The sequence below is a fragment of the Grus americana genome, chromosome 2 (genome assembly GCF_028858705.1).
Source record: "Grus americana isolate bGruAme1 chromosome 2, bGruAme1.mat, whole genome shotgun sequence".
Lineage (NCBI taxonomy): Eukaryota > Metazoa > Chordata > Aves > Gruiformes > Gruidae > Grus > Grus americana.
In genome coordinates, this window is record NC_072853.1 from 1,828,400 (window position 1) to 1,882,932 (window position 54,533).

At 50.7% G+C, this 54,533-nt stretch overlaps 1 protein-coding gene across 4 annotated transcripts; it reads right to left on the bottom strand.

The window, feature by feature from the left end:
- Positions 1 to 13,138: 13,138 nt before the first annotated feature.
- On the bottom strand, positions 13,139 to 43,853 carry RHPN1 (rhophilin Rho GTPase binding protein 1). 4 transcript variants are annotated; one of them, XM_054814877.1, is made up of 16 exons: positions 43,802 to 43,839; positions 43,051 to 43,170; positions 33,087 to 33,205; positions 29,048 to 29,176; positions 26,362 to 26,437; positions 25,924 to 26,001; positions 24,781 to 24,905; positions 24,311 to 24,477; positions 23,546 to 23,733; positions 23,222 to 23,378; positions 21,018 to 21,137; positions 18,536 to 18,730; positions 18,165 to 18,241; positions 16,821 to 16,967; positions 15,506 to 15,664; positions 13,139 to 15,171 (listed from the first exon to the last, which is right to left on the bottom strand). In XM_054814877.1, exons 2-16 carry the CDS (start codon positions 43,144 to 43,146, stop codon positions 14,977 to 14,979), a joined length of 2,028 nt encoding a protein of 675 aa, XP_054670852.1. In that variant the 5' UTR covers positions 43,147 to 43,170; positions 43,802 to 43,839; the 3' UTR covers positions 13,139 to 14,976. The 4 variants fall into 4 exon arrangements, with proteins under 4 accessions (XP_054670852.1, XP_054670853.1, XP_054670854.1 ...); XM_054814878.1 differs by having other exon boundaries at positions 33,087 to 33,202; positions 43,051 to 43,853; XM_054814879.1 differs by lacking the exon at positions 43,051 to 43,170 and having other exon boundaries at positions 43,802 to 43,818.
- Between the last annotated feature and the right edge of the window lie 10,680 nt (positions 43,854 to 54,533).

A 54,533-nucleotide genomic window follows, 5' to 3' on the forward strand; every position in this document is an offset into this window, starting at 1 on the left:
CTTTTCCTGGAAATTTTTAAGTAACAAACTCCATTTCCCAACTCCTTCTTCTTCAGGTGGAGGTTTATGCAGGCTTTGGGGGGTTTTCATCTTTTTTTTTTTTCCCCACTTTGCTTTCTCTCTTTTTTTTTTCTTTTAAAAAATAATAATCTTTTCATTTAATATTTCTGAAGGAAACCTACCGTTAATCTGTCCAAATGCCACAAGTAAGGGCCGCCCGGTGTGCGGTAACAACCGTCTACCTTACAGCAATAATGCCGCAAATGGATCCCCAAGGGGAGGTGAAAATCCTGATACACTATCTGCCGCGAATCCCTTTCAGCAGAGACGTAGCCGTTTTACAACCAGGTAGGATCGTGGAGAAAGGGGCCGGGGGGGATCAAATTGGAAAGGGATGAGCGTGGGGATGAGCGCATTGCTACCCCATAAATACAAGATTGGGATCTCTCTGGCTGTGGGGTTTTGGGGTTGCAGGAATATGAGCGGTGGCACTTGCGCAGGGATGTTGGGGGACATCATCCAGTCTCTTCTGGCTTAAATCCATGCAGATCTGGTCATGCCACAAAAATCTTTCCGGGTTATCGCTAGTGAGTCCCGCATTAAGCAGGGATGGGCACAAGGTAAAGACCCCACGGGGAGGGGGGATAACATGAGTGGGGCTGCTAATGGGAAGAGGGCAGGATGCCAGGGTTCATTTCCCAGCAGGGCTGCCCCCCAAAAAGACCCCCTTCTGCTACTGGATGCTCTGGGAAATGGGGTTCATCCCTACCCTGCACCCCAATCAGTTGCAGAAAGGGGTTCAGACCGCTGGCACTTGGTGGCAGTGCTGCAGGACACAGACCTGTGTTGGACGTGCTCTGAAGATGCCTCTGGTCTCTGAAATCCTGAATTTGCCCCCTCTAAAGCTGCTCCAAAAGTAAGGCAGCCCCATGGTGGACACACGGGGAGGTTTGAGGGTGTGCAGGTCTCTAGGACCATTCCTGGTCATCACCACCTCGTTGGGCTGAACGTCTCTGGTCTTGCACTTTGTGGCCTCAGTCTTGCACGAGCAATTTACGTTCTCAGGATGCAGAGGGATGAGGAAAGGGTTAAGAGGATTGAGGGCTGCTCAGGCATCCCTGCTATGGGGCTGGCAGCCCCCCACCATGGTCTCGGGGTGGAGAGGAGGGCTGCAGGTTAAGGACACCCCAGGGAAGGCTGCCTCGTACGCAGCCCATTTCTAGAGGCTTTTTCCAAGCCGTGCTTTATTTACCTGTTCAATATCAGAGAGCAATTCCCACTGCAGCCTTAACATTACACGCTACAAAGTGCTAACTCCGCGAAACATCGCTTCCTCTTAAAGGAGTACATGCTGTAACGCCTTGCACCCCACTGGCGCGCGGGGCACCCCTGCACCCACAAAAATGCCCCACAAGGGACCCCCAGGCTGCACAAGAGCATCTGCATGTGGATTTGCACACACGGCATCTTCCCGCACGCACACAAACAGAGTGGATTTCCACGCTCGGAGATGGATGGCAGCCTCACGTGCACGTCTGCAGGAAAGCTCTGTTCATGGCATGTTGCAAACATGCACTATGCACACGCACACGGCTAGAGGGGAATTTGCTCAGATGCTGCCTGTATGGGGGGGCTCCAGCATGCTCGTCCTGTGCCCATCTGGCTCCGAACCTGTCCCTTGGAGGCTACCCAGGGAGGTATGGAAATAGGAGCCCACTGCAGCAACACAGAGCGAGGGAACAGCAGAGGACAACACACGAAGGGGCAAGGAGAAGCATCTCAGAGCTTTGTGTATTGCTGTTATTTTTTTTCGTGGGGTCTGGGTGAGCTCCAGGGAGAAAAGGGGCTGAGAAACCACTGCCAGGATGAGAAGATGTTACAGGGTGGAGAGTCCTGTGCAGCACCTTGCCACCAGCAATGTGCCTGTGACCCACGAGGGAGAGACAAACCTCAAAAGACCTTGCTCAGCCTTGGGTCCCCCGTTGGGTACACCACCCTCAAAGCCCGTGGGCAACCCAGGAGTCCTGGAGTCACCAGTGGGTCCCATCTGTGGTGTGACACCCCTGTCCCGCTGATTTGCACCGCTCTTGACTGCATGTGCTGTGGTACTGGCTAATGTGAAATCCCATCTCCATCCGCACCGTCAGTCTCGGTCATATCCCAAGTTAGGGAGGAGGATGGAGGCTCATGGGCATCACAAGGTCCAATCCCTCGCTGCAGCCCCATCCCCCAAACAGGTGCCTCTCCCTGGGAACTGAGATATTGCCCACGGTTTTCTGGTACAGGGGAGGCCCTGGAGTCCCCCCTGCCTGCCGGTGACAGATGTGCTCATCTGCTGGCGGCTTGTGCTGCCGGTGGCTCCCCTTCTCATGCCGGGGTGATAAATGGATTTACCCTGCATGAAATTGCTGGCAGCAGCTCGGCCAATCCATCAGCTGCTCCTTGCTCACCACTTTTCAGTTCCCCAGGTGAGCTTGGTATCCACAGCCCTTCCCTGAGCCTCGGAAAGCCTGGGGACAGGGAGAGGGACAGGAGGAGGTGGGGTCCAAGGGAGCAGGAACATCCTGGTGGAATTCACCCCATGGGCTCCCCAGGGCTTGACATGTGGTTTCAGTGCTTGCAAACCATCCAGAAAGCATCTTCATACCCATATTTTTAATTCTGGACTTTTAATTGGAAACTCTACTGCATATCACCCCAGTTGTGTGATGCGTCTTGTCCCCTTGGAAAGCCCAAACCGGGGAGGGATATCAGCTCTGTCCTCCATCCCGGAGGCTGGCAGAGGGGTGAGGAGGTGGGCTGTGGGGTGGTGGAGAGGGATGGGGAAGCCAGGGAGAGGTGATGGGTTGGGGATCATGCTGGGGAGCTGCTCCCTGCCTTGAGCTTGTGCTGGTGCTTGGCAGAGCTGGACTCTGTGGAGCCCAAGGATTAATGCTTGTCCTTGCATTTCCAGTGGAAACTTGTCTGCTCCATGGGAGCCGGCTTGCCTGGTACTTTTCCTGCTGAAGCTTGGATGCTGGGATGGTGAAAATCCTCCCTAAGAGGGTACTGCAAGGCGATGGGGAAGGTGGTGGGGCTCCAGCTAGGCTTGGTCTTCAGTTGTCCTCATGGCATGGGGCAGCAGCTGTGGATGGCAGTGCAGTGTGGACGTTGACCTGGATGTGGAGGGGGATGCTGATTCAAAGGAATGCGGAGGGTTGACAGCAGGGCTGAAACCTGCAGCCACAGCCAGGAGAAACATGGAATAAGTCAGGTCCTGCTAAATTGTGGATGCCCAAACGCCCAGCCAGAGCTCGAGGATATTATAAATGCCTCCACCAAGGGGATGCGCTGATTCATTTCCATCGTTTTTAGCTTTTCCCCTCTCCTCTCACCCTAGACGTGTGTTAAGAAGCTGTCTGCAAGGGCTCAAGCAGATTCTTTCTCACTTGCAGCAGCAGAGGGGAAGGAAGATCAAGGACAGGACAAGAGGAAGGTTACAGCTCATGGACCAAGGACTACACAAAGTCCCAGCCCAGCTGTGAGCAAGGGGTCTCCTGTTCCCTATGGGTGAAGTTTAAGAGACCAACTGGGCTGCTCGGATGGCTCACAAGGAGCATACTGGTGCCTCAATGAGGGTGTCCCTGGTGAGGGGACCCCCAGGGTGCTGCATACACGCAGGCATTGCTATTTGCCACCATAGCTCAATCAAATAGCTCTGGAAATAAAGAGCCGCAGTAGTGGCGTGGGCTTGGGCAGGGTAATGGATGGGAAAAGCCAGTTCACCGAGAGGGAAGGGAAAAAAAAAAAAAAAAAAAGGGGGAAAGAAAAAATCAATGGGCAGGATTGCGATGACATCATATCACCATTATTATATCATCAGCTCCGTGCTTCTGATTTATTGCTTGGGTAATCACTCTCCTTCCTGACCCGCTGGCCTCAGCTCAGCATCTCCTGCCCTACTTACCCCAGAGCTCTCAAAAAGCAGCTCTTGGGTTAAAAAGCAGAGACGGGCCATTACGGGCCCCGTGACACCCCTCTGGACCCTTCATCCTCTGCATGTTTCTCCAGGAGGGTTTTGGGAAAACAACGATGCTGTTTCTTCACTATTTGCCTTTTCACCAGGGTGCGCTGGTGCATCATTTGGGGGTGAGCCTTTGCCATTACCAATCTCTTCACTCTAATCATGTTTTCATCATTTTGCCTTTCTTTCTGCAGAGGGAAACAGGGAAAGGAGAGCCTCATCCCCTTCAAATGGCCAAAATCCTTGGCCAGGGGATCTAAAAATCTTCTTTCAAATCTCCTTCTCATGGATCATCTGTTCTATCTGTCTTGGTACCAGGATAGAAATTCAGTTTGTTGACTCTCTCTCTTTCCCAGCCTCCTTTCCCATCCCTTTCTATTGAGTTTTGGTGGAGATAACATCAGCATGGCACAACGCCTGCAGCCTTTCACTGTGAATATGGAAGGAGAAAGGCCATGGTGAAGACACCACCTCCAGCTACAGTTTTCTCTTAAATTACAGAAATAATCATGTTGGTCTCAGTCTGATTTAGAAAGACACCCCCCCCCCAAAAAAAAAATTAAAAAAAAAATCAGGAGAAAGTAAACACACCCCAAATCTGGTAATTAAGAAGTTCAAGTCTCTGTAGAGACATTAGCTTAGTAGCATTACACATGTATGGCAATTTTTAATGGCTGTTCAAGCAATTTAATATGCACTTTAATATATCTGTCTTCTCCACAATACAGGGTCTGGGTAGGGAGGCTGATTTCGGCTCAGCAAGGATTAAATGATTTGGTTATATCGCATAAGCAGCTGAGGAAACGCCACCTCCTATCCCTCAACCTGGCGATTAGAGAAGATAAAGGGCAGCTACAGACCCAGCCGAGCCAGCTGACCCCACGTGCCTCAGTTTCCCCTCTCTGTCGACCAGACTGCTCCAAGGAAGCAACGGTATGAGAGATTTGAGGGGGGGGTCATACAGAGACCCAAGCCAGCTAGACATGGGAAAACTCAAATTTTCATACAGGGCTGAACTGAGTCCAAGCCAAGCAACCCCCCCTCCCCGCCCCAGGGTCCTTGCAAGCCACGTAACCCTCCTCCCTCTTTTTCACAGAGCCCAGAATCGCCCTCCCAGCCCAACCAGCCATTCCCACTGGGGGGACAGGCACTGAGCCCCCCAGCCCTCCCAGTCCCACCGCCTACTATTAATTTTTGAGTTTTGCCAGGCAGTGACTCCCTGGTTTTGCTCACATCCCACTATAGCCTGCTGCAGCCACGCTTTCCCTCTGCTGATGATTTTATTGTCTTGTTAGTAGTAAAAACAAAACCGTGGCAATCGTGTTGGTGTTGTCGGGACTGATCCCCCATGAAGCCCCTCGGCCTTTTTTATTGCTATGCTCCCACCACAGGAGCAGCCCCCCCTGCCTCGCCGTTAAGCCTGGGTTCGTTATCCGAACCCCAAACTCAGCACTTTCAGGCTGCAGCGGTGTTGAGGCCGTACAATCTCATTGCACCTTGTCTCCCTCCCAGGCTGTGCAGCATCCAGATGTGCAGGGCATAGCATTCAGCTGTGCTGGATTTAGCATCCAGCTGTGCCAGTCTCTGGATCTCCATGCAGAGCTCAGCATCCAGCTGTGAAGGATTCACTATCCAGCTGTGCCAGGCTCCTCATGCCTGTGTGAGACTCAGCACCAGGCTGAGCAGCATCCATATGTGCAGAGCTCAGCATCCAGATGTGCAGGATTTACTATCTAGCTGTGCCAGGCTCCTCGTGCCTGTGTAAGACTCAGCACCAGGCTGAGCACAGCTCAGAATCAGACCTCACAACATCCGGATGTCCAGAGCTCAGCATCCAGCTGTGCTGGAGTAATATCCAGCTGTGCAAGGCTCCTCATCCCTGTGTAGGACACATCACCAGCCTAGCACAGCTCAGCATCCAGCTGTGCAGCATCCGGATGTGCAGAGCATCAGGGCACAGCATGCAGCTTGCAGGATTCAGCATCCAGCTGTGCAGGGCTCAGCATCCAGCTGTGTGAGGCTCAGCACTGGGGTGTCCTGGGGCATCCTGGCCATGCAGTGGAAAGAGCTTGGATGTACTTTGGACATCCCCACCAAGGCAGGAGTCCAGGGAGAGGCAGAGACGATTCACAGCCGGTGGCTGACGACAGGGACTCGCTCCAGGGAAAGGGCAGGGAAAGTCTTGGCAGAATGGAAATATTTCATCACCAAGATATCATTGGGCTGAGATCGTTCCTTGGGGAAATATATTTTTTTAACAAAACATTTCCAATGAGTATTTCCTTGTCTGAAAGAGTTACCTGCGTGTTATGAGGGAGGTTTTCAGTTTGTTTGTTGTTTGTTTTTTTTTTTTTTTTTTCAAAAAGTCAAGAATCTTGTGTCCTTGGATATTATGGCATGCGAGGTGCTGCACGTCAATGTGTTCATTGACCCTGGTTGTAGCACCCATGTGTCTCTTCTTGGCACCACGCAAGGGGCTAAGAGGGATGCAGGGGAGGCAGAAGGGACCTTTGAGACCCCTCCAACTCGCTGCCTGAGTGCCGGCAGCCTGAACCGTGTTCCTCAGCTGAGCCGGTGGCTGGAGGTGGCAGATGCCACCACCCTGCCCTGCCTGCACACAGCTCTGGAGGCACCGATTTCCCTGGGGCTTGGCAGAGCAAGGTTATGGACTCTCTGATTTTTAATTAATGCGATTGACTCGGTGCGTGTTGGGAAAGGGGAGGGCCGGGGACGGGAAATTGTCCCTTCGAGGGACAAACCCTGACAACCTTGTCATCCCCAATTAGTGGGTAATTACCTCAATGACGTACATCTTTATTAATCCAATTAATAGAGCGGGTGGCGTGACCTCAGCATATCTGCTGACTCAGGGTGATGCTCGCCAGGAGGGGACGCAGGAAGGAGGTGGAGGAAGGAGTGAATTCCTCCTCTCCCAACCCTTCTTCTTCATCACTAATTAGAGTGGCTGTTTGCAAGCCCACACGCTGGCATGGTTCAAGCAGACAGGGAGGTCTCCCAGCCTGATCCCAACTCTTTCCTCTTTCATTCCTCCTTTCTCTATCTGCTGTCCATCTGCCTTCTTGTTGCTTTGACCCCTTATTCATCCATCTTCCAACAGACACACCTCTGGGGAGAAATAACCCTATATCAGGGTGTCTAGCCCCAAACGGTGGTGATCCAGGACATGGGGATGTCTCCAGGACATGGAGTGTTGGGCTCATCCCCGGTGACTTCTCTACAAAGCTGTCCAAAGCTTCCCTGGATGGAGAAAAGCTCAGTGCTGGGTGACAGGATAGATGGAGGGATAGATGGATGGACAGATGGATCAATGGAAGGATAGGGAGGTGGATGGAGAGATAGATAGATAGATAGATAGATAGATAGACTGATGGACAGGTAGATTGATAGATGGATGGATAGATAGGTAGATAGACTGATAGAGGTGAATGAATAGATGGATGGATAAATGGATATTGATGGGGCTGAGGCAAATAATAGATTGATGACGTCGATGTGAAGGTGTATGTCTATCTATATGGGACCAGGTGTCTAGGAACCTATGGGAATAGCTGGACAGACTGATGGGTGACCAGAGAGCCATGTGCAGGTTGGATGGGTCAGGAGACAGATCAATCACCCAGGTCATACCTCTGACGGAGCGCGGGCAGCTAATGCTGCCCAGTAGGGATGGTGGTGCTGCCTGCACACATTGATGGGCTTTGTGGTCCATAGCCGCTTGTCGTAGCCAGTTGTAAAGGGGACACCCTTGCAAAATCAGAGGGGATGCACCATAAATGGGGGTGCCCCCTCCCTCTGCATCAGACCGTCTTGGGGTGCTGGTGGTCTCCCCTAGGGAGGGAACACTCGGAAGGTCCCACATTCCCAGGGACACTGGCTAGGGTGGGATTTGCTGCTAGTCACTAACCAGGCAGGGCAGGAGCAGGGGAAGGTGGAGAGAGCTCTTTTTTTTTTTTCATAGCTCTCTTGTGGAGCGACCTCTCCTCTGTCTTTCCCCACAGATGGAGCCTCAATTAAATTCGGAAATACATTTTTTAATAGGACTTTCACCTCAGCTCCCTCCCGGGCTATTAAAGCCATTATGGCAGAGTTAAGTAAAGAACTAGCGGCCAGGCAATAAGCTTGAGAGCCTCTGTTGCTGTCATCATATGTTTATGGCCCAGGCAATGTTTGCTTTATTAAAGATTCAGGAGCCATTTCCGAACGGCTCAGTTCTGTCCTCCCCATTAAAGACTGGGCCCTGGTGAAGGAGGCCCTTCGTGAGTGCAGGGAAAAAGAGGATGACTGCTCCCAAGACAGGAAAAAAATAGGCTGAGTTGGTTGAGAAAGTCTAGGGGCATGGCAGGAGTCGCTCCATGGCAGGAGAGAAAGAGGGAAGAGGCAGAGTAGGGACATGCATCCCACAGCGCTGCTTTGCATTTATTGCCCCCTTTCCCCACTTTTCTCCATGGCATGACCCCCATTGCCCCATAGCATGTTCCTCTTGCCTTGTAGCATGTCTACCTTGCTCTATAGCATGACCCTCTTGCTCCACAGTGCAACATCCTTGACCCACAGCATGACTCTCTTGCCTAGCACAACCCCATTGTGCTATAGCATGATGTCCTTAACCAATACCGTAGCCCCCTTGCTCCATAGCATGACATTCTTGACTCCTAGCATGATCCTCTTGCTCCACAGCATGACCTCCTTGACCTATAGCACATCCGCCTTGCTCCATAACATGACCTTCCTTCATCACAGCATCATCTCCTTGCCCCGTAGCATGGCTGTCTTGACCTCATTGCTTGATGTAGAGCCAGACTGGTCTCCCAGTGCATCCTGCAGCCTGAAAAAGTCCTACATCCCTGGTGTGGCCTCAGTCTCCTAAGCCAGTGGAGCTTGTGTTGCAATGGAAACTTGCCCATCTCTTGTTGCTGCTATTGCAAAGAGATGGTCAGAGGCAGCTCCTCATATAGCGATGCAAATCCTGAAGTGGAGCAGCTTTGTACTCTGCCTAGGGTAAAAATTTTGCAGATTAAAATAAGGAAGGGGAGGCTGTGCAAAAGCTATTATCTTAGAAAAGGTGACCAATAACACCTCACGACAAGTTCTGCGGATGAATCCAGTAGAGGATCAGCATCCCCCTGTGCCCTCCTTTGGACTGCAGAGCACAGGCCCTTCAGAAACACTCATGTCCCACAGAAAACAGGGCACAAGGGATTGAAGGAGGTCCCCTCTCCACCCCTGCCCCACCGCCAGACCAGGTCCCCCCCTGGGCTAGGTCTAACCTGCTCCCATGCAGGAGACGCTTGCTCCCGTGCATGGGAAGGTGGCTGAGCATCCCCCAGGGACTACACAGGGATGGGGGTGTCCCCAGCCACCATTTTTGTCCCTGGTAGAAAGTAGCTGGGGATGACAAGTCCTGGAGACAGGCAGGTGCCTGGCAGGTCCCTGCTCGTGGCAGCTTGCCTTCCCTCCTCTCCCAGCAGATGCGAGATTTGCTGTCGGGCAGCATGGAGGCAATTGCTAGAGCAAGAGATGACTTTGGGTGTGAGAACTTAGATTGGTTTGCACAGTAATGTGCATGGAGCTGCACGTGTAGGAGTATACGACAATTCAAGGCTTGAGCACCATCCCGTCCTGTGCTGGGGTGTCTTGGGGTGACGAAGGGCTGGCCAGGCTGTGAGGAGCAGGATTCAGCATGTACCAACTCTGCCCTCTAGTGCAAACGCTGCCAGGTTACATCTCCACCAGCTCCTGAACCTGCTGGTCTCTCCCCTGCAGCCCCCAGTGCCTTGACCTGTAACCCAACCTTGACCCATCCATCTCTGCTGCCCTGGTGGCTTCACACCTCTCCAGCACAGCCCCACTCTTGTGGCCTCATGTCTGATGAGCCTCCTAGTGCTGCTTGCTCCATGCAAGACCATGCAGGAGGGCTTTAGCACCTCCAAGCTGCTAGAGAGCCATGGCCAAGAGGGGACCTTGCAAATCTCAGAGAGCACCTTGATAAAGCTTTTAGGGTCAGCCCAGTGGAGCAAGACCCCCACTGCAGCCTCAGAGGGGCCCAAGGGCCAGCTTGCAGGAGTAGGATGGGTGCTCCTAGCAAAATTTCACCCCTTCCTTTATGGGGTGGATGGAGCTGGCTACGAGCTCAGGGTGCTCTACCCCAGAGGATGCTGCACCGTAATGCTTGACCTTATTTCTTGCACAATTTCCCTGTAAGGACGTCGCAGGATATATGGTTTAAAACTACTTTTTATGCCATGCCTTGCAACGTACCGGTCTCAAAGGCACCCCAGGGACACCTCCACTCACCCTGGGGTGTCAGTGTGGGTCGAGGGGTGCCAGCCTCGCTGGGCAGATGTGGGGTGCCAGTGCTGCGAGGAGCGGTGGGTGCATTGGACAGGGTGCTGCTGCCCTCCAGTGGGCTCAGGCTGGAAAGGAGGGTGGCTGAGGACACCCCGCTCTGCACCAAGCACATCGGTGCTCAGGAGGGGCGAGGTGGGACAGGGGGCTGAGGATGACACCTTCCATGGGATGCAGTGAGCACTGGACAGGGGACCAAGCGGGCACAGCATCACTCCCCTTCCTGGAAACAGGAGAAAATCTGCTCTGCCCCATCCTCCTCCTGAGATGACCCCACTGATCTGCTCCTGGCCCAGGACTCTTTGAAAGCAGCACCAGGTGCTGCTGAAGGGCCTGATCCCACCAACAAATTGCAGATTCAGTGTAGCAAGCAGTGAGAGCCCCTTGCACAGGGGCAGTGTCCCAGCACCAAACCACACCGGGGCTGAGGGCCATCAACCCAGCAACTGCTTTTCTTCTGCTGTCCGCAGGGACAGGCAGGAGCATTAATTTGTAGCCAGAGACAGCTCCAGAGGAGCCATTACGGGTTACAGTGCCAACGAGCCGTGAAGCGAGGAGGCAGGAGCACTGCCGCAGCTCCCCACACCGCAGGTATCTTCTATTAAGAGAGCTGTTGTGTACTTAATGGAGGGGAAAATCAAAACACCTTCCCACCACACTAGAAAGGCTGATATATGGGCTGGGTGATTTTTATTATTGAGTGTGAAGCTCCGAGAGGAGGAAAAATTCAACCTCAAAGGCAGGAAACTCGGCTGAGCCCCCGTGGGTTTGTTGGGCTCTCCCTGATGGGGTTTCCAGGATGGTAAGCACCACTGTTTTCTGTCTCAAGGGCCCTAGAAATCAAGAAGGGATTAAAAAACCCTCTTTGCATCTGCTCTCTGGTCATAAGATGCTCCTAAGAGTGACATTAGCTGGTCCCAGCCTAGGACACCTGGACTGAGGAGCCCTGTGCATGGCCTCAGCTCCTGAGCCCACCTGGAGCTCCTCTCAATGGGGAGAGAGGTTGGAGAGACCTCATCTTAGTTACTGTAAAGCTATTTTGGTAATGCTTCTTGTGCTTTCTACCCATGTTGGCCCCCACCACCAGGATCCTACAGGAGCTGTTGGAGCGAGTCCAGAGGAGGCCACAAAGATGATGCAAGGGCTGGAGCACCTCTACTATGGAGACAAGCTGAGAGAGTTGGGTTTGTTCAGCCTGGAGAAGAGAAGGCTGCGGGTAGACCTTAGAGCCCCTTCCAGTCCCTGAAGGGGCTACAGGAAAGCTGGAGAGGGGCTGGTGACAAGGGCAGGGAGTGACAGGCCAAGGGGAATGGCCTGAAGCTGCAGGAGGGGAGATTTAGATTAGATATAAGGAAAAAATTCTTCCCTGTGAGGGTGGTGAGGCCCTGGCCCAGGTTGCCCAGAGAAGCTGTGAATGCCCCATCCCTGGAAGTGTTCAAGGCCAGGCTGGATGGGGCTTTGGGCAACCTGGTCTAGCAGAGGGTGTCCCTGGACATAGCAGGGGGTTGGAACTAGATGGGTCTTTAAGGTCCCTTCCAACTCAGACCATTCTATGATTCTATGACCCCTCCGCCTCCAGATCCAGATGGAGAAGACAAGCATGGAGAGCTTCAGCTCTACAGCCTCTCAGCAAAGAGGGAGGGAACACCAGGCTCTTGCTGATGGAGCACACATCTCATCTGAAAACATGTCATCAGAGGGGGAAGTGATCCCAGCTATGGAGTCACGAGTTTCCCACATCCACTGAACGTAGGTGGGAAAAGGATCTACTGCAGCAGAACAACTTACTGTGGGTGGCTTAAAAAACTTGTCAGGGTGCTGGGTACAGGAGGTCTGATGAAAGGAGAAACATCTTAAATTACAAAAATATATTAAAAAAATAATAAAGTCAGATGCCATTTTAACCCTGGCTTGGTAGACAGGAGAAAAAGAGGCTCCCCTACCACCTTTTTATCTATTAACCCAATGTTGAAAGCACTGACCCTGGTTCATTCCCATCTAAGGGGGTTTAAACCCATCTCTGCCTCTCTGTCCTTTAACCTCCCGTGGGGTGCATGGGGTGCACACTCCCTGAGTGAGGGATTCGTCCAACTGCCAGGACCCATGGTCCAGCCCCACAGCCATGGGCTTGGTCACCCTCCCAAGATGGTGGGGAGCTAGGGTCCAGTGAAACACAGATCTCCAAGGGAAAAATAGAGGGAGGGGGTCCCATGTCAAGGTTTTGCTGTTTACCAGCTACCAGTGAGGTCCTCCAGCATGAGTGATACCTTTGTTCCCACTGATGCGCTCTTCCAAAAACAAGGGGTTTGGAAAATGTTGCTGGAAACCCCCTTGGAAACCCAAAACCAGCAGATCAAAACACATAACGTGAAGCAAAGATGATAATTTTTGAATTATTTCCTATTTTTTTTTTTCCCCAGGAGAAAAGTCCCCAAGGCATCCAACCTGAGCCCTGCTCTCCACCTCCTGCATTACTGCCATGAAATAACTCATGTGACAAAGCCACCAGCTCCCATTACACCATGCTGGAGATGGGGATGATTGCTCACCAAGGGCTGTTGGACCAATCTGGATGCTTAGGAGCTTGGTTTGTCTTGGATCAGGTTGTACTAGAGCCAAATGATGTCTTCTAACCTCAACAGCTCTAGTTTTATTTGAAAATGACCCAAAACTGACCCATTCAGAAGCTCAACGAGGGCTTGTTCCCCTCCACAGCTGGTGCACCCAGTCCCACCTGTAATTCGCAAGAGAGATGCACGCTACAAAGTGTTTTCCAATCAGTGCTTTTTAATCCATAAAAGGTAAGAGTCCATGTACAAATTAAAAAAAACCAACCAAAACCACCGGTGTTAGGGAAATTATCCCACTCGCACAAAACGCAACCCCTCCGCCAATGGAGGAGTTGGGTGATGAGGGTGGAAACGCGACACGCAGGCTCGCCGCTTGTGTACGCTTCTTCTAAATAAATACATCTCCAGCTCGGAGACGTCTCTGTCAGCAACACGTTTAGGATCGGGGGAAGATGTTGCCGGAATGCTTTAATGGCAAGGTGGCCTTTTCTGTGAACCTACCCCCTTTCTTACCACTCCCGCGCCAAGCAGCTGGCAAGATTACGTAGAGAATCTGACTGCACCAGATGGCCTCATGGTGGCAGCCGGCTCTGTAATCCAGTCTGACGATGTCTCGGTCTACAGAGAGGCCTCTTGGTCACTAACGCAGTTAGAAGCCTTCCTTTAGCTCTGCTTAAATAAAAACGGGGGTGAAAGCTTGGCACATGGGCGCTGACCCACCTAGAAGAAGTCACGGTACAACCCTGGGGGGATGCTCTCATGACAATATCCCGCTGCCAGCGCGCGTTCACTTCATTAAACTACCGCTACAAATTTCTCACAACTTAAAAAGTACAAAAATACAATTGCATCTCTGAAGGGTATTTTATACCTACCAAGATCATCCAAGCACTGAAGACCAGACAGCTCTTTAGCCTTCAGAAAAATAATGCACAAGGCGGAAATGGGATTGAGAAAATTTTGCCAATATATCTAAGTGCGTATTCGGAGTCTCCCAGCATTTCCAGTACAATTACCAAGATGCATGTATCCATCAGCCCAGCTCGGGTACGAATGCTGACAGCACAGTGTTAGGGTATTAGCAACGTGTGCAAGATCCAATACTAGCACAAATTTAGTAGTTTAATAATCTGGAGGAGCTATCTTCCTGGAATTTTAATCTCATACCAAGAAAAAAAACAAGGTTCTTAGCTATTAATCTACTCACATATTTAGGGCAATCCACCTCTACTGATTAAAAAAAAAAAAGCGAGACAACAAATGCACATTAAGTCTTTCCCTTTTCTTCCAAAGAAGCAGGCTGTGCAGCTGGGCTGCTTTTGCTGGGCTGACCTGGGTGCTCATTAAAAAAAACAACAACAACCAAAACCAACCAAAAAGCACGAAGAAATGGTTAAACCCATCCTAACTTCAATCATTTCACTGGGACATCCCTAACCTGTACCGCGGAAGAGATGCACAGCCCAGTGCTGCACCCCATGATGGGGTCACCACGAGTCATTGATGCCCACGCTATCCCCTCTCACGAAAAAGGGGAGTTGAAGGTGACCTCCAGCTGGAGCTGCTGAACAATTTGGCTCTGCCGGCAGCTCTTGGCGTGTGGCGGCAGCAGTGCCATCTTCTACCTTGCAGAGAAAGCCTAGGAGACACTAAAGAAGGTTACAGCTTTTGCTTTAATGGCTGGGGCTTGGTTGGCTGCTCCTCACACCGAGCAGAAGACACAAACCAGTCCCTGCTTTATACCGAAGCACAGCTCCCCCCGACCCCTTAAGAGCAAAACCAAAAATATTAAAAATTTAAAATACATCAGTGTTTCCCCATATCGTTTAGCTGAGGATCATTTAACGTGGGAGATGGAGGAGTCCGGTACTGTGCTTGCCTCTTCGGAGAGGATCCGACCAGCGGCACATCCCCGGGGCAGGGGGGATCCTTACAGCACCGACACCAGCACAGCCCGGACTGGACACCGTGGCTTGCGAGGGTTCATGGGCAGCCAGCCCCGGAGCTCACGGGACACGACCTAGCCCGGCTGCCGCTTCAGTACATGGCCTCATTGTCTCCCACCGTGGTGAAGGGGATGCCGTAGGTGCTCTTCTTGCTCCGCTTGCTCTTCTTGCTCCAGACCAGCAGCGTGCTGGCGCTCTTGTTGTTCATCAGGCTCTTTCGGCTGTTCTCCTTGTTGCTTTTCAGCAGCCCGCTGCCCGAGGACATCGCTGCTGCCTTCTTGTCCGCCTGTTTGGGAAGGGGAGCAGAGAGGGGTGTGAAGCCAGGGTGGCATCTGGGCTGCAAATGCAGTGCCTGGCTTCAGTCCTGCACCTCCAGGCAGGGAGCAGGACACCGGGGAACCTCTGCCCCGCATGGAGCTGCCTGCTTCGGTGCCTGGCTTGAGGCTGAGTGAAACAACAAAGCTTTTCATCCCTGGAAATCCTGCTTCACATTTACCAAGCCAGCTGTAAACAAAACTGCCACACTGGAGACAGTGCAGACCCTCATTTAAGCAGACCACAGCCAGCCTCTCCCCTCCCTCAGCTGCAGTTCCCCACCTACAGCTTAGGATGAGACTTACGGCTTTTGGTCCCTCCGAGCCCTGCAGGGTTATCACACCGATCTCCACTCCCTCCTCCCCAGTGCTCTTCAGCAGCTGCACCACCTCAGCATGCTTAGACCACTTGCAGTCCTTGCCGTTCACTGAGATGATGTAGTCTCCCTCCTTCAGCCCGGCTTCCTGCGGGGGAAGAGAGAAAATGCACATGTTTGAGCTCATGGATGCTGCTGCACAAGGTTTTCTCACTGTCCACCCAAGCCCCTAGGTCCCAATCCTGCAGAGATACAGGCCACAGGGAGGGTTGGGGTCCACCCTCCACCTACAGCACAAGACAGACGATGATTTCATCATCCTGAAGATTTTACACCTGCTTTGCAGCGTGCACACAAAAGTGGGATGCTCTACAGACCAAGGATCTCTTTTGCAGCTGCTAGCAATGGCCACACTTGACATCCAGCACGCTATAAACTCCCAGCTTCATGAATTTTTGCAGCCTTGCAAAAAGTGCATCCAGCTCTGACTCTTCAATAAAGGTTAAATGCTGCAGGTCTCCAGAAGAAAAAAATAAAAATAAAAATTATTGCCTGCAAGTCTCAATCCTTGAGAAAATGGAGCAGGCTCAGCAAGGTCCTGCGCACATCCTTCATTCATCAAGGCATCAACAACGCTCTTGATGTGCTTGAAGGAAAGCACGTGCCAGCCTGGGGCTGTGGGGACAGCATCAGATATGGACCACATGTTGTCCTTAAGAAGATTTTAGTCTCCCAAAAAGGGATGTGATCCTGCTGCTAAGGAGCACATTGTTACAGAGATGCTGGGCTCTGGATGGCACGGTTAATGCTGAGCAGTGCTGAGGGAGGGGGGAGACTTTTCGGGCATCCTACCATGATGCTCCAGCAAGCTTCTGCTGGAAAACAGCTGCCCCTGATACATCAGAAAGCCCATACAGTGAGTTTGCACTGAGATAACTCGTGTTTCAGACTTGCCATCTTGTTCCATCCACTGTCACATCCCAAAATGGGAGAGAAGGGAGCTGGGCGCTTGCCAAAGAGAAGCTGCCAGCAGTTAAAAACTAAGCTAACCTCCATATTTTTCCCTTAGCTGTCTCCTGAAAAAAAAAAAACCCAAAACCAAAAACAATTCTTTCATGACACCCATCTGTAAGCCCTGGGCTGAGATCCGGCAGGGATGAATCTCGACCTGAGCACACCAATGGAGTTATCAAGTCATACAATTGAGCGTTAAGACATAAAAACAACCCAATACCGCTCGAGGCAACCCTTGACCCCCCACTTCCAGCATCCTCAGGGGGCCAGCGAGGGCCTGGGGTACTCACAGCAGCGCAACCCCCCGGGATGACACCGGCGATGAGGACGGGGGAGTCTCCTCTCAGCGTGAACCCAAAACCATTCTCTCCTCTCATGAGGTGGACTCTCCGCACCGGATACCACTTGTTTTTGGCCGAGAAAACTGAGAGGGGCCCCTGGGGTAAGGTAGAAACACGGAAAGCACCTTTTGGTGCAAGAACAACTCCCTAGGGATGTGCAACCTTGAAAACACCCACTGATGGGGAGGAGGCAGATCAAGAAAGCCTGTCTTTTGCATTTCTTTAGGGATGCGATTTTGAGCCTGCCTAGTGTTTTACCCTGCCTCCATGCCCAAAAATACAGATTTATGCACTATAAAGCTAGAGGTGCTTAAAAGCTCATGTCAGACTCTGGGTTTGTGAGCCGTAGCAGTCTCGTACAGGTTGGGAAGGACCCTGGGGAGGTCTCTGGTCCAACCCTCTGCCCAGAGCTTAGGTCTGGACATCCTCACAAGCACTGCCCCACTCCCACAAGGCATGGTCAGCAAGCCAGCATCAGTTTAGACACTACAATCCTGGAGCAAACGAAACAGAAAGCTCCAGTGGACAGAGCTGGCTCCTTAATTCCCCCCTTCAGAAAATAAAACCCATCAGCCAAGGAAGGACAATGGGGGTTGAGATTTTTCATCACAGTCTGGCTCTAGCAGATGCAGCCCCGCTGGGGTGGTCCAGCAGCAGGGTGTGAGGCGGTGGGACAGGTCACCTCTTCAGGGTCAGATCCCTCCCAAATCTTTCCTATTTTCCTGTCTTTTTCCTACTTTCCTGTGCCACAGGAGCAGGATATACCTGCCCCAGAGCTGTTCAAAACCAGAGATGCCCAACCTCTCCCTGGGGTGCTACGCAGCCCTTGGGGTGCCTGGGAGACAGGGACAGCCCAGTTGGGTCCCACAGCAGCCCTGAAGCTCAGCTCTGCTCCCCAGGACCCTGTAAGCCTAAGAAATGTAGGGGTAAAGGTCCGGTGGGATTTTCCTAGTGCTTCCCAGCTGGCACCGTCCTGCTCTGCTGTCCTTTGATCCTTCTTGGGTGAAGCCCACCCAAAATGCCTGTGCCCACTCTCTCATGCGCCAGAGGAGCTTCGCGACCCATTTAGGTCTTGCAGAGACAGATCTGCGCCCTCCCACCCCTCCTCCTGCACAGGTCCCTGCCTGCGAGGAGGCAGCTTGTTCTCCTTGGAGAGCTGCCCGCGAGCGCAGTGTCTGCACTGGGAGAGGGAGAAGAGGCTGCGGGGAGGAAGCCAGGCAAACAGAGCACGCAGGGGAAGAGGAGGAGATGTCTGCTCCCTTGGGGCACCCTCCATCCCATAGCTGTACATACCAGCCTGTGGAAGAGGTCGGTCACCTTCACCTGGGAGAAATTGGGGGATTTTATCTCTGGTTTCTGGTGCGTTTTGGCTAGTGGTAGTGAGAGAAAAGCACATATGCCAGGGTCAGGTAATTGCAGCAACTGCTGTGTCTACACCGTGCTCCTCAAGGAGGAACGGTGTGACCCATAAGAGCTGGGACCTGCTCAGGCAGCTGCTGGACATACAGCCCAGAGCCCCCACTCCCACCTGTGATGCTCCACCGCTGTGTAGGGAGCTCTGGTCCACAGCAACATGCCACAAACTCACTGCGGAGTTTGCCCACCCCATGCAACCTGCCACAAATGCCCTCCCCAGCAGCACCCCTGAAAAAAACCCCACTTACGGTGTATGTCTGGGGCATCTCCTGTTTCAAAGAAGTCCTCCTCGTGGTCGATTTCCGAGTATTTGCTCAGTGAGCGTTTGTGGGCAAAAGAGAGGACCTCCTGAAGGATATCCATCTTCCGCAGGATCTTGCACAACCCGTGGATCCTCATGGCTTCCTCATGCTTCATGATGGCTTTCTTCAGATGAGCTTTACCTGCAAGGGAGCAGAGAGATCGCAGCCCAACCGGAGCAGCCCCGCCGCCGCCGTTCCCTCTCTGCTCGCTCGGCTGCCCACAGATGACAGCAGCCTCCGCGACTGTGTCACCCGACGTGACTCAGGGACAGCCCAGTCACGTTCGCAGCCTGCCAGGCATTCAACGTGCGCTAAATGGAGTAGGTCCCAGCCGTCAGCTCGAGCCCCTGATGTAGGGCTGGGAAGGGACCTTGAAGGGTGACCTACTTCACTCCCCTGGCGCCAGCGGCAGAGCTGGCAGATGTTCCCGAAAAACTGTCGGTGAAGGAGCAGCCACCATGTTGCGCCGCCCCCGAAGTCCCTCCTAATGCTTAACCTCAATCTCCTTCACAAATTAACTTCTCTCCGTCGCCTTGCATCCCCCGGGGTGGGGGGGGATGACACAGAGGACAATCGAGCCCCGTCCTCCTGGCGACAGCCCTTTAGCTTCAGGAAGATGCAACACATCTTCCTCTTTTCTAGGCTAAGCAAAGCCTTCTCCTTGCCCTGCAGGTCCTGCTTTCCACCCTCTTCAGCATCTGTTCTTGCTTTGCTCCTCTCAACTTGCCTTCAATGTGTTTCCACCCTCGTGGAAACAGAGCAGCCGAAAAATGGCCAGAAGAGATGAAATCACGACGACCCATGAATATCGATGCAAACATCCTTTTTGAAGAGACTGCAACCAAGATATCCGTATCCAATGCTAAACTACCAAAAAAGCTCTCTCTCGCTCTCTCTCTCTCTCTATATATATACACACACACGTATCATAGGAACACGTGTGCCTGTAGCATTTCCAGTTTTAGGACACACGGTGGCAACATAACCCAGGGAGATGGTTTGAGCTTGCTCCAGACTTATGAGGACCACAGCCAGTGGCCTGAAGACCTCTGCTTTTCCCCATGAGAAGTCACAATTGAGGAAATACATTGAGGCTGGATGGAAACCAGAGAGGAAGAGACTCTCCAAAATAACTGTATCAAATGCAATCTATCATATTTTTTCAAAGCACCCAGTCAGCCCCATCCATAGGCAAGAAAACAACTTTGTTTCATTGAATATGATTCTATGAATCTCCCAATAACTCCCATTATTTCCAAGAGATCCCTGGGAAAAGAGGTCAAGCATGGAAGTTGTGCAAGCTTTTGGCTCTGCTCTATTAAGGATGGCGGAACATACCACGTCTGATAAAACATAAAGTTATAAGACTAGGAGACAAGGGAAGGGGGGAAAAAAATAGCCTTTCAAGGAGATGGTTTTAATGTTGCATGTTTCTTCCCTTGCTGTAAACCAAAACCAGAACTGAGGCTGGCATCTGCACACTTATTCTTCACCAGCAGACATTGAGGGGACCCCGTTCACACCAAAAAGAGCAGGCAGAGCTGGGAGCGGGGTTGATGCAAATCAGGAAAACGGATGGCAGCAGCTGAGGGTGTTGGGGTAGTGTTACCATAACACTCTGGCTTTGGGGTTCATTTAAAGAGTCTCCTCATGCATGTCCCTCCACCTCCCATCCCCAGCAGTGAAATCTGGCCCAGCAGCCAGGAAGACTTTGCTGGGGCTGGCAACGTGACGAACTCATTCCTGGTGGGACTTGTCTCCTCTCACATGTCTGCAATGAAGGGAAAGAGCACCAGGAGGCAGCTCGTGGGGGAGGCAAACAGGAGACGACACCCCAAAATCAGGGTGCTGAGCTTGCTCTTGTTGCGGCCTTGTTGGGGAGGGGCTGCCAAAACATGACTTCAGTGAATAAGCAACACTCTGTTTTTCCCCTGAAGTTGAAAATCTGCATGGGAGGAAGCTCGTCTCCCAAGCTTTCTGATGCAGCTAAAAAAGCCACCCCCTGGCATCTGCTGTGTCGTCTTGTCATCAAGCCAAGTCAGCAGCAAGCCTAAGCCAAGGAACTTCCAGGATCTCAATGTCCCTACAGCTTTCTCCATGCTGCGTTGGGTGACGTTACCTGGCTCAGGACACCTGGGTGCTCGAGGTTTTACTGTCAAACTCAGCTGGATAGGTCGGTGTAAGCACCATGAGTTGGTCCTCAACACCCTAACAGGGAACTGTGACACTTTCCTGCCTTCCCAGGAGAGACTCTTTCCAAAGAAAGCCCCTCAAAAAGTGTCTTTGCATGGAGAGATCCCCCCAACAGCTCATCACACACCTTCATGGAGACCATGCCTACACAGGTAGGGTTACAATGGGGCTCACTGCCTGTGGATCGAGGTTTCATCACAAGAACTGGGGGCTTTGCCCCCACTGATGTGCCTACCCAGCTTTCTCCTCTCCTCGGGGTCCTGCAGAAGGGTGCGGAGCGATGGTCCCTCTGGCATGGTGATGTGGAACTGGATAAAAGCCTTCTCCTGCTCTGGTAGTTCAGCATCAGATGCCACTGTGTGAAAAAAAAAAACGGGTGGGGATGGGCTTAGAAATAAGTCAGGCCACTGTTTGGCCACCCGGATCCCCATGGTGGTGGGGACAAGGGGACCAGGAAGGCACATCCACCTTCACGTAGCCCAAGTAATTTCAGCAGCAGCTTCCTCTCTCCCAACCACAGCCTGCAACGACCACCAAGACATCACTGATGGGGAAGAGGGATGAGTTGTCACATTCAAGGCTTTGAAGCTAAGTGCAGGGTTTGTCTTGTGCAGAGCACAAATATCTGACTCTTTTGCCTCCTCCTCTCCCTTTGTCCAGTCTTGAAGCAGGATTGGAAATCAAGAGCCCTGGGTTTTCCCCACCTGGAGGTCAGTGACATAGACCCAAGTCAGACAACAACTAATGCACAAATTCTGGGCAAATTGAAGTGTAATTTGGGGGCTGAGCCCTCCTTGCTGTGCCTGGGACCCTTGCATGGGCAGAGAGCTTGCGGTGCAACCAAAGGGGTTCTTCGATGGAGAAACTGAGATGGATAGAGCTTGCACAGGCTCTCCCAGCACTGCGCTGGGCTCTGTACGCATGATTTTTACACCCTTATGTCCATCCAAAGCTGTTCCTCATCCCCTTTGGCTCACAGGGAGCTCAGGGTTGGATAGCAGCTTCCTTGCTGGGGCACAGGGTGTGATAGGAAGGAACCAAGAGGGCTCCAGGGAGCCTTGTGGACTTGCTGGTCTGAATGTTAGATCTCAAAGCCCGGTGAGCAACCCAAGCACAGGCACCCAGCAGGCTGGGAACCGGCAGCTCCAGGGTTGGCTCTCCCTGTGCCAACCCTCTCCATGCCAGCATCCGTGGGGGATTAAACTGCAGCATAAGGAGTTTATTGCCAGCTGGTTATGGGAGCAAAAGATTTGTTATTCTGAACAAGGGGGTCAGCAAGAGGCAGCAAGCAGGCATGTGAGATCTCAACAGCATGCTCTAGATAGAGGAAAAAAAAATCCCCAAACACCCAAACTAGGGAACTCCTGCAGATTTGTGTTTCCCTCAGCACTTAAGGTTATTAGGCCAGGCAAACAGTCTCAAAACTTTAGAGGAAAGGTTTGCCCTGTCCCTTGTAACCCCAGGCAAACCCAGTCTCATCACCATCCTCTATCGCTTCTGTCTTTAAGCCGCTCCAGCCCCACGGTACCCCAAATCTCTCCCATCTCTGCCCCAGCAGCTCTCCTTGCTCAATCCTGCTTCCGCAACGCCCACGCGGCACAAGCCCGGCAGCAAGATTCTGGGCAGGCTCCGGAGCGGGGGCGGATACTGGGACAGTCTGGCAGTCATCACCAGCACAGCAATGCTTTCAGCAACCATCCCCCAAGAATTCCCTCAGCCACCCCACCAAGTGACGGGCCAGCACCACAGGTCACAGCGTGCGTCGGCTGCCCGCCCCCAAATCCTCTGCCTGACCCAAAATTGCTTGCATGGGTGTCAGCGATGGTGCAGATGGAGATCATGGGTTGCATCCCACGTCTGCGCTCCAGCTGGCTCCTCAGAGCCACATAAGCCCAGCTGAGGCACAGCCAGGTGTACCCTGCTGCCAGCACCTCACCACCCTGGGATGCCCAGGGCAGCTGGCCACGAGGCTGGCAATTAAATTCAAGTAGCCCAAACCAGTTTGTCCAGTGATATCCTGGTTTTATTTTATTTTTTGAAGCACCCAGTTGGCCTGTCTCATGGACTGGGGTGCCTCTGGAGGATGCCTGGCTGAGGACACCAGGACACATGTGGTCAGCAGGCAGCTGACCCCCCCATTTACCCACCTAGCCCCAAAGGGGACAGCATGTGGCATCCCTACAGCACCTTTTTTGCTCACCTTCTTGGAAGAACTTTGCAAACCAGAAATATGGGGGAAATCTACCCTGTGCATGAAATGCTGAGTCACTAAGCGAGATCAACAGCTCAGAATATCTCAAAAACTTTAAGGTTTTGTTTCCATCTACCCTGCGCTTACGTCCCTTCACCTCTTTTTTTGCATTCCCTCCCAAACACCAGGCTACAATGTGGAGCCAGCACTTGCTGAGCAGGCAGCTGCCTCCGAGGTATAACACTCACCAGGGCAGTCGCAGAGAGCAATGGCAGCGAAGTAGTGGGAGAGAGCTTTGAAATGCTCCGACTTGACATGGACCATGGTGATCCAAGAGAAGGGAACATAATCCTTCACGTGGGCCTGGGTCATTGTCTGGTGCACCAGCGAGTAGACATCTTCCACCTGTGGGGTGTCAAGAGACAAGCTGCTAAGCCATGGGCTGGGATGTTGGACATCCATCAAGAGACAGTGACAGGAGGTTGTCCTCTCCAAGGGGTTCTGTCGATCACAGAAAGAGTCTATCCAGTGGTGACAGCCCCACCAAGTCCTCTCCTCCCCAAGGTACTCACCCTTGCCGCCTCCTGGGCGAGCTGCAGCCGGGCAAGGAAGTCATGCTGGGCACGCAACAAGGTCATCTTCTCAAAGACACACTCCTGGACCTGGGCAATCATCAGCCGCACCAGCATGTTCAAGGAAGCTGCGCTCATATCCAGGCTGGGAGCATTGGAGAAGTTTTCTTTCAAGTAGTTAAAGGCACCTGCATGATGTAAAAGCTCCAAGTAGCCACTGGGCTTGTAAGCAGGAGGGTCAGACTTTTGGACCACAAAGGTTTCCCCACCAGCAGCACAGCAGAAGAACCACCAACCCAGCTTGCACATCAAACATCTCACCTTAACAGGTGGGTAAAAAGGTCAGAGGTCCCTCCCTTGCTATCTAAATCATCCTTGTGCCCACAGCTTTTTTCTCCAAAGCCCTGGGTGATCACAGTCCCAGGGTCCCTTTTTTCCCCGAACTGTTTGCAGATGGATCAGTACCTCTCCTCTCTCCCTAGCTGGGACATCTCCCAGTTCTCCTCCCCTAGCTGGGATGTCTCAGCTAGGGAGAGGAGAGATGGTGATGCACCCCCTTTGGGTCATCCCAGCTCCTCTTCATAACCCACAGAAGCAGTGTGGTGCCAATGCACACCTGGTTCCTGTTCCCTCAGAGATGCTCTGTCCTCATCCCTCTTTCAATGACTGCTCCCTCCCCTTCTTGCACTCATGAGGATTACTCCCACCCTGTGGAAGTGCTGCCTGCACGCCCCGGGGAGGCAGGAAAGGGGTGAACCTACGTACCAGCCGCCTTCTGAAAGGCATCGATGGCCTGGTTGAGTCCCGGCAGGGATGCGCGGTCCTGCCGCGCTCCGATCTGGGTGTGCAGGGCTCCGATGTTGAAGAGCACACTGCCCTTCTCGAAGGCCAGTGCTCGCTGGTGGGATGGGACCCCCGTCAGGGAGTCGTACCTGGGAAAGGGAAGAGTCAACAGCTGCCCATCCCCAGGTCTTCACCTACGGATGCAGGGAGCCTGGAGGGTTTTCAGCACTCCATGGGCTTGCAGACACTGTTTCCATCCTGGCTTATCCCCGTGGGGCACACGCTTTCCCCTGCCTCCCCTAATTAACCCACCCAGGGCAACAGCAAACCCAGCTCCCCATGTCCACCAGCCCCAGCTTTGCTGCCGAAACAGCCATCCTGCCGTGGAAGCTTGGCCCCGGCTCCCTCCCCACTGGCAATGCCCCGGGTGGGATGGGGAAAGCTGCACCAACCAGTGGAAGAAGACACCCAGGCTTTTGGTGGGAGGAAAGAAACGGCTGTCAAGGAAGTAGAGCTGGTTGTAATACTCCATCAAGAGCTCGAGACCAGCTTCATTGCGGCTTGGGGTGCGCATCGCCTGCAGGGACAGGAGAGGAGACGTGGGTGGGAAGAGAGAGGGGAAAATGGGAAGGAAACATTGGATTTATGGAGCTCCCCCCAGCCCAGTGTGGGGAGAAACTCCACCTGAGTTATTAAATCAATAGGATCAGATCAATATGATCAATAGGATTAGATCAATAGCAGATGAGAGGCTGTGCAGCAGCTCTCTGGCACAGTTTCAGCTACGAGAAAGGTCAGGGAGACACCAATTCAGTGCTGGGGCACCCAAATGTGGAGCCAGCAGCCTGGGAGCTGTGCTGATGGCAACACTGGCCTAAACCAACCGGGGATTTTTTTTTTTTTGAGAGAGAAACTCATGCAAAGTCTACAGAAATAAATGCTAGAGAAGAAATAGGATTTTTTTCTTTCTCCTCTTAATAAAAAAGCCCTTGAGCTTTTGACCTGACACAGGGAGGAGGGTCAGAACTCTCCTAAAGCCTAGTTTTAACCACGGGGTTTTTCCCAGCTTCTGGCTTTGCAGGGCTCCTCTCCCACAGCCTGAAGAGCAGGGTCAGGCCCTTCTCAAGGGCTTGAGCAAGCCTCTTTCTTTCTGCTCTCCTAGATCAAAGCTTCACAACAAGGCAAAACTTGAAGTTACTTATGACGGCTGTTTCATAGGAGAGGAAAAAATTCACCTTTACCAGATTGCTTTATATTTCCTCTTCTCCAAGCACTAGCTGGAGAGAGAACAGTCATTTAGCCATGCTGAGGGTGAACTAATATTCATAAACCAGTAACAGATTGCATTATAACTTTTATTGCTGTTCAGTTCTAGGTTAGCAGGGCATTAATATGGGGAAACAAAACAATTACTGAATGGTCTGCAGTATTTTGTAACCTATGAGCCAAAGCTGGGGTAATCCTGCACCTCGGGACACAAAGACAAGGGTGAGGTTTGGAGGAAGGACAGGGGGACCCCAGAAGAAAATGCAGCACCTCCAATGAGTGTTTCTGGACAAACCAAAGCAAGACTTTGCAAATCGAGGGACACTGACCTGCCGCAGCTCCATGAACTCTTTGATTTCCTTTTCAAACAAGATTCCGTCCTCTCCATAGTGTTCACTGATGAGATCCTGGATGGGGAAACAATAGAAAAGACACCCCCAATTCACCCTTGGAAACAGATATTCAAGATTTAAGGGTGACTTTGGGCGATTCTGTATATGCAAGCTCTCTCTGCAAGGAAACCTGTGCCAGGGAAAACCAAGTTCTCCCCTGCCTGGCTTTTGCTCTCCAACATCTCCACAGCCTCATCTCCCACTTTCTCATGTTTTAAGTCCAGCTCGTCCCCATAAACTTATTTTTTTGCAACTGTTCCAAAACAGAAAATGTTTTGCAGCTGCTGCAGCATCTCCTCTGCAGCACCCAACTGTACCCAAAGTGCATGGTCGCTCCCCTTCTTTGCACTGAGTGTGCAAAACCCTGATGCTCACCTTCAGCGGTACCAGCAAATCCAGCTCCTTCGTCTCCTTCAGGCCCAAAGGGATCATAGGGACGCTGATGGACTCGCTGGAAGAAGACAGCAAACTATTTATTTGGTGGTTGGTTTAAAAGCCTTGGAGAGACCCCGCATGTCAAGGACTAAAATGAATCAGCTCTTTACCCTGGGCTTGTGCGGCTCCTACTAAAGGTAAAACTAGAAAAGGACTCGACTCTGCACAGCAGAAGGATGCTCTTCCCAATGTGATATTGGGAAGGGCAGCATGAGAGGAGGGGTGTGCAGAAAATAAGCTGAAACCATCACCCTTATTCCTCCCACTTCTGCTTCCCTCTCTATAACAAGTACAATAACAACAAAACAGGCTCCGGTAACAAAGCTGCTTTCATTACCAGCCCTTGGGAACCGGGCGTGACGTGAGCACAGGTCACGGATTCACCCACTCCTACGTGCTAATCTGGGCTTCAGTGCTGATAAGGACTTGCCTGGGCTGCAGCGCTGTGCCTGATAGAAATTTTCTATCTTTATTAAAAGCAGCCTAATAATAGCTCTTATTGCAGAGCCCGTTCGATATTGTAAAACGCTGAAGATGACGATGACTCTGGGAACACCCAGCTGGGGAGTGGTTTTGTGTTTCAACATTAATACGGGGCAGTTGGGCAGCACCGAGGAAGAAGCAGTGCAGGATGACAGCCAGGAAGGACCATCTTTTGTGGGATTTAATGGCTTTTTTTTATTTTTCTGCTGCCAAGAATTAAAGAAATGTTCTGTACCAGCAGCAGAGCCTGGAGCACACAGAAAGTTACAGCTGCTCTGCAAAGAACCCCAAAGCTGGACCCATCGTTCGACTGCTGTATCCAGAGATGGGGAATGAGAATCCATGGTGGTACCCGCAGCTCACATCAGCCCCACAAAAGCTTTCCCCATACCCATCTATCCTTTGAGGAGGTATCCGGAGGTATCCGGCACCAAGCCATGTTACTGCATCCCCAGAGCCTTGGCCTCCGAGGGGACCAGTTTAAAGAGATAAGTAGGGTTTGGTAGAGTGAGAAATGGGAAGCGGGTCGGGCAGGATCAAGCCCTCACCAGCCCAGGTTTGCACAACAGCCCCCTCTTGTTACCTCCAGAAAGCGCTGATAACTTCTTAGCACATCGCTCATTAGTCCACAGAGGAAAAGAGGCAAAGGAAGTTGCAGAAACCTGGGGAGCAGGGCAGGGAGGCTGCACCCACATTTCCATCTGTTCATACTGAATAAACAGCTTCGAGAGCTATAATTAGTGCAGAAAAGCCATTATCGCTCCTTCCCTAAGATTTCCACTTGAATTCAATGCCCAGAGCAAACAAAGGCACTTTTGTTTGGCCTGGGCAGGGTTTTGGGGTTGCTGCTGTTGCTGTTTTCTTTTTCAACCAGGGCAAATGAGCAGCAGGCTGGAAAAGCCGAGCATCCCTGATAGGGAAGAGCTTGGGGAGGATGCCTGCAACATGGGCAAGACCATCCCTACCCTCTAGCAGAGAAGCGGCACCACCAATATCCAGGATTACATTCAGAGACTGCAAGCAGACACCCAAGCGTGGTGGAGATATGGGCTCCCTTGGCTTTCTCCCCATAGGAGATCCCGCGACCCTAACACAGATCATCCTGGTTCTACATTTAATATCATTGCAGCAACCTGCAGGATGGAATCGCTGATGCTCTCCTGCTCTTTGCACCTCTCTGTCCCCAGCAGCACAGCAATCCTCCCCCCTGCCCGTCCCGAAGAGGACCAGATGCCGGGAGAAGCACGTGGATGGATGTATGCCATCCACCCATCCATCTCAGGAAGGAAAGGAGCAGCAGTAGCTCCCATGTTGCTGCAGCATCTCTGGTCTTTTCTGCCTCAGGCATTTCTACTTTTCTCACCCAGCAAAATGGCACTGCCCGAGCCGCCCCGGCATGTTGGTTTGCTGCTGGCGAGCGTGCTAGGATTACTGCTCCGGTGAGTCAAGCCTGAGGTGGCTAGGTAAGCGTTTCAAAGCGACAGAACATTTACAATTAACAAAAGGTCTAACCTCAGAAAGAGAGGAAAAAACTTAATACCCTTGATGGGAAAAGAAACCAGTGAATAATCCACTCAGGGAACAGCCAGAACAGGAGGTTGGACATCTAAGCAGCTGCGCTTTTAATTTCTTCTGCTAAATACCTTATTTCACCTGCTTGAAAAAACTCATGCTCTGGTGGGATGCTCAGGAAAGGGGGATGATGCATGGGGAGACGGTTGTTTCTGACTTCGTCCTCCTGCTTTGGGACATCAGTGTCCAGAGAATGCACCATCCATCCCCAAATGCTTCCTAAGTATCTGCCAGGAAAAGCTGTTGAGCTTGCTCTGCTTGCAGCTCTATGAGTTTGGTCTCCTTGCAGCTCTATAGATGAAACATGGATGTTCCCAGGGTGAAAAACCGTTTCCAGCAAATCTGGCCCATGCCCAAGTCTTCCCCTATTCTCCAACCTCCACCTCGTGGTCCCTGCCAGAGGGCCAATCCTTGCGCGGAGCAGGGAAAGAGTAATGGGTACAAGGCGAGATGGTGTCTTGCTCCCAGAAAAAGCAAAAATGAAATAATAATAATGATAAAATCCCAACTGAGCAAGTTGCTCTTCCCACGCTGCAGGCAGCTGCCTGCCTGGCTCGCCCACCCGGTGTACCTGTCATTCTGGTAGACATCCATGCTGCTGTTCAGCTCCTCCAGCTCCTCCTTCAGCAGCTGCAGGTTGGAGTTCACGTAGCTCAGCTCCAGGGCGACTGTCTCTTTGACCTTGTGGTTACTGGTGGCCCTGCAAGACAACAGCATGCAGATCAAACCTCTTGCATTTCATCAATGCCTTTATTTATCAACATTTAGCGGCATTGATAAAGAGAGATTAAATTATCCAGCCATGCAATAGCACACGCATCCATTCAAACCTTCCCGCAGAACTGTGTCTCTTGCTCTGCATATGAGTATTGAATGGTTCCAGTTGGAAGGGACCTTTAAAGCTCATCCAGTCCAACCCCCCTGCAACGAGCAGGGACATCTTCAACCAGACTGGGTTGCTCAGAGCCCCGTCCAACCCGACCTTGAATGTTTCCAGGGACAGGGCAACCAGCTCTCTGGGCAACCTGTGTCAGTGTTTCACCACCCTCATCGTAAAAAATCTTTCTTATATCTAGTCTGAATCTCTCTCTTTTAGTTTAAAAACATGAGCCCCTTGTCCTATCGCTACAGGCCCTGCTGAAAAGTCTGTCCCCATCTTTCTTATAAGCTCCCTTTAAGTTTTGAAAGGCCACGATAAGGTCTCCCCAGAGCCTCCTCTTTTCTAGGCTGAACAGCCCCAACTCTCTCAGCCTTTCAGGACCAGAGAAGCCAGATCATCCAGACCACTGTGCCATGGAGGCAGAGGTCAGGCAAAACTCATTACAGTGTTGCACCCTGCTCAGATGAGCCTGCTATTTCTTCCCCAGACCAACCACCCCCTTGCCCATCCATGCTCCTAACTCCAGTGCAGCTTCAGATTTGGCTATAACGACTCAAAGTGATTGGCCACATCAAATAAAATTGCTTTATAGTTGGGTTTCAGAAGAAAAACTTCTTTTTGGGTGCAAATAACCCTTCTGGCAAGAGAAGAGGCTTGCTGTGCTCGCCCATTAGTAATGCTGGACCCTGCCCTCCCTTCCCTGCTCATGCACGTCAGGAGATGTAAACACCAAGGATTGATTTCAGCTGCCTGCTCCCAGCAAGACAAGCTCCCAGGCTGCTTATACCCTTCTTATCTGCTCTGAAGGAAAGCAGGGAGAGATAACCCAGAGCTGACAGCATGCAGTCGTTGGCTGAAAGGGGCTCTGGCTGCTCTTGCTAAATGACACCGGGCTCCAGGAAAAACAACACGTGCACAAGCTCTGCTCGGCCAGAGCACCGCTTTTCCCCAGCTTTTGCAGAGCACGTTGCCTTTGACTTCTGTTTTTTTTTTTGTGGACGGCATCCTTCAGGGGCCTTTGCTCTGACCTGGCTCAGGGCAGGAAGAGTTATGCTGTTTCTCTCTTAAGATGCTGGTCCTTTAGTGTCTCCTCCCCTGATTCCCCTTTGCTGGGATTTCCCAAGACCAACGCATTTTTTATTTTAAACAAACAAAGCAAAACCACAGCAGGTCCAAAAAGATCGGCACAGCCGCTTCCATTTAAACATCTTTCAGCATTTCTGCAATTCTCCATAAAGATTAGCACAGTAATCACCCTCTTTTGATATAAACCAGTATTTATTCACTATTTCAGTCCTCCACGCATCACAACACCTCCAGGACCTAGGTTCATCACTGCTATCACTACAATTTTCTTCCACTATGAATTAAAGAGTTTCCCCTTCTTGCTCCCAGCTGGTTACAATATCTTTTTTTTAATTTCTCATATTACCAATTGCTGGGTTGCAAATCAGCATGTCAGCTACAGCAGGGTAATATTTGCATATACACAATACATTTCTGACCAGTGCTTTCACCCCTGCTCCGCAGCAGAAAGGATGCGTCACCCTGCAAAGCCCGATTTTGCTCTGCAGGATTTTGCACGCACGTGTAAGTTTTTCCAGGACTTGTCACCGGGTTAAGGTTTTAAAACCCAATGTCACTTCAGGGCACTTCAGTTTAAACTCTGCAAGTACCACATGCAGCAATTAAGAGCAGGGTACCTCTCAGAGAGGTAATTAAGGGGAGCACTCGATCATTTCTGTGAGCTAACCTGCACTGGAGGCATTTTGTACTACTTGTCCAGGGCAAGCACTGATTTCTGTGTAAGCATGCAGAACCTATGTATCTCTATCAATCTGCTCGGTGAAGTTCTCACTTGTTTGCTTAGCTAACACCAAATAAAGATTACTGATTTTTTATTATTTCTTTTTAAGAAACCAGTTTATTGGTGACACCTTTATCTCCCCCATTGCTTTGCTCAGCCCCAGTATTTGAACAAGAAAGGAAAAGGTTTCCGCTGCCTCTACCCATTTATTTATCCAGCAAACAAACTCTCTTAACATCGCTGAGCAAACACCATGTGCATTTTTTCCAACACACCATTCATGGCAACCACTCCAGGAAAGAAGACCGATATGCTGAACGGAACAGTTCAAGAGATTTTTTTTTTTTAAAGCATTGAGAGTTGGGTTCAGGATTTGTTTGGGGTTTTTTTTGTTTTTTTTTGTTTTGGTTTTTTTTTTCCCTCAGAGGCAAAAGCCAGCAAGTTCAGCTGCAAACTCTGCTCCAGGCTGGGCAACCCACTGCTTTTTTCCACTTGCATTTAGCACTGGCATAGAGAGATGCAAAGGAAGTTTCTCCATGCAACTATAATTTTTATGCAATAACCTTTAGACTTACAACATAACACCCTCCCCTCAGCCTTTAATTTCAGGCACAAGCTTGACTCCCCCCCCACCAAGATTTCCCATGTTTCACAAGCTCCAAGCACCGTAGCGCCCAGAAACTCACATTATTACTCAGCTGCAAAGTGGACTTGTGGGAGGGAGGAAAAGCGGCTGCTACCGAAAGACATTCAAACTGCTGATCCAGCAAACAAAAAAGAGCCCCATCAGTGCATTTCCCTGGCCAAGTAATTAAGATGTGTTTTGCATCACATTTTTGCTCACTCCCCTGCACACAGCTCTGATTCCCCGCTGTTTGCACCAAAATTGTGGCCAGGCACATTTCTGCTGAGCCAGCACATTTCCCCTTATTTTTTTTTATAATAAAAGGGAGTCACGTGGGGCAGCACACGTGGGGATTTCATGGTCTTTTAATTAGATGAGGCATGGCAGCCTGGTTGAAGCAGCAGGGTATGGGGGCTGTAACCTCAACCCCCCTGGGGAAGACGCATTGTCCCTGTCCACCGGTTAAAAAACAAAAACATTTCTTGCTATAGTTCAGCAGAGCAACTATTACTCCCTTCTTCCAGGTGCATACACCACTGATGTTAAATCATTCAAGTTCAGAAGTGAAAAGTCAATCTTATTTTATTGGGGAAAAAAATAAATAATCAAACTGGCAAAATATGACCCAAAAAAGCTATTTTAGGGCAGCCTTATGATATTTTCTTCCATTAACAGACCCACCCAACTGGGAGCACATGTGCTCCAACATGAGATTCACACAACAGCTACAAAAAAAGGTCATCCTCAGGTTAAAAAAAGATAAAATTGCTGCAAAAATCATGCTATTGCATCATGATGACATCATGAACACCCTACGGGGAAAGCGGTAATGCACTGGCTCTACTTGCACTGGACCAGTTGCAATCTGAAAGACATGCAAAGGTGCCATCCCATAAATGCATCTCCCCAACAGGGTGAAGAGCCACCGGACTGTACCCATCTGCAAAGACATACCTGAATGTTCAGATTCTGCTCTGGTAGAAGCCCTGGGATGGGGATTTTTGGAACTAAAACTGGATTTAACCCTTTCTGGGGGTATCAGGCAGAAGATACTGCACTCCAAGCTCAATTTCAGTTCAACATTTATTCCCGTTATTCCATCTGCTCACACCTTGCTTTGTACCAGGCTTCCAGGTCATGAAAGTGATGATTTTTTCATTAAAATACATAGCATCAGCATTCCACCAAATAGAGGGCAGGCGTTTCTAGGATGAATGCTGCAAAGTCAAGGGAAGACTGAGCAAACTCCCAGCATAGACATCAAGACCATATTTCCACCTTCCTGGACCAGAACTCACCTGAAGAGGTTTTCTGCTCCCGCTCGCATCCTCATCTCCTTGTTGATCTGTTGGTTAATCCGTGCCCGGCGATGCTGCAGTTTGCTGCGCTGGGTCTGGGCGAAGGGGTCGCAGCCCTGCTGAGAAAGAGGGGCAGGGTCTCATCGAAAAACCCCCATCATTTTGGGATTAAAACAGCACTTTCAGACCCTGGCATTGCACATAAAATAGAAGTTTTATTATCTCATACCACACATTGCTTACAGCAATTTATTCTCTAAGGTATTCAGAAAAGGCTTCCCAAATACAACAGCAAAGGGATACAGGAACTAAGCATCTTCTTAGGGTCTCACCATCCACAGACAAGGCCCAGGGGGCTGCAGATGAGCTCAATATAACCCTCAAGCTCAGGAACAGATGTGACCCTATGTCTGTAAGCGCTCCCATCTCCTGCTGGCTATAGGGGATTGAGCGCAGGCAGCGAGTCAAGAGTTCATGGGGGTGGAGAAATGAGTCGCACAAAGCAGTAAATTAATTCCATCCCTGCCTCCTTCCTTGGTTTTGGGTCAGACTTTCTGCAGACAGGGAAATACGTTTAGTCTCCGACTTCAGGAAATAACAGACAGCAATATCTCTGTCTCACAGGGGCAAGAGGTTATTATGGGATGCCCCAGGCAAAGAGGTCGCCACGAGAAGGGTGTCTGAATCCAGGGCCACAAGAGCTCTGCCCAAGCAGAGATGATTTCCATTGTGTGAGGAGAGGTTCAGATGGATGAAGTGAGCCTCTGAAAGACCCCTGGGTAAAAAACCAAAACAAAACCAAAACCGTTTGGGAGGGCACAAGGCTGGGCAGTTTAAGAGGATGGAGACCTCCAATCCTACTTTTCTTATACCAGCACAAAGCACAGGCTTTGATCCCTCCAAGACCATATTAAGATCCACTGTAGCACTGAAATTACCCAAAGCCATCATTTCACCCTCTTAGAAAACCTCCATTCGCTATGCACATCAGTCTTACTCTGCTCCACATGGCTTTATCTCCATCGCTGCTAGTAGACCTCTTGCCTCCACATCAAGAAGGGGTTTTGCCACCCAAGAGACTCTACAGATCTCCAACACTACCCGCTCCCATCCTGCCCAAAACACTTTCTCAGCTAATTTCTTCCATGTAGAGATCTCAGAGGGCTTTACCAGATCTCACCTCATCATCCATTATGGGTTGCAACAGCCTCAAATCCAAGAAGCCAGGGCAACACTTGGTTACCTCTCCCAGTACTGCTCTGGGGAAAAAACTTACTTCTAACAAATTATTTGATTTTTATGGGGAAGTAGGAAAGGAAAAAAGGAAATCCTTGCTCAAAAAAGAAAAAGATACCAGCTTTGATTAGTAAGTAGGGAATGGAAATTTTGTATTTTCATGGACTTCAGCTTTCTGACAATTAACTTCTTGTATTTAAGTTCCACTAAGTGGTGCCCCATTTGAAAATGGTCTGGGATTAGCATCACCATTTTCATTTAAGTGAAAGATTTGAGCTCCTAATTGGTACGTTGGAGACTGAGGAATGAGTCCCCTCCATCTGGTCCATAAATCTGCAGGCTTAGTGCTTTACAGTAATCTATGAATTTGTTGAAATTACTGAAGGAATAAGCTGGAAGCAGGAGGTCACGATTATTCTGGAAAAGCAATTAAGTGGGACATTAAGGAAAACACCCCAACAGCTGAACAAATCTTGGGTCAGATGCAAATACGAGAAAGGTTGATCCAGAAATCCCAATTCTAGATTTGCCCTGGGGAACCCACCCATCCTGCACACACCATTGGCTCCCCAGGGAAAAAATCCAGAAACTGGAAGAAAAAGGAAAAGGATGAGTAATCCCATGCCATGGAGACCAACAAGGGACCAAGCTAGATTTTATCCAGCAAGAAGCAGCTGGGTCATAGCTGAACATGGCCCTTGGAAAAAAAAAAACCCAACCATGCAGGCACTTCTCAAATCTGAGCACCCAGAGGTTCTCAACACAAAGGAGACAGACCAAACTCATGTCCAGAAAGTAGCTGCTCATGCAGATGTAGTCCAAGATATTGCACAAGTATTTCTTTTATTAATTAAAGCCTGATTACAAACATTGTGCCTTCAATGATGTTTCTTCATACAGTGCAAGACATTAACCTATATATGGAAATTAAAGCTTAAGGGGGGGAAGAAGCCACAAAGACAAGGTGGTGCTTATTAAAATTTCAACAGCCCCTCAGCTTTACAGATCAGAGCTGTTTATGCTTGTCAGCTCCAGAGACACGCAAGCCAAATGTGTATGCAAATACCATAGAATGGAAGGGACCTTAAAGCCCATCTAGTTCCAACCCCCTGCCATGGGCAGGGACACCCTCCACTAGACCAGGCTGCCCAAAGCCCCATCCAACCTGACCTTGAACACTTCTGGAGAGGGGACATCCACAGCTTCTCTGGACAATCTGTGCCAGGGCCTCACCACCCTCACGGGGAAGAATTTCTTCCTTATATCTAATCTCGATCTCCCCTCCTTCAGCTTAAGACCATTCCCCCTTGTCCTGTCACTCCATGTCCTTGTCAACAGTCCCTCTCCAGCTTTCCTGGAGCCCCTTTAGGGACTGGGAGGTGCTCTAAGGTCTTCCCAGAGCCTTCTCTTCTCCAGGCTGAACAACCCTAACTCTCTCAGCTTGATTTCATAGCAGAGGTGCTCCAGCCCTCAGATCATCATCATGGCCTCCTCTGGACTCACTCCAACAGGTTCATGTGCTTCTTGTCCTGGGGACCTGAGACAGTTGGATGCAGTACTCAGGGGGGTGGGGGGTGGGGTGGCAGGGAGTAGAGGGGCAGAACCCCCTCCCTCAACCTGCTGGTCACACTACTTTGGATGCAGCCCAGGTTTTGGTTGGCTTTCTGGGCTGCAAGCATGAATTGCCTGGTTATGTCCAGGTTTTAACCCACCAGCACCCCCAAGTCCTTCTCCTCAGGGTTGCTCTCAATCCATTCTTCTGGCCAGCCTGTAGTTGCGCTTGGGATTGCCCTGACCCACATGCAGGACCTTGCACTTGGCCTTGTTGAACTTCACACGGTTCACACAGGCCCATCTGTCAAGGTCCCTCTGGATGGCATCCCTTCCCTCCAGTGTGTCAACTGCACAGCACAGCTTGATGTCATTGGCAAACTTGCTGAGGGTGCACTTGATCCCACTGTCCATGTTGCTGACAAAGGTGACAAACAGTGCTGGTTCCAGTACTAACCCCTGAGGAACATAATATACCCAAACAAAATAAACCCAAACACATACAAGTGAGCAGGATCCAGGTCCCCTCTCTCTGCCTCTGGAGCCATAAAAATCTACCCAAAACTCAACAGCCATAGCAGCAACCGTTGGAGGTGGAAAGCACCTCTTCTCTGCCTCCAGCTCTTCTTGCAGGAGCTTTCATCACCTTTGAGACCTCTCCACTTCTTGCAAAGGTTTGACTGAAAGCTGTCAGAGGATTCTAAGACTTTTTTCCAGGGAGAAGAGTAAATACTACCTAAATACATGGGCAGGAGGCCAGAGGAACTGCAAGTGAAAAATGATGGAAAAGGCACAAGTGGAAGGACTATCCAAAACTACAGAGAAGGTCCATGGAGGCATGACAAGAAGAAACTAAGTAAGAAAAGAAGTGAGATGCAGAGCAGCATGAGAAGACACTAGGATGGCTCTACAAGATATTCAAAGACAGCATTAAAATCTCTTCACTGCAAAAGCAATTACAGGGTTTAGCTAATTGACTTGGCAGCTCCCCACTTCTCCCATGCCCAGCTTGAAACAACACCAAGAGGCAAAATTCAAGTCACCACAGTGTCAAAGCTGATGAACAAGAACCCTCTCAAGCATGCAAACAGAGCAGCACTGATAATCGTTAATCACTTCATCTTTCCACAAGGGCACAAAGGAGCTGCCCTCCAGGAACGCTTACAAGACATGATACAGCTGGGGACGAAACACAGTTCAACAACATCCAGGACATCACAGCATTTGGATTTGCCTAGACTTCTCTCCAAGAGGCACTGAAGCCATTTGTAGAGCTGCAAGGTTTTTTTTCCCCCCTTGGCTGAACACTGGGTGTCTTCTCAACCAAATTTAATGACACAGATATCAATTCCCATCCACTCTAAGCCAACAGCAAAAAGGTACTGGAAAGTCAGGTATTGGAGCACCTGACGTAATACCAAAGCCTTGTGAGGATGTCGAGTCAGGATCTTGAGACTTGCTGCCCTTAGGGACTCCATGTGATCTCCCCGCACCTTGCTTTCCTCCTCACCCTTTATGAGGTTGGTTAACTACAGTAACCCATGGGATTGCAGCACGTCTCACCTCAAGAGGATCTGCTGTCGGTCCCAAAGCATCTTCCCTGGCTGGCACAGATCAATATAAACATTATGCCAAGGCCACCATGGGGAACAACTAAGCCTAGTCTGCAGCTGCTCCTGGAGCATTTCAGAAGTGACATTATTTCACAAATTTTGGAGCAAGAAGGAAATTCAGCTCCAGAATAAGATGCTTAGCCCAGGTTAACTTAGGTATGAAAGGAAACACCATCACAAGCAAAAAACCCCATATTTAAATCAAAAGGTAGATAGGGGAGATAGAGAGTCAGGAGGAAAGCATGCCCATCATCCAACAGCTTGCATTCAGAGGAACCCAATGCTTTGCCTGTGCCCGTACTCTTCAAGTTGCAACCAAAAGCTAAAAAATACAGCACAGTTTCTAAAGTAAGCAGTGATGGATTTAAGCATGCCTTACATAAGGGAGGCATAGAGAAAAACCACCAAAACCCACTGTTCAGTTATAAAAGGGATTTTCCTTCCTTAATTCTTCTTCGTACAAGCTCTTGAGATCAACTCTTTAAGGTTAGAAGAAAGATGTGTTAATACAACCAGCCCCTTGGGCTTTGGGGTGCACCTAGGGACATCAACAGAAGAGTAGAAGTGGGTGCTTAAGAAGCAGCCAGGGTGAACGTGAGATTTCTTAGCCTTCCTAGTTTAAAACTTTTACAAAGTAAACATGCAAGTCTTACTGGAAGAGGCCATAAGTTGTGTGGCAGCCAGGGAACGGCACAGCTTCTATATACACAGAGTACAGCGTATGTTAAGAAAGCCATGAAAATGAATGAGATGTGGGTCATTAAGTTATACGAGTTGTGTCCAGCTCTGAAGTTTATTGCCTCTGACAAAGCAGGATTAGAGCCAGTATTATTGTAGCAAGGCCATTTTATGCTCAGCAAACATCTGCCAAATAACATTGCATTCATCCCTCGGCATGGAAAGATGACAGCGTTACAGAAAGTGCTCAGCCAATGCCTCTACGTAAGGAGGCCGGAAGACCCCTTCCAGAGGAGGCCAAGACAAACAGATCCCTTTAAGGGATGTCAAAGCTTCTGCTAACTCAAACCCTATCTATGCAGGGAACATGTACAATGATGTAATGATATTGCTAACTCCCCAACACCTCTTCCAGTTCAAGAGCACCCATTTGGGGTGTTAAATAGGGCAATTACGTGGTTAGGTTTCCTTCTATAAGCAAGGCCTTAGGGGATGTTTGTTTAGAGATGATCACCAAGTGTACTTTGCACTTCACATCTCCTGTAAAGACAATGAGATGAAGCATGGAAGTATCACGGGAAACTAGGCACACCTAGAGCATTATTTGTGACCCTGGTGCCAGGACAAGGCCACCACCTCTCAGCTTTCCCAGCACTAGTGATAAACCTAATCACCTGTATGAAGAGGTGTATGCCAGCAAGTCCAAAGGGCAAAGACATGCAGAAAGGGACTAATTTCAGCTCTTTCGCTTCTGCTAGAAGAACAGGAGCTGGGTTGCTGGAAGCAATTGAGTAAAAGCAAAACCTAAGTGTATGAAGCAATCAAAGGACAACTGCAAGCTGTGACACACGTGAGAAGGGAAAACATGATCCTAGGGCATGCTGTTAAGGTTTAAGTGAGAGAGAAATGGAGATGCAGATCAGGTTGCTTAAGGGGTTGCTGCATCCCTGTCTGAAGGAAACAGCAGAGATCAGGAGCATGGCAGTAAAATCCAGGCATGGATCTCTTCAGAGAAAGGAGGAAGGGGTCTGTAGCTGGGAGTCAAGTTATATCCCCAAGAGGTATCACAGCAAAAGCTCCCAGCTACCTGCAGTGCTTGGCTGGATTACAGGAGATGCTCCACAGCCCACCTGCAAATTATGGACCAAGACATGCCATCTCCAAGACCGGCTTTAGCCACAAAACAGTCACCACCAGGATTATTGCAATTAGAGCAGCTGGAGAGTGCCCACAGAATAGCAGGAGAAACTAAAGAAACTTAATTTGCACATAGACCAGAGACATCCATAATACAGTAGCGGTGAGATGAGTGCTGACCTCAGCAACCAGCCCCACCACCGAGCAGACAACTTTCATATCCCCAAGGACAGGGAAGTTCAAAGAGAAAGCTGCAAGGGGAGCAGGGCACCAGCCAGCCCTGTATCACTGGGGGGATGATATCACAAACATATCAAGACCCTTGGTGCCAAGCAATGCAATATATAAGGGATGAGCTGCTGCTTCAGAGAAGTCAGGCACTTTAAACCACAATTCTTTTCTTCCAATGAGGGAATAACCTGGTTATCAAATGACCAGAGCTCAGGGACATAGCTGAGGACTAATGGCATGATTAGGCCCATAAGAGCTCCCACTGCTCAGACCAACTCAGGAGATGGTGGATGCCATGTATATGTTAAGCATAGCCCAGCTGCATTTCACAAAGGTACCCGTGATGCTCATCTGCTACATCCCCTGAAACCTTCAGTGTTTCCATCATCCCAAACAGCTGCATATGTTCCTTAAAGCCTTAAGGATTATTTTGTTTTACTTTATGATTTATCCTTCCCAGGAAATAGACAGTTTATTGCTTTTTTTTAAAACAAGGGAGCAAAAAGGCATCAAGAGTGTTACTGTTCAACCCTTTCCCAGGGAAGGAAGAATACACAGTTCAACTCTTCTGTTGGAAAACCCATTGGGATTTCACTCATTTGACCTCTCCAGTGCTGCCTTGTTCCCTCCTCTCACCAACCAGTTGCTGAGGTTGGTTGCTTGGGGCATAAAAACACCCCTCCAGTGAAATGGCAGGAACTCTGCTGGAGCCTGGATCCCCATGTCTTACCTCCACTTCATCCCCTCCTACCCCAGCAGTTCCAATAAGAGCCACCCCAGGTGCTCCCTCTACACACAGAGAGAGCTGGCAGTCAGAATAAAGTAAATAAAATCTTTGGAGCCAAAGGCAAAGCCAAGCAAGACTACAAAACAATCCTGAGATCTCAGTTTGACACCTGATAGCCATGAAGGCCACACTCCATATAGAGCCACAGCAACCTTGGGACATCAGTCATCTCATCTGCAGACTTATCTCATCCTGAGGGGAATTAATTTAGGTAGGACCAGGATTTGTAGGCAATGCCAAATCCATGCCAGTGCTGGATATGGTTTGTTGCTAACCCTAAAGGTCCCCAGTCTTCAGAGCTGTCTGCTAAGTGGGTCCTGGGTGGTGAGCTCCTAGAGCATGCAACACCATCAAGTTAGTGACCAACCAACCTTTCCAGCACTACCAGACCAGCCGAAGATCAGTGCTTGGAAGGGTCAAGCACCAACCGCCAAGCATAATTCAGGGAGAGGTGGATAACTCAAGAGTTGGTCAAGTCCAAGCTGCATTTGCTCACCACTAATTCACCCAGTTAGCATCAAGGTACACTCCAGAATATCAGCATGTGCTCTGCAGTAAAAGCCAGCGCAAAATACCTGTGCAGAGAAAAGAAACAGCTAAGGACGACAACCCACACACAAAAGCAAGTTTTAAAATTCTCCTTTTTAAAAGATTATTGATAATTTCCTTCTCCTCCCAGCCAAAGGCATTTTAGAAAGTAATATGGGCTGTTACTATGAGAGAACCATTAAGTCCCAACAAATATTTTTGCTCCCTGAACATCTATTTATACATAAAAGTCCCTATCACAAAACTAATCTCATGAAGCACTCCAGCTGAAAGCTGTTTTTCTGTGGGAGACATTACCAGCTAAAACCTTTAAAACCTTTTATTGAGAATATGGTTACATCACACAGCCTTTTAACAAATGAGTGGAGGATTAAGGTTTTAAATTTCCCAACGAAGTGCCCTCACTGTTGGCTAATGCACTCAGCAAGAGGAAAAAAAATAAGATGGGGGGGGAATAAAAATATAGGGGGTTGGGGTTTTAAAAACAGCAAAGCCTGCATCCAGAGCTTGAATTTCAGGAGCATGAAACTGCTCCAGGGAGCTGGGGAAGACACAGGGCACCATGAGAGCCGGGGCAGGGCGCCAGCAGGAAACAGATGTATTAAATCTTCAGCCACAGTACATGAACCCTGGCAAAAAAACCCAAACCCACGAAAAACCCCAACAAAAACCCACCATCACAGCAGCATTCAGGATCCCCTGCAAGGGAACAAATACACAGTGGCCCCATCCACAGCCCCTCATGCTGTCAGGGTGGAAAAAAAAACAAACCACAACAACTAGAGGAGGCTATATTGATAGGGTTTTTTAACTAAAAGCTGATATCATTAATAGGAAATCTAATCAGGTGTTTTGGTTTTTTTAATTCAAAAAGTAATCATGTTATGACAGATGCTGCATATCCCCTGCCAGTTCTACCCCCCCTAAAGCTTTGCAATATTTTCCTATGTTATTCTCCTCTATGCTACTGTCTGACAAATCCAAACAGGGTAAACTGATTGCTTATACAAAGGAAATGGTGTGCCTGTATGCAGAATAAATTGGGAAAAAATCTCCTTCTAATCTTCCCTTACAAGTGGCACCTGCTATTTAGCCAAAGCCCTGGGTAAACTCCAACCTGGTTTAAGGTTGCAACCTCTTTAGCTGCAGTCAGAGAGGCCAGGCTCAAGTGACTCAAGATCAGATTGATCCTTGTTCAGTCAAGGTTGTGATCTCAACACTCGCTCAGGAAAAAAACACCTTTAGAGCCTGTCCGAGTTTTGCTTTGTTGGCTGAGTTTTTGGTTTTAGTTGTTTTGTTTTTTTTCCCTAAAGGGTTGCAGAAACATAGCTCTCTGCTGAAGAACAAGTTTTGAAAATTATATACTTGCAAGAAGAGATCAGATTACAGGGCAAATTCACTGCAGGTTTATAAAGCTGGCTCCCACGGGAGACACACTTAAACAGCCTCGAAAACTAATGTTTACCCATCTTTTCTCACAAGGAGTGGTGCTCTTTAAAGCCTCTTCAACCCTAGGAGCACACACTGATGCCCAAGGAAAGGCAGGGAAAGTTGAGCAGCAGGGTCAGTGGCAGCCAGAGGACAATCCCCCTTGTTTTCACCCCGCTGTTACTAATTAAATGAGTGACGCCAGCAGAGCTATCGGCCCCATCTCGCACGCATGGCCAGGCTGCTGTTGCACTGACTTTCCTTGCAGGCAGCTCCCAAGGGAAGAAGCGTGCCAGTGAGTAACACCCTGCCCGGTACCTCCGAAAATGATAGGGAGGCAGGCAGTGCTTGGCTGGACCATCTTCCTATGGGCAGGAAGGAGAAAAAGCCAAAATACAGGAGAATTTGGTTAAAAGTAGTCACTCCAGCTCACAGATGGAGCCAGAGGAGGAAAATGTGATTAGAGAAGTGGAGTTTAAGAGATGATGAGCAATCACTTGTGTAGGGCTGCTGATTGAGCTACTGGACACAGTTCTATCACTCATCAAGCTCCCCCCAGCCAGCCCCCACCATGCCCTGACCCCCCCAGCACAGTCTGATGGCCAGGACAGACCTGCACCCCCACCCATGCCCTGCAGCACCCATGGGAACCACCATCCCCATGGATCAGACAAGGATACCCAGCCCCATGGAGCATCAGTTGGGTGCTTTGCCATCCTGCCCCCACCCACGGCACCCCACCGCCATGCCTCACCTTCCGGGTGCTGCCGCTCTTCCGAGCTTGCAGGAGGACGAGGCCACCGTCCCCCTCCCCACCACCAGCCGGGCTATCCTCCTCAGGGAGCATCATCTCCAGGGGTGCAGCATCCACAGGCTGAAGGGGGAGGTGAGCCCGCAGCTGGGGGCTTCTGCCTGACCCCACAGGGTGGCTCTGGGGCTTGGTGTCCCCTCCTCGGGCTGCTCCGGTTTTCCTGACCTAGCCCCACACCCTGCTACCCCCCGGGGGGGGTTCAGAGCCAAGCCCTGTCCCAGGTGGGGGCTTAAACCCCCACTACCCCCTGCCCTCTGACACCACAGACCCTCATGCACCTAACCTCCAGCTCGATGCAAGCCCACAGCCTGCTTCTCCCCTTGCAGAGCTACCCCAGCTGGGGCGGGGGGCAAACCCCAACCCCCCCCCCCCCCCGCAGAGTTATACCAGCCGGGGCAGAACCAGCTCAGATGGGGGGGGAACCCCCCTACACACAGACTGCCTCACAGAGATACCCCAACCAGGGGGTGGGCAAACCCTACAGACCCCCTTTACAGCGCTACCTCAGCTGGGGGGTTGTCGTGCCCCCCCCCGCCTTACAAAGCTACCTCAGCCGGGGGGCGGCCCCCCCCCCCCCAAACTCCCTCACAGGGACACCCCAGACAGGGAGCACACCCACAGCCCTACAAACCTTTCCTCCCCCCCCAACCAGGGTACACCCCCGGTTAAACCAAGCCCCGGTACCCCCGCTCACCCCTCAGTACCCCCAGCACAGCCCCCACCACTGAGGCGCTACCGGCCCGGAGCGATCGCAGCGACGGCCCCGCCGCCGTAAGAGGGGCATAAGCAGGGTGGTGGGGGCGGGGCGGAGGGAGGTTGCGACCAATGGAAGAGGAGAACGGTGCGGATCGGCGGCGGTATTGCCCAATGGGAGAGCGGGAGGGGAAGAGGCGGGGAGAAGGAACGGAGCGTCTCGGGGAAGGGAGGGGCGGAGGGGCTTGTCGCCCGTGGCAACGGTGGGAATGAGAACGCCGAGGACGTCACGGGCGGGGCGGGGCCTCGCGGGGCGCCGCGCCCCTCCCCCTCCACAGCTGCCCCACCCCCCTGACCACATCTGGGCGCGCGACCGCTCCTCCCCCAGCCACAGCTGGACGCCCCCACCTCCACCCAGACGCCCCCCCCCACCCACACGCACATCTGGGCGCCCCCCTTGCCCCATCCGGCCCCTGTAATCCCCGCACCCCCCTCCCGTGCTGCCCCCCCCCATCACCCCCCCCCACACACCCCGCAACATCTGGGCTGCTGTGGCGGGGCAGTGCAATAAGGCACCCCGCGCTCAGCCAGCTCCAGCTGCCTTCTGCCCCAGTGCTGTGCCCCAGGCGCTCCCCTCTGCTTGGCCCCTTTCCCCCCCCCCCAAAAAAAAAACCAGACAAAAAACCAACAAAACCCCATCAAAACCCCAAAAGAAGAAACAAACACCACATCTGGATGGTGACACTGCAGCCTGCACAGCTGCCGGAACAATTCTTCAACACCTGGGACTGCCGAGCCCTTGCCCCGCTGTACCCGTTAGACGCTGCTCCTGTACAGCCCTGTGCAAAACCAAATATAATCCAAAATGCAACATAAATATAGAGAAATAAAATAAAATCCACTTTCCAGCTAGATATGGGCAAATCCTACCCTGCTTTTCCCCCTCTGAGCCATCTCGTTCAGCCATATGGAAGGGTTTTACTCTCAAACATGCTCATAAAATAAGAGCCGGAGCATTAAAGACAGCAAAATTTAATGGAAAAATGTCCAGGGGTTGGAAAACTCTGATTCCCAAGATGCAAACAGGACGCTAAAGCGTGCGGTGCCCAGCAAGGTGATGCTGAGCTGGGTTATCACCAGCATGTGTCACCACAAAAAGGTCCCTTAGTCTTTACCGGAGCCTGGCTTCATTTCCGTAATGAAGTTAATGAGACCACACTTGTGCATGATGAATCCTCTTCATGTCAATAGGACATAGGGAACATCATGCAGATTCAGCTGTTTAACGAGGAGAAAAAAAAAAATAATTAGCCCAGCATACATTAAACCTTTTACATTGTGTGAATTTATTTTATAACCGCCGGAATATATTAAACCATTTCCATCTTTCCCAACCAATTTTTCCTTGCCGGGGTTTCGAGGATTGCGCGTGATCCCGGGGAAGGCAGTGTTTTAGGAAAGACTTTTCTCTCCCTCTTGGATTTCCCAATGCGAAAGGAGCTGCTGGACTAGAAAGGTGGAATTGCTGTTTAATCTGGTAGCAACGCTTTTCCGGATGAATATCGCAGCGGTTTGCAAAGAAAAGCGCTTTTAATCGTCTGGCTGCAACCGTCTGCACGCCGGGCAGTGCGCAGGAAGAGGTATTTATTCCTCTGCTGACCAGGGACCTGCCTTCGCCCCGATTGCCATCAACGGCTCGTGGGATATTGTCACCGATACGGCCCTCAACAGCTCGTCATGATGTCACTGAACCGTGCAAGGACCCCATTTTCAACCTGGTTTTCCCCAAGGATGAGCCAGACCCCCTTTGTTGTACGCCTTTCCCCAGGATGGAACCATCCTGCTCCCCGTCTCCCCCGTTGCGAAGAGCATCTGCAAAGGGGAAAACATATAAAAATATATAAAACTTATCTCATTATTAAGAGGTTTCACCCAGGTTGTGCTCGGGTAGGATGTATAAGCAAACTGGAGCTGGTCTAGGCTAGGACAGGTTTCTTCCAGCTCACCCACCCTGCAATCCCCGTCGTTTCCCATCATGGACATCCCCACCAGCGTGGAGAGCTTGGGAGAAACCTGCACCAAGCATCAGGGTTGACTAAATCTATACGGGAACCAGGGTGAAAATGGAAGAAAATCAAATATATGCCAGTCCCTGGCTTGGCAGTAGGCGGCCGAGAGCGAACAAGCCCCGGCATGAAGTTGTCCTCTCCTGCTCCCTGCCCCGGGGCTGGCTCCCATCCCTTGACAACTTTTACTCATCCAGCAAGAAAGGTGGCTTGGATGTTTTTTCCCCGGGTGGCGCAACGGGGATCAAAGAGGTTTTCCCAGAGCCAGCCCTGCCCCTGGGGGTTTCCGCTCCCAGCCGCAAACCGGGTGGCTTCTTCCCAGGGGAACGCGTGGCCCCGCTACTTGCCCTGGCCAGCGATCTCAGCATGAGGCAATGACTTTTTTTTTTTGCCCCAAAACCCATTGTTTTTTGGGGAAAGCTTTATTGTGCAAAGCCCTTGTAGTCCCTTTGCACCGGCCCCTTCCCAGCAGCGCTGCTTGCACCACGTTGAGGATGGTTGAGACCGTTTTGAGGCTCAGCTGCGATGAGGTGCTTGATGACAATGTGGGCAGGTGAAAGCAATAGGCTCACCTGCATGAATAGGGCTGGAGATGAGTGGGGACGGGAGAGTGTTCCAGGATGAGGGTTGTGGGTCTCAGTATTTTGCAGGATCTGGCCTCTGCACCCAGTTGCCGGGGCTCAAAGACCTCCCCAAATCCAACCATGGGGCTCTGATGGGTAAGAAGCAGCTGAGAAAATCTGGATTTTTTTTTATTTTATTTTTTATTTTTTTTTTGGAAGAGCTAAATTAATAATCTAGTTGCAGAGGGGATATCTCTGGAAAGGGAAGCTGGTTGCATGGTGTGTTTTGAAAGCAATGTGTTTGGCCCAATCCTGCACCTGAGTGGTGCAAAGCATTTTCCCTCTAGCAGGTTTCCTTGCCTAGGAGATGCTGGCCTAGTGGTTCTCCTCAAGTTCAATTTTTGTGATAAAACTTCACTTCCCAGGGTGCATCTTGGGCTGGGAACCTCCAATCAGGGCTGAGGGAGTCTTTAAATAAGCTGCCTGCATAGGGGCACTGCCCTTAGGGAGGCAGCTGAGTGAGGTCTTCTCCAGCTTGGGTGGCTTTGAGGGGGCATGTAATGCTGTGTTATGTGAGTGTGGTGCCACCAGCAGCTGCAAGTGCTCATAGCTCGGCAAAGGCTGGTAAAATATGGATGTTTGCAATGTGTTTTTCTACTCCTTGAAAGCTTTCAGGATGTCTCATGGGACTCTGTGGCTTGTCCTTCTCTCCTTGAGAAATCCCCTTTTTTACTCAATGGTAAAGGCCCTTCATGGGGTGGGGGGGTGCCTTGGCACTGTTTGAATATGCTCTTTATTTCTTGTATTGTTTGAGGCCTTGAGTTTTCAGGGGGAGCAGTGATTTGGGGTGTATGTGTCTGGCTGCTCCAGCCATGAGAAGGAGAGGCGGTAGCTGGGTGATGGCAGCCCAGCTGCCTGTTTTGGTGGGGGGAGTCAATATCTCAATTTTGATCTTGTCTCTTTGCTGTGTTTTATTATTTGCCATTGTGGTGGCTTTCTGGGTGCAATTAGGGCCTGGATAGTACTTGCTGCAAACCCTGGGCTGTTCTGAGGGTGCAAATCCACCGCAGACCACAACCCCATCTACCTACCTGGAGCTGTGAATTCCTGTTTGGGGGGGGGCTTTCCTTTTATTTTAGCAGCAATTTTATTTTCACCACCTTCAACAGCAGCTCAGGGGCTGAGCTCAAGGCTTTTCTAGTTGATGTTCTACTTGAGTCCTTGTTAAAGCTGAGCTTAATGCTGTGGGTAAATGCAAACTTCAGGGTTGAGCTGTGGAGTCAACATCTGTTGGGGTTTCCTCTGAGAGCAAAACTGGGGTGCTACTAGCCATGCACCGTCTCCATCTTGTTGCAGTGACCATCCTTGGGAACTCTACTTTAACCCCGTATCACATCTCGAAGAGCTGGTGGATGACGCAGCCATGGGGGTCTCAAGGGCCAGTGGCGTGAAGAACAGCAGCAGCAGGTGGGTAGTATGGGGCATGGCAGGGGATTTGGGGGGCCCTCCAGCATTATGTTATCACATTTTCTCCAGCCGGCTCTGTTGGGCAGCTCAACTTTAAAGTGGTCAGCAGAGAAATCCTCCCAAATGTTGTTTTGGGAGTCACTTTTGGTGCTGCTGGATGTAAGGGTTAGGCATTATGGTGTGATGCCATGGCTTATTTCCACCACCAAAGGGTTTTCTGCTTGGCCTCGGTGGGATGTATTTGTTCTTGTCCCCAGGAAGCGAAAGAGCGAGTCGGAGAAGGGGCAGGAGGTACCAAAGGCACCCAGGGGAAAGGCTGTGAAGAAGGAGCCAGAGGAAACACCACGCATGGTGCAGGTACCAGCCAGCACCCCTCATGCCCAGGCATTGGGATGACCTTTGTGACTGTCCCAAATGTTTTGTGGGCATCGAACCCAGTGCATGAACTTCCTTCTCTCTTACACTGCTCTGTCCTGACGTGCAGCCCCCTGTGGTAAAAGGGAAGAAGAAATCGCCAAAGGTCAAGGAGAAGCCGCTGCAGGAAAACATCATCAGCAGGTAACTCCTTGGCTGGATGGGGGGGCTGATGGTGGCAGCCAGGGAGGAGATGGCAGCTGCAGGGCTTTGTCCCCTTCATGCTGGAGTTCCACATCTGGGTTCACCCTGAGTCACGCGTGGGAGTGCCGTGTCCCACACTGCTCTCGTTGGGCTGCTTTGATTATCTAAAAGGATATCTTTAATCAGGAAAAAACCTATGTTCCTTCTCTGTCTCCATTTTGGCCAAGCAGCTCTCTAAAGCAAGAGGCCACAGAAGGGAAAGGTCTCGGCTCGAGCCTGCAGGATGGGATCCAAGCAGAGGAGAGAGCTACGTCTGGGTTGGTACGTGGTGGTCCCTACCCCTAAAGATTAAGGAGCACTCATGTGGCTTGCTGTGAGGATGGTGTCCTACAACTTGTGGCTGCGTGCAAGCCCCTAAAAGGAATCTTTTGAGTATCTTGAATTAAATTCACACAAATTGCTTGAAGCTCGCATGCCTCACTGGCAGATGCACGTGGTATTGGGGTTGAATCAGTCACATTCTGGTGTTGGACCAAGAGTGTGAGCTGGCACTAACGGGGAGCACCAGGACATGGGTGACTCCATTGCTTCCCAAACACGAGGTTGGGATTGGTGTCTTCCTGACAGCAGCCTTTTCTGGGACATTCGGTCTTCACTGCTGTTCTTGGGATGATGCTGGAGAGCACAGATCCTGACCAATTCCCCTCAGATTTTGCTTTGCCCACATTAGCGTATTGCACTTGTCCTCTTGGCATGTAAAACCAGCAGAGATGCTTTTTTCCTTCCCCATGGTGAGTCTCTATCCCTCTTGCAAACAGTGTCTGAAATGTCAGCAGACTCTCCCGGTTGGATGCAACTGGAGCTGCAACCCTGAAACCCTCCAAGGGTGCCTGCAGTTGGTGTCCTGGCATTCCTGGTGCAAGCACCAGGCATTTGCATGCAGGATTTTTTTTGGAAGATCGTTGCTGTCTGCTCTTGAATTTACCAACCTGATTCCTACAGCGGCTGAAGGATTGTGAATTTGAGAGCAGGCGTATTCCCAGGGAATGAAAGTATATATTGCCATAACCAACCTATAATTAACTCAGGCTTTTTTTTCCCCCTTAATGAGTTAACCCAGCAGCTTTCAAGAAAAATCTCTGTGTGGTTTTGGCCTCCCTTGAAAGCCTTCGAAAGAGAAACTTGGGAAGGTCAGAACTTATAACGAGAGACTTGATGCTTGGCAAGTGTCAGGTGAAGCTGGGATGGGTTTCAGGGTGCCGTGTGGTTATACGTAGGTTTGCACAGCCAGGAGCAGAAGAACGTGGCTTCAGCTTTGAAAACAAGCGTGCAAATGGTGTGATAATATTTCTGGTGGCCACTGTGAGTCAGCTCTTAAGGCTCTGAGTCCCCTCTGAGCTCATTTTCTTCTAGGTCCTGCCCCCATTTTCCCTATGCTTTGCTCTTTCTTTCTCCTTGCCCTTCTCTTCCTTGCCCTCTGTTCACCCTTGTTGTATTTCCCACCCTGTGGCTTTGCCACCCACCTCTCTTCCCCCTTGCCATCTGCTACAAGGGTCCCTTAATCTTCTAAGGACCAAGCTGGCGTGGATGCACATAAGCTTTCATTTGATGCATCTTTGTTTTGGAGCCCTCTCATCCCTTCTGCTGTCTTGGACCACTATCCCTGATAGCAGCAACACATCTAACGAGCATGATGGTTTAAGAGGGGTGATAGTTTTCAAGTATTTGTGCTATAAAATACCTTTCCAATGTTGTTGGAAGTGAGACAGGTATTTCTTAACCCCATAAAACCTCAAACCTCTCCTCATGGTTGTAAAAGCCTGCTGTTTTGGGCTTCTGGTTTCTAGCCAAGATGGTTGAGGAAGGGCAAGGTGATATCAATGGGATGTGGGTACTGTGGTCTGGCTGGTTGACATCGCAGGGGCTGGGTGATTGCTTGGGTGTGATGCTGCTGTTGGGGTAGCCATGCCAGCTAATATCTCCCAGATCGACACTGTTGATATCTTTCAGGAGGAGACTGAATCAACTCTTCACCAAGGGCCATCAGTGGGGCTGAAAGACTCTTCAGAGTAAGTTGGGCTGCTTTCTGAATGCTTTTTGTCCAGACAACTGGCAGTTTGTCCTTTCTCTTCTTGCCATGGGGTTGCACAGCCCTAGTTTTCCCTCCTCTATTGCTGAGACCACCCTGCTGCCGATGTCTTCACTGGGCAGCTTGGCCATGTCCTGCTTCCCTCAGTGACCTTAAAACTTGCAAAAAAAACCCCATGCCAAGTGGAATTTGAGGCCCCATCCTGTGATTTGAGGGTGGAGAAGGAGTCTCCTGGTCCCATCCAACCTCCCCAAGGATGCTCGAGTCAGCAGGGCGCGTTTGCTCAGATGCACATACCTACATAAATACGGAGGTAGGCGGTGGGGTAATGCTAGTGGGGACAACCAGCCTTGCAAAGCCTGGGAAAAGGGTGTTTCTTTGCCTTGCCCCATGCTAGATCTGGACAGAGATAGGAAGCTGAATTCATAAAGCTGGTCCTTAGCAGGCTAATCCTTTCTGCCTCTTAGAGGCAGGGGCTTTCATGTCTGGCGAGAGGCTTCTAATGAGACCTTCTGGGGAAGGAGCTGATCCTGAAATGTGGCAGGACTTTGCCTCCTGAGTCATGAATCTGCTGGTGCTCAGCTGCTAATGAGATTGGAGAGGCTGAGTGTGTTTCGCCGGGCCATTTTGCACTAATGAGTTTAGTGGAAATTGTGTAATGCACACTCAGGCTGTGTGGCAAAAACATCTGTCTCCTGTCTTCTGTTTTGTGGTCGTTTTTGGAGAGGGGAACTTGCTGCCTCCATCTCAAGCAGGCTTGAAGGCTTTCCTGAGCCCAATGTTCCTCTGATGTCCCAGAGCCTGGTAATTTAGCATGAGCCTAAGTGATCCTTTAGAAAAGGGCCCAAAATCTCCTTTTTCTGTTGTAGAAAGATTGTCTGCAAGATGTTTTGGGTAAAAGCAGACAATGTGGCTTTGCTTTCTTTGTGCTCACCTGGACATGCAGGAGAACTGTCACCACCCTCCCTGACAGGAGAAACCTGGCTTCCCAGTTCCTTCCTGGGTGGCATCAGGGCAGCTGGCCATGCTTTCAAACTGGTCCTGCTGGGAGGGGGGAAAGGCAGGCAATGGGTATGACCCATGGGCTGGTGCAAGGGCCTGAGCTCAGCTCCAAGCTTGCCTAGCATGGATTGGAGGAACGTGGCTCTGGTTGCTCTTTACCTGTTGCCCTGACCTACTGGCCTGGATAAGTTGATTTTTTTAATTTTTTTTTTTGTGGTAATGCTGATCACAAGCAGGGGATGTGATGTTCTGCAGCCTGGCAGGCATCTTGGTAGCTGGCAATGACCCAGCAGACACAGCCCCAATTTTCCCTGTGGGCAAGGGGACACCATCACCTCGACCTTGTGGAGATGTAGGCTCAACTTACAAGATGCAGGCTTGGTTTAGGCTGTGCTTGCTAATCCCTCATTCATCTGGGTTTTTTTGGGTTTGGTGGGGTTTTTTTGGAACATGAGCAGAAATTCCCAACTCCTTGCCTGGCTTGGAGAAGCCTTGGGAGAAAGTATTTTATAGGGGTGAGTTGGTGTGTTGCAAATCCCACAGAAATACCCTGAATTGACCTGACCTCTCTGCTGACCGGGGAAACATTCCTGCATTCCCCACACCATATTGCTGATGGTGGAGGTCATGGATCTGGACGCTCGTGGTCCAGCAGCTCGTTGCAATGATGAGGCTGTGTCCTTCCCTCAGGCCCCCCCCTTGTGAGGGGAGTGCGGGAGCCTGTCCCCACAGTGCCAGGAGATGTGTCCCATCACAAGGTCTCTTCCTCCACTGTGTCCACGATGCTCAGCCTGATGCCATCTCTGTCCTGCTTTCTGTTGGCACTGCCAAACCTTGTGAACCTGTCCCCCTCTCTGGGTAGAGGTGTCTCTGGGGGATGCTTCCTTGGGGCCTCCCCTATTTGGGCTGGAGACCTTGTGGTCCTTCCTCATCCCATAAGCTGCAACGTGGGGCCATTTCCTACAAGGGCCAGTCACTGCTGCTTTGGGATATCTCCATCTGCTGCACCACCTGTGGTGCTGCCATGCTTGAAGGGAAACAAGGGCTTGTTTGGGAGCAATCCCCTAATTTTGCATGTAAGAGGTGGAGGCTGCTGCTCATGGATGCAGCGAGAAGTGACCGTGCTCTTGCTGTAGGTTGCAGCGCAAACCTCGGAGAGCAGGACCTGCGGCAGGACGGCGGCTCTTGGCAACCAAGGCTGGAGTTGGGGTAGGAAACCTGGGGGGGGACATGGACTGTCACCTCTCCCAGACCCAGTCCTGCATGGGGCACATCCCTTAGCACCTCCTTCATGCACATGGGCTTTGGGATAATAGCTCTCCTTTCCCAGCTTCAATCTTTTTTTTTTTTCCCCTTCTGGCTGTTTCCCACAGGTCCCAAAGCCAAGTGATGGTGTTGCTGGTGGGGCTGCATCCCTCTCTGAAGAGCCCGGGGCTTTGGAGATGGCTGTGGGGGTCACCATGATAAGGGAGGGTGAGGAGAAGGAGCTGGACCCCCCTGTCCCACAGCAGCAAGGGGATGCCCGAGACTTGAAGAGGAAAAGAGAGAAGAAGCAAGAGCAAAGGAAGCAGCAGGGAAAGGGATTGAGAAAAGGAAGGAGCAAGAAGGATGAATTTGAGGAAAAGCCTGGGGATGTGATGGAGGGCATCGAGGAGGAGGAGGGTGCTGATGGGGGCAGGAATCGGGCAGCGGGACGGGGCAGAGCCAAGCAAGGGAGCGGCAGCACCCAGGGACAGGGTGATGGGAGGCAAAAGCAGGAGAAGGGGAAAGCAAAGAAGCGCAAGAAGGTGAAAATAGAAGGAGTGGAGAAGATGGGGAAGAAGAAAATAAAGAAGGAAAAAATGTCTGAAGAGGAGCAAATGCTGGAGAAGATGGATGGGGAAGGAGAGAAAGGAGTGGGAGATGGACTGGAGGAGCAAGATGGAGTGAGAGAGGAAAGTGAGGATGGAAAAGGAATAAAGGAGGAAGAAGAGGAGGTGCATGAGAATGGGTCTGTCACCATCCTTCATCCCCTGAGTGCAGAGATTGGGCAGGAGGTGGAGGACGATGAGACAGGGAAGGGACATGTGCCAGGGAAAGAGAAAAAGTGGAAAATCAAGGAGAAAAAGCTGAAGGAGGAAACAAAAGGGAAGGGGAAGAAGAGCAAAGAGAAGACTGAAGAAGAGGAGACCCCAGGGAAAACTCGGAAAAGGAAATCTAAGGAAGGAGGAGAGGAAAAGAACAAGAAAAAGGCTAAAAAGGAGGAGAAAGAGGGAGAAAAGAAAGAAGAGGCAGAAAACAAGTGGAAATGGTAAGTGCCCTGTGTGCTTCTGGCCTGTGGGCAGGTCTAACCCTGATGCAATTGGGGTTTTAGTTTTATTTCTTGGGGCAAAACTGCGAAAATTCTTTTTATTACCATTTTTAACTGCTCTGCTGTATTTTCTTAAGCCTTGAAGTCAGCACTCTTGGCAGGAGGAAGGGGGTGACATATAACGAGAGGTCCTGAATACAAAATAGTACTTGTAGAATAGTGGGGTTTTAGTAATCTTATAGCAGTATATACAATAATATTCTTCCTGAAATGGCTTTGGTGCCCAGCCAGGGAAGGGAGATGCTCATAGCTGGTGGAAGGAGATGATCCCCACAACCCCCTGTAATAAAAGGGCTTCCAAGACAGCAGAAACCATATTGGGGAGTTGTAGAGGAGATAAAGGGGCTGCAGTTCCCCCCCTCCCCACAACTTTTGCAGCAGTTTTTGGACGATTCTGGCAAGCTTTTTGGTAGCAGAGCGTTGGGAAAGGGCGTGTGAGCAAGGCTGATGGATGGTCTATTTTATTTTTTTTTAGAGGTGGCAGGAGCGGTGGTTTTAGCCACTTGGTGTCACTCTCTCCCAGGGCACCCCAATATCTGGGGTGGAGAAGGAGCATTGAGGGGGCTGGATGCTTTGGAGCCTGTTGCAAACCTGGGCTACAGGGGAGCTGCTGGGGTGTTATTCCAGATGCAGATGTC

Coding starts and splice junctions, on each gene's coding strand:
- RHPN1 (XM_054814877.1), bottom strand. CDS start 43,146: ATGATGCTCCCTGAGGAGGATAGCCCGGCTGGTGGTGGGGAGGGGGAC. Junction 23,379..23,545: donor TCGCCCAGGAGGCGGCAAGG/GTGAGTACCTTG, acceptor GACACCCCACAG/GTGGAAGATGTCTACTCGCT. Junction 15,172..15,505: donor GCTCGGAGGGACCAAAAGCC/GTAAGTCTCATC, acceptor CTTCCCAAACAG/GCGGACAAGAAGGCAGCAGC.